Source organism: Apium graveolens, chromosome 9, assembly GCF_009905375.1.
Source record: "Apium graveolens cultivar Ventura chromosome 9, ASM990537v1, whole genome shotgun sequence".
Taxonomy (NCBI): Eukaryota; Viridiplantae; Streptophyta; class Magnoliopsida; order Apiales; family Apiaceae; genus Apium; species Apium graveolens.
The window spans coordinates 288011833-288083921 of NC_133655.1; the positions used below are offsets into that span (position 1 = coordinate 288011833).

At 35.7% G+C, this 72089-nt stretch overlaps 8 protein-coding genes across 11 annotated transcripts; 2 read left to right on the forward strand and 6 right to left on the reverse strand.

Annotated features, from left to right (window-relative positions):
- Positions 1-4849: 4849 nt before the first annotated feature.
- Positions 4850-11225, forward strand: LOC141684482 (cysteine--tRNA ligase, chloroplastic/mitochondrial). 4 transcript variants are annotated; one of them, XM_074489475.1, is made up of 10 exons: positions 4850-5274; positions 6384-6447; positions 7788-7949; positions 8190-8360; positions 8701-8982; positions 9116-9241; positions 9424-9624; positions 10251-10352; positions 10655-10894; positions 11022-11225. In XM_074489475.1, exons 1-9 carry the CDS (start codon positions 4874-4876, stop codon positions 10889-10891), a joined length of 1746 nt encoding a protein of 581 aa, XP_074345576.1. In that variant the 5' UTR covers positions 4850-4873; the 3' UTR covers positions 10892-10894; positions 11022-11225. The 4 variants fall into 4 exon arrangements, with proteins under 4 accessions (XP_074345576.1, XP_074345575.1, XP_074345577.1 ...); XM_074489474.1 differs by having other exon boundaries at positions 10655-11225; XM_074489476.1 differs by having other exon boundaries at positions 5136-5274; positions 6380-6447; positions 10655-11225.
- A 1678-nt stretch (positions 11226-12903) lies between these two features.
- On the forward strand, positions 12904-17750 carry LOC141682475 (replication protein A 32 kDa subunit A-like). The gene is made up of 10 exons (XM_074487170.1): positions 12904-13091; positions 13301-13411; positions 13949-14046; positions 14120-14161; positions 14296-14373; positions 16600-16678; positions 16808-16912; positions 17016-17095; positions 17259-17327; positions 17495-17750. The coding sequence occupies exons 1-10, from the start codon at positions 13011-13013 to the stop codon at positions 17577-17579; spliced, it is 828 nt and encodes a 275-aa protein (XP_074343271.1). The 5' UTR covers positions 12904-13010; the 3' UTR covers positions 17580-17750.
- Positions 17751-17946: 196 nt separating this feature from the next.
- Positions 17947-18649, reverse strand: LOC141682476 (copper transporter 6-like). Its single transcript, XM_074487171.1, has one exon. It carries the CDS (start codon positions 18545-18547, stop codon positions 18089-18091), a length of 459 nt encoding a protein of 152 aa, XP_074343272.1. The 5' UTR covers positions 18548-18649; the 3' UTR covers positions 17947-18088.
- A 3757-nt stretch (positions 18650-22406) lies between these two features.
- On the reverse strand, positions 22407-36745 carry LOC141683366 (flowering-promoting factor 1-like). Its single transcript, XM_074488064.1, has 2 exons — positions 36711-36745; positions 22407-22937 (listed from the first exon to the last, which is right to left on the reverse strand). Exons 1-2 carry the CDS (start codon positions 36715-36717, stop codon positions 22627-22629), a joined length of 318 nt encoding a protein of 105 aa, XP_074344165.1. The 5' UTR covers positions 36718-36745; the 3' UTR covers positions 22407-22626.
- Positions 36746-39408: 2663 nt separating this feature from the next.
- Positions 39409-39904, reverse strand: LOC141687173 (flowering-promoting factor 1-like). Its single transcript, XM_074492359.1, has one exon. It carries the CDS (start codon positions 39881-39883, stop codon positions 39557-39559), a length of 327 nt encoding a protein of 108 aa, XP_074348460.1. The 5' UTR covers positions 39884-39904; the 3' UTR covers positions 39409-39556.
- A 10159-nt stretch (positions 39905-50063) lies between these two features.
- Positions 50064-50768, reverse strand: LOC141686545 (uncharacterized). The gene has a single exon (XM_074491573.1). The coding sequence runs from the start codon at positions 50766-50768 to the stop codon at positions 50064-50066; it is 705 nt and encodes a 234-aa protein (XP_074347674.1).
- Positions 50769-65446: 14678 nt separating this feature from the next.
- Positions 65447-65956, reverse strand: LOC141686546 (uncharacterized). Its single transcript, XM_074491574.1, has one exon. The coding sequence runs from the start codon at positions 65954-65956 to the stop codon at positions 65447-65449; it is 510 nt and encodes a 169-aa protein (XP_074347675.1).
- A 4095-nt stretch (positions 65957-70051) lies between these two features.
- LOC141686547 (uncharacterized) lies at positions 70052-70756 on the reverse strand. The gene has a single exon (XM_074491575.1). It carries the CDS (start codon positions 70754-70756, stop codon positions 70052-70054), a length of 705 nt encoding a protein of 234 aa, XP_074347676.1.
- Between the last annotated feature and the right edge of the window lie 1333 nt (positions 70757-72089).

Genomic DNA, 72089 nt, shown 5'->3' on the forward strand with positions numbered 1-72089 from the left:
AATATTTAGCCGTCAAAATTAATTGTTTAAAATTATGAAAAATTAAGTGATGCATTAGATAGCTAGTTCTCCATGTTGATTACCATTTTTTATTATAACTATAAATTGTATTGGTGTAAAATATTTAAAAATTCTCATTATAACAAAATTATTTATTTAAATTATTGTACGTTGCTAAATCTTATAAAAATGTGTACATACATTTGATTAGCGGAATGTGGTAGTTGTTGGTTCTTATTTATTACACGTTTATTAGCAGTAGTAAGAAATATGTTTATATTCACCAATCATGTAGAATTCTTATCTAAAAATCATTAATACATACTATAAATAAAAATTATAGAGATTATGTATAAAAAAAATCATCTCCAATGATACATTTCCCATGTCTATAAATATAGTCAACCTCTTGATGTTGGCTATATTTGCTGTACCACTACAAAACTGTAAGAAATCTGTAAAAAAATTATAATCAATTATTACCATATTGGAGTAATATATTATATTTATAACAACATAAAATTTTAATAACATACTATTTTTAAAATATAGCTAACCAATATAGGCAATACCATCGAAGTACAATATCTTACAGATTCAACAAATTTTACATACTGTTTTACAGGTCCGATTTAGCCAACCAATTATATCCATCGGAGACGGCGTTAGGTAGTAAATTTGTTGTAGTAGTTAAGTGAATGGGTTTACTGGTTGCGAAGACTGAATAGTGATGGTAATTCGGTACCGAGCCCGAGAGGTGTAATGCTGCTATATGATTGGTAGTGTTAGATGAATGGATTGCGAAGACACTCAATATCAAATCCAAGACAGGATATATAAATAATTGTAGTATATAAAAATAAATTATTTTAGTACGTAAATCAAAATTAGGTTTCTGTATTTATTATAATAATTTATTATTTAAATAAAAATATAAAAAAAATTATACAGAAAGAAATTTAAATAATAAAAATAAAATATTAATTTACAAAAGCCGAGCGTAGCGGGCAAAAATTACTAGTTATAATAATCAAGTTAATTATTAAGTAGCCCAATTACTACGTCCAAATGTATGAACTGAGTCACTGATTATAAAACTGACTCAAATGAGTCACTCATTTGAAAATTTGTATAAAAAATATCATTGTATCGTTAGTCGAAATTATTAAAAGTATTATATATTGAGTTTCACATTTTTTATGAATGATATTACATCTAAATAAAAGATTATGAGTTATGGTATTTTAGATAATATTCTTATATTTTTAAAAATTTATCTATAAATTATTTTTATTCAAATCAAATAATATAATCAAAAAATTTAAAATAAATAATTGATAAAATTTTAAAAATTTAACAATATTATATAAAATAGTAGAACTTGAAACCTTTCATTTGGATGTAATATCATTCATAAAAAATATGTGGAACTCAATATATAATATTTTAATAATTTCGACTAACGACAGAGTAATATTTTTAATACAAATTTTTAAATCAGTGACTTATTTCAGTTAGTTTGTTATTAGTGACTCACTTGATACTAGAGCTGTAAACGAACAGAGTCGAGTCGAGTTCTGTCCGAGCCGAGCTTAATTTATTTTTAAAACGAGCCGAGTCGAGTTTAATATCCGAGCTGAAAATGATGTTCAAGCTCGGCTCGTTTATAAACAAGTCAATCCCGAGCCGAACACGAGTTTATTCACGAATAACCGAGCTGAGCCGAACTCGAGCCGAATCGAGTTGTCCACTAATATTTTGAATATATTTTTCAATCGAATAACCTTAAATTATAATTTATAATTTTATAAGTTCTATCGAGATCAACTATCAATACTACCTTAAAATTATATATGCACACTCACAATTTACACTTATTTCTTAATCTAGCTATATTATTTTATTTTTCAAGACGATTTTTAAAAATATATCCAATTTTATTTTTAATTATTGAGACATTCGTAACTTTATAAATCGTACATTACTTTTTAAAACGACATTGCCAAATTTTATTATGTTTTGTTATTTTATTTAAATTTGGTTTATATAAATTACAAGTTATGTAATGATGTTTATGAAGTATGAATAATTGGAGATGAATGTATCGTGATAACAATTTGATAGTTTACTTACGAAAAAACCAAGTGTTAAATTTATAAAAATAAACAAAATATCTAAAATAATTAAATTATTAATATGATGAAAAAATATTTAAGTGATTAGTAATAATTTATTATTTATAATATATAAAATCTTTATCCGAGCGGAGTCGAGTTACCGAGTTCGAGCCGAGTCCGAGCCGAGTCCGAGCCGAGCCCGAACTAAACGAGCCGAACAGAAAAAAAGTTCGGCTTGACTCGTTTATTTATCAGAGCTCATTTTCATGTTCAAGACCAGCATATTTAAGAAACCAAGAGTAAATGACACTTTGCATCCCTTATAAATATTCATTTCTTCGGTTTGATCTTATACTTTTAATTTTGACAGAATGCATTCCTTGATTTTTAATTTCACTTCATATTACACCCTTTTAATAATTTTCGTCTAAAATAACCGTTATTGACAGGGGTAAAGTCGTTTTTTTTCAAAATTTATATAATGACGATATGCACCCCATAATTTAATATTTTGACGATATACACACTATTTAATTTTATATTTTTTACTTTATTTTAAATTTTCATAATTTTTGAAATCCATAAAAATATATATAATAAAATTAAATTAAAAAATAAAACATATAACAGACAAACTGTCTAGGGTCCAGTGCGATTTGTTTTAAAATAAACCAAAACCCAAAATTAATGTTATAAAAACGATCCAAATCAAAACCAATGCTATCAAAATAACGAAATCTTGAACCCAAATATAAACATAAAATTCGATGGTTTTTAATAGATTTTTTTTTCGTAGGTAACCCGCAGCCGCTACCCTTCGGGTGCGCATTGGGTAAACCCTACGGACTCACGCAATAGCCTGCAAACCACGTGAACCAAGGTAAACCGCATTTAAGCGACAGACTCTGACTCATGAGGCATAATCATAAATTTTCCTCCCGTGTGATTCGAACATATAATCAAGAGGATAGTTTTCCTCTCATTAACCAACTGAGTCAACCCTTGCGGACCAAATATAAACATAAAATTCGATGGTTTTTAATAGATTATTATATTATGAAATCCAAACCAGACCGAATATAATAGAAAATTTTGGTTTGTGTAGTTTAGTTCAGCGAATTCCAAGAAGAAGAATGTCCAATAACATTGCATGCATTTTACGAGTTTTTAATTTGGTATATATCTTGTTGCTAATTTATTTTAAAAATAAATATAAGAACATGAATCAAATGAAGTATTTAGTAACACTAAAAAATTTGAAAAATTAGGAAACTTATAGTTTTAATAGAGATTCATTATAAAAATATTAAAACAAACATAAAAAATTATAACGACTATGCGAAAAATTGATATCAAAACTTAGACACATATATTTGATACCATATATATCTTTTGATATTATTATTTAAAAATATATAATTTAAAATTATCTGCATAGTATTTAAATTAAATTAATTTGGATAAAAGACTTATTTGTGATTTCAATTCAGATTTAATAGAGAATATTTATATTTTAATTATTTTTTAAGTAAAAAAATATTATTTAATATTATCATCCAAATTTATATATTTTTTGAAATGAGTCGAAATTAAAATCGGGGTGTAATATGTTACAATATTATAAATACGGGGTGCACATTGTAATAATATAAATATAAAAAAATTATTCCGATTTTACCCTTGAAAATTGTTAAAAGAGATGCGATATGAAACAAAATTAAAAATTGAGGGATGTATTCAGCCAAAATTAAAAATTTAAGATCAAGCCGAAAAAGTGAATATCTATAAGGGGTGCAAAGTGCAGTTTACTCAAAAATGAATTGAGCCGAGTTCACTTAAACGAGCCGATCCCGAATTTTGTTCACGAACAGCTCTGTTCATTTGCAACCATACTTGATACATTTGGATGCAGTAAATGACATATTTGATAATTAATGCTCAACTTCATCATTTAGATTAATTTTAATTAATTTACTTTTTTATCGGATTTTATTAATTTTTTTATCGTAGGTAACCCGCAGCCACTACCCTTCGGATGCACACTGGGTAAATTCTACGGGTTCACAGTTCACACAATTGCATGCAAATTAATGTTATTTATCATAAAGAGTTAAGCATGATAAAAAAGAGTTATTATAAGATATTTAAATTTGTGTGAATATCCGGTCTCAGACCGAGTGCTTCACCAAAATTCTTCTTTCAAAAAATGGTAATATTATTTTCAGAGCAATTTTTTTTTTGTTTTATAGTAAACAAAAAATCAAAATATCAAACTGTCCTCTGTATTTACAATAACAAATCTCGTCAAAAGATTAAGATAAAGACAATTTAATAATTTTACTCTTCATTGCGCTGAAAATAAAAAATACTCTGAAAATAACATTTTTCTCAAAAAATCATAAATAATGAATTAGTTTATAACTTGAATCAACTCTTCAATATTTTTTAAAAGTAAGATTTTAATTTATATTTTAGGTTGTAACAGTTTCAAACCGTATTTTTTAAAATACAAATTTAAAACAACTTCTTAGAAAACAAATTTATATAAAACGTAATTCTAAAAATGTTACATAAAAAAGCCCTTTTTGAAAAATCACCCATTAAAAGTGCTATTGATCCAAAAACCAATTTTTGAAAAATAAAAATAAAAAAGAAGAAAATTCAAATTTATAACAAAAATAAAAAAAAATAAAATATAAATTAACCATCAAATACCCATTGTTCTTGGGGATAACGCTCAGTGATAAACCTCAAAAATGCTAGCAATGCTCAAGTGCTACAAGCCCTCTTTGCCTCTTTCTTCATCTCCAACAATCTTTTCATCTAAAGCTTCAATCTTTACATATAAAGCTTCAATCTTTACACATACCCACAAAATCTTGACCAAGAATCTTGCAAAATTAACGGCCAAGATTCAATTTTCAAGCTCCTTGAGTGATGCTGAGGCAAAATCAAGAACTGGGTCGGTGTGTAATGGAGAGGGGCAGAATGGTAAATTGAGGGAGTTGTGGTTGTACAATACAATGAGTAAACAGAAAGAGTTGTTTAAGAGTAAAGTTGAAGGGAAAGTTGGGATGTATGTTTGTGGTGTTACTGCTTATGATTTTAGTCATATTGGTCATGCCCGGGTTTACGTCTCCGTTGATGTGCTTTTCAGGTCCAATTTTGAGCTCATTGTGTGTGTTTGTGGTGTTGGTGTTGATTACATTGTTGTGTTTGTTGGTTATGTGGAAAAAGATTGGATTTTGGAATGAATTTAGTTAATTGTCTTAGTTTGTGATTGTTATTCGCCGTCTATTTGGTTAATTGGTTTGTTATCGGAATTGAAATTTTAGTCGATTTGGATGAGGTTTTGTGGAAATGTGCTATTGAATTTGTGGAATTTATGACTTGTCAAGCTGTCATTAAGATTTTTTGTTTAGTGCCCGAGAAAGTTTTTGTTTTTTCAGGTCCAATTGTTATCTCATTGTGTGTTTGTGATGTTGGTATTGATAATAATGTTGTGTTTGTTGATAATGTGGAAAAATATAGGATTTTGGAATGATTTAGTTAATTTTCTTGGTTTCCTATTGTTATTTGCCGTCTTGTTAGTTGATTAGTTTGTTATCGGAATTGAAATTTAAGTCGATTTAGATTGTGGTTTTGTGGAAATGTGCTATCGAGTTAGTGGAATTTATGACTTATCAAGTTTTTATTAAGATTTTTTGTTTAGTGCCGGAGAGTTATTGTTTCGCAATTCAGAAGAAGTAAATTGAAGGTGTTAGTTTTGGCTTTGAAGTAGATTGTGTTTGTAAACATGTTAATTTAGTGTTATTGTAAAATTATTGAAATTTGAGTAGGTAATATATAAAGCTTTAAGAGTAATTTTTATCAAATATAAGTTGTTTTGGGCCCTATCGGGTTGATTGAGTATTGTTCATATCATTTTCGGGTTCTGATGGAGTTGCGGTGTCGATAATGGAGTTGTGTTTCTGATTGTGTCATATGATGCCACTGCTATTTGAAAGCAGTAAATAGAACCCAAAATATAGTAAATAGAACCCAAAATCTGAGATGTTATGATTTAGCGGAAACCTGTGCTGTTAATTTATTGGAATTTTTGAGTTATTAAGAGGTTTTTTTAAAGCCAAATGTAGCTTTAGACTAGAGGTAATACTTTTTTTTGCTCTTTACCCTGCTGCTTTTCTATTACTTTGACAATTGTAAAGTTACGAATGTGTAACTAATTTGATATTCTTGGATGTGTTTTCTTCAATAATTAGGCAGATATCTAAGGGTTTTGGGATATGAAGTGAATTACGTTCGCAATTTTACGGATGTTGATGATAAGGTGAGCGAATGTCCCACCTGAACCAAATTCTAGTTTGCATTAGAATATCTTCCTTATCATTATTCCCTTTAAGAATAAAAAAAATTCATTTTTTTTGGTTGATACTTCTGCTGAATAGGAAAGGAGTAGATCAGTATTCTAGTTAACTTGTTGCAAATGGTGAAATTGGCATGCATGAGCCTCTCGTTTGCTTGTCAATCTACAATACATGAAACTTGGAATACATTGTCATATTTTGTTTGTTTTGCATACATTAATTGATTAATTATTGTGTAAAGTTGTTACACTGCCTAAAGTTTTTACACTACCTATTTTTTGACTGCATAATTCCAATGTGCTTCCTAGAATAAACTAAAACTACTTTTGATTTAGCCAAAAAAAGAAAATGAAGATTGTTTGGACTTATGTATTTTAAGTATTATGTTAGATTAAATTAAATAGCTTTACAATATTGAAGCTATAAGTATTATATTGCTTTACATTAATAATTAGATTCAGAACAATTAAATTTTATAGTCATGCAACAAAACAACAACAAATAGCTCTCGAGTATTCTGAAATTGAAACAAGAAAGGGTCGTCAGACTTGAGGCTTGATTATGATTGGTCGTGACACTAGTTTTTGTCTATATTCACTTTCTTCCATACACCAAAACTGCTTGTCTGTTTGTCTTTAATATCTGATATTGGTGACTTTAAGGCTTCTCTAGTTCACTTGAAGCACTCAGCCTCACAAGGGCAGCCTTATTTAGATCTGGCCTGTAATAATAGTTAACCAGCTGCAACAAGTGACTAGCAGAATTACAGCCTCTCGATCTAGTAATTTTGTTCAGACTTTACAATAAAAGACGAAGAGGAGGTACTATAAAGTGATTAATAGGCAGCAGCTAAATGTTTTTCAGGTCCAAAAACATATACTCACAAATATTTCGACGGAAATGACGAGGTAAATGTAAGCAGTTTGCAATGATACTAGCATAGATACATATATCTTAGCATGCAAAAGTTAATAACAAAAAAGAAGGCTGACTCTGTAATTTTGTTGAAGTTTGATTAAGTTTGGACTTTGGATTGTTTGATAAAATACCTATTTTTGCCTAGGAAAATCTATAGGCTTGCATGGTCAAATTATTAATATGAAAAAAGAGCATGGTCAAATTATTAATATGAAAAAAGAGCTGTGTCTCTGATGTTGCAATACTGAAGCCGTATCGATTAACACATAGAGATGTTAGGAGTAGGACTATATTCTGTGGCCAAATTTACTTGACTATCTGGTATCAACTGCATCTTACAGATTTATTGAACTATATCTGATTTTGTAATTTTCACGTTGTGTAGATTATTTCCAGAGCAAATCAGTTGGGTGAGGAACCAATTGGTTTGAGTAGACGTTTCTGCGAAGAGTTTCATCAGGATATGGAAGATCTTCATTGTCTACCTCCTTCTGTGGAGCCTCGTGTCTCTGATCACATTTCACAGATTATAGATATGATTAAGCAGGTATGTGGTTGACCTAAAATTTTCAATTTGAAAGTTCTAGAAAACTGTTTATTGTAAAATTGACATTTGTTGACTGCCGGAAAGTTTAGCAGTTATTAGTTTATGTTAGTACACCCTCAGCCCACAGCTCGATATATAGTGTAATTGTGAATCCGAGTCTTTCCCTGATCTTAAGTGAAGTGCACATAATGACAAAAAGGACTTAACTCTTGAAAACTTGATGATCTTCTTTGTTAACAGATACTTGATAATGGATGTGCCTACCGAACTGATGCAGATGTATACTTCGCTGTTGACAAATTTCCTCTCTATGGGCGATTATCTGGGAGAAAGATAGGAGATAATAGAGCTGGTGAGCGAGTTGCAATTGACACTAGGAAGAAAAACCCAGCCGATTTTGCTCTATGGAAGGTATTTTATTTTATTATTTTTTGAAGTGATAACTCCTGTTATATTTTTGAGCACTGTATTGATGTTTTTTTTTTCCGAATATTGTGGCATGTACAAACTTTAGACAAGTTATGTTTTTTAGTACCATGTTTATGGGGATAAACAACCAATTTGTTTTCCTTCGTCCGTTACATTAGCTGTGCAAATTCAAAACCTAATGTAGGTTCAAAAAATATTTTAAAAAGTCACTGCTACATAGTAAAATTACAGTTAATGCACGTTATTTGACTATCGGATCTTTTTAGCCTACATGGTGTACTTTTCTCATCTTATTAAAGACCTGTATTAATAATTTTGACAGTCTGCCAAGGAAGGAGAGCCCTTTTGGGAGAGTCCTTGGGGTCCGGGAAGACCTGGATGGCATATTGAGTGCAGTGCCATGAGTGCTGCGTATTTAGGTTACTCTTTTGACATTCATGGTGGTGGGATGGACCTTATTTTTCCCCACCATGAAAATGAAATTGCTCAGAACTGTGCTGCATGTGATAAAAGTGACATCAGTTATTGGATACACAATGGATTTGTCACAATAGACTCGGAGAAAATGTCCAAGTCCCTTGGAAACTTTTTCACAATCCGGCAGGTAAAGGAATTATGTGTGGATCAGAGTAGTTCAATTTCACATTAACTAACTTATAGTAGGATTTTTTTTTTCTGGAAGTTTCCTATTATGCATGAAATTAAAATCTTAAATACTGTAATTGATACTTTCTCAGGTTATAGACCTATACCACCCACTTGCTTTGAGGCACTTCTTAATCAGTACACATTACAGGTCTCCTATTAATTACTCAGATGCTCAGCTTGAGAGTGCGTCTGAGCGGATCTTTTACGTCTATCAGGTATGGATGGTAGTATTCTCAGTGTTTGATTTTAGTAGAAAGCTTCTTTCTCTATGTTTCTTGTATGTTACTAGTTTTCGTTGTAATTTAGTATGCTGTACCATTTTTTTGTTTATATAATAGAAAGATTAAAAAGGATGTTATTCCTTTTGCTGTTTGAAATTTGAATTGATTTGTTGTAGACATTACATGACTGTGAAGATGCTGCAAGCCAGAATGATGTAACAGGGACAGACAATATTCCGCCACAAACAATAGAATGCATCAATAATTTTGAAAATATACTTTTCACATCAATGTCGGATGATCTTCACACTCCGGTTGTTTTGGCTGCTCTGTCTGACCCACTGAAAACTGCCAATGATCTACTACACACTCGAAAGGTAAGTTGAGTATCGGACGACTTTTGCAATTAGATTGAATTTATATGGCTGATATCATACACCATTATATAAATGAGTTTTTTATACCCAGAACATCAGCTTTATTGTCTTAGCTAGTGATTATCAAACAAGTTTTGTGTACCAATGGGATTTGAGGGGTTCGTTTGACCAAATTCTAGAGAGGCTTAGTACTCAAATAATTAAATAACTATGAACCAGCGTCAGGGAACTCAGTGAACTTGTAACATAATAATCTAAATTTAATTTGATCTTTTGTGTCTAAGAAAAGTGTATGTTCCACCTTGAAACAAGTCTTATGACTTCTATCTTTGTTTTGTAATGTATTAAGGTCTGATTTGATTTGGAGACACACCATTTGTTCTTGAATGAGGGTATGTTTCAGTATTATACTTAGGTTAGACAATTTTATTATTTGATGCTGAAAAACTAGTGATATATTTTAGGACAATCTGTTTAGTAGCTGTATAATACCTTTAGTTTGTTAAAGACCTTTAGAAGCTTAGTTTGATTGCTTTAATTTCTTTCAACCATACTTGAATACATGATATGACTAGTGATAGAGTACTGCTCATAGCTTTATAATACAGAAAGTTTGCTCTATGCAGGGGAAAAAGGAACCATTGCGAAGAGAGTCACTTGGTGCTTTAGAGAAGACAATTCGGAATGCTCTGACAATATTAGGGCTGATGCCAACTGGATACGCAGAGGTAGTTTTCTTCAAAATTTATCCTTCATAGAGTACTTTATGAACAATAATTATAACTAGACTTATATTTTTATCTTTTAAATCTTTTCTATGGAATGTGAAAACTGTACCATTTTGACTATACTTGAAAAATTGAAACGTACAGAGCAGGAAAGCTTTGCCTTGTTTATCTGCTAATCTCTGCTCTTTTACCTGACCAGTCCTCTTTTCACTCCTCATGCATGGAGTTGATATTGTACTTGGTCTTCAACTATATGAATTCCGAGTTACGGCATGTTATATGGTTGTTCTTTCGTTGTCCAGGCTTTGCAACAGCTGAAGGAGAAGGCTCTGAAGCGTGCAAAGTTTACTGAAGAAGAAGTTCTTAGTAAAATTACTGAAAGAAATACTTCGAGGAAAAACAAGGAATACGAAAAATCGGATGCAATCAGGAAAGAGTTGGCTGCTGCCGGCATTGCTCTTATGGACAGCCCAGAAGGCACAAAATGGAGACCAGCTATTCCACTTGCATTGCAAGAACAGCTGGCTGCAACATCCTGAACGGTAAAAAAGTTATCCTTGTCAAGTTATAGTAGCACAACACAATACCACAACAAGATGAAGAAATTAATATTTTGTGGGGAACTAAGTTAGGCAACTAGATTACGAAATTGTAAAACATCAATTACAGATTGCAGGAGGGAATAATGGAAAAAGTAATGAAAGAATAATGGGAGGAGATCCGTGGAGAGGGAAAAAGGCGGTGATCATGTAATTAATTATTCTTGCGATTTTGCATTTCGATTGGATGTAAATTGTAATGCTAATTCAGAAAATATTCTTGAATATATTGAAAGAGCTTGATATCAGCCCCTTATAACATCTGAGTTTAACAGGTGTTGATGGCCATTTTTTATCTGCAATTTTAAGACTATTGTATAGGTAAAGAATCTTGGACATCCATATCGGAAAAGTTCAAAACTTCCAAATGTACATTTGCTACATGGCTTCTCATGGTCAGAGTCTTAGAGAATATAGTAACATACATATACATAACGTGAGGATGTTTGTTTCGAGGGATTATTTACTTGTTTTGTATGTGTGGTAAAAACTTAAGATTGCATTTGCTATATATTAAAAAAATTTGTTGTAACGATAAAGTAAATTAATTTTAAGATCATAATCTAATACTGTTTCCTATTTGTGTTGGACACGTTTGCCAATGCACACTTTTAATTGTTAATATCTTTAAATTCGTATTAGTATTAAATATAAAAATTTCACTGTATTAAAGTATTGATAAATACGAATCCAACGAGATCTCTCATGATTATGTTTGATATTATAGATTAGACGTAAATTAGTAGTCAATCGCTTACCGTGAACAGTACCGAAAGTCAAATTAGGCGTTTAACGGAACGGAGGGAGTATTTTTAAGGAAAAACCATATGAAGCATATGAATTTCGTTTTTCAAAAGGGTAAAATATGTATAATCTTGGTAGTCAATCTGAGAGATTTTGGTTATCTTCATGTGTTCCGTGATCTTCAATATTCTTTAATAACATTTATTAATCCAACATTGTTAGCAATATGTTTACATATCCAGGTTTTCTATATCAGTCGATTATGTAACCATTAACTAAAATATGCTTCCGGCCTAATTTTAGTCTAAATGTGACTATATATATTTATGTATATTAACCTATAACCGGTGCGATGCACGAATTAATAATAATATTTGTAATTTTATTATTTTAATATTTTATAAAAATAAATTATAAAAAATAATAATAAAATATTATTGAAATTAATGAAATTAAATTTACCTATTATCTTGTATGTATTATATTATCAAGTATTCAAAGTTTAGATAGTTAAAATTTTAAAAAGTCTAGGTGTAGAGCCCCCGAGAATAACAGTGGTGTATGTCAATGATTTGCTGTTTTTTTTAATATTTTCTTGATTTAATAATTGTTTTGTTCTGTTATAATTTGAATTAGTAAAATTAAATTTGGAAGTATTTGATTCTTAAGTTGGATAATAATTCATAGAGTTTATAGTTATGTTAGATATATAATGTTTGACTTATAATAGTATAGTATAGATATATTTATATGACATTTACGTATATTTTAAAACTCTGATTTATATTTAATATTTGTAATTTTAATAATTATTTTAATATACATTACAAATTTGTATAAATATAATATAATTATATATTTTATAATATATAAATAATGTTTGATTAAATATAAACTAAATTTATTTTAGCATCTAAAAGTAGTAATAAAATTTTATTAATGAATATATCTAACCATTATAACTAATATAGTCGGAGCATAATTTCTTAAGTATTCAATAAAATTTTGGATGATCATCATTTAGTAATCATTTTAGCTGTTATTGTTGTAGATGCTCGTGATATTTTAACAAATAAAAAATAAAAAGAACCAGTAGAAAAAAAAATGATTCTAAACGTATTGGCGTAAGAAGCGGCAATTTTGTTCTTATATGGCGGGAAAAAAGATCACTCGATTTGGCGGGAAAATTGGAATGTAAATAACAAATCAACTCCTCCAATTCTCACATTCGATCAAATCTCCTCAGTTAAATCTCTCCCCATTTCTCTAAAATCATATTTAATTGATATTTTCTAGGGTTTAAAAACATCAAATCATGTTCGCCTCAACTCAATTCGATGGAAACTTCACCTTCTCTCAGTCTCAGGGTGCTGATTCCGGCGTCTCTCCCGCCAAAGTTGATCTCTCTCTCTCTCTCTCTCTCTCGCTCTCTCTCTCTCGCTCCCTCTCTCTCCCTCTTTCACCTCTCTCTCTCTCTCTCTCTCTCTCTCCCTCTCTTTCACCACGCTCCCCCCCCTCTCAACCTCTCGTCTCGTCTCTCTCTCTCCCTCTCCCTCTCTCCCTCATGTGTATGTTGTTTTTATGTTTTAATTACTTTATTTTCAGAGTCGCGATGCTCCGGGTACTATACCGGTAACAGTTAAGACAATTATTGAAGCTTCGCAGTCCGGTGATGAAAAGTCTAATTTCCTAGTTGCTGGCGTTGATGTTGCTAATGTAAGATTATTCAGTTTCTTTTAATATATATTGTTATTTATTTGTATAATATAATTTTTTTCCTTAAATTAAGGTATGTATTGATATGCAATTGATTTCATTTTAGTCGTAACAAGAACAGTTCATCTTGTTTGATTATATCTGGATTTAGTGTTTATGTTATAAATAATTAGGGTTTGTTTGAAATTGATTCATTTATTGAGGTGTATATATACACACACACACTGTACCTGTTATATTGACGGAATTATTCATTTGATGAGATTATTCGTCCATCGAATACCAATTTATTGAGGTTTCGATGTATAGGTATAATTGTATATAGTTTCAGTACAACCTTAGGTCTAAGTGCGTGCATCACTTAAAATGATGATTCAGTACATTGTTTGAATCTTGAGAAAAGAATGAATTTATAGTTTGTAATTGGGAATGGATTATGGTGCGGATAGTGTATGTATTTAAGATGTTTGTATAAGTGATTGTATGTGTTTTTTCTGATTTCTGAACATTGAATAACTTGTTTGCGTGGTGGAGTAGGTTTCTGTTGTGGGAATGGTAACGAGCAAGGCAGAAAGAGTTACTGATGTTAGTTTTGCTGTCGATGATGGAACAGGCCGGATTGACTGTATCAGATGGTATTTGAAAAACTGTTTACTTTTTGGCTATAATTCGAGTTAGAAACTGATGATGAAATTTGCTCTGTTCTAGGGTCAATGAAGGATATGACACAAAGGAAATGAGTGAGATAGAGTAAGTTCTTACAATCTGTCTGTGTTAGAGGCATGGAGGGTGATTTTGTAGAGTTCTTACAGATTTGTTTGTATTTTATACATTATTTTCTGGAATGTTTTTTTTAATTGTATTTTATTGCTATTTTTCCACAGACAAGGGATGTATGTGCGAGTTAATGGTCGACTAAAAAGCTTTCAGCAGAAAAAGCAAATTGCTGCATTTTCTGCGAGGTAACATTGCAAAAATATTTTCAGAAGATGTGGTTTAGTTTTTTTTTCCTTTCTAATTTCTCTTTCTTTGATAAGCATGTATGTTTTTTACTTCTACAAGTAACATTACCACCGTATCTAGGATCTGTCCGACTAGTTTGTGCATCATTCTGATATAAGTTGCTGATCAAACTTAAATGTGATCATTTGTCCTAGGAGTTAGTTAACTTGTATTTTTGATATATAGTTCAGATCTATACATTATCATATGTAGAATGTATACCTGAATATCTAAATAATTCAAAGTACCCCATAGGAAGATGGCATCAGTGAACTCCATAATTTTCTAGCTAGTGTAATTGGCATCAGCTGGCTGCATTTGACCATCAGTATCATAGCTAACATTAGTTTCTCAGTATGCAGTTTAATTTGTAGGATAACATGTGTTTTTACTTGTCACTTTTGGTTCACACCTTTTGGTTCTAAAGGATTTGTTTATTTCGATATTGTAATTTATATTTGTGTAGTCTTCTGGCAGATATATTATTAATGGAAGTGCTAAATATTTTATGACAGTCTGCTTGCATAATGAAATACCAATTAAATCAGCAAGTTACATTATCATAATTCTATGTATCTGATCTTTTGTTGTTCACTGTGAAAAAAATAGTGTAGCCAAATGAGTGGGAAACCGCTTTTAATTATCCTGAACTAACAGAAGCGGAAGAGTGGATGATCGATACACATTATATACTGCTGTAAATGCTGTCTGTCAGCATATGATTTTAGTCCTGATGTTTTTTCTTTTAATTTTTAGACAAATTATTCTATTCATAATGTGCTCCTAGTTTAGTGACAGTAAGTTCTGGATAAAGTATAGAATAAAGAGCGAGCCTATGATGAGAACCTAGTAAAGGAGTGGTGGGGCTTTGGTTAGAGAACAGAATCCTGAATTCTTGATATCCTCTTGTAACAGCTGGAGGTTTTAGATTATTTATGACAATGTTATATCTTATTCACGTGAAACCCCATAGGGGCTCTGCTCTTCTTTGGCATATATGGACGGTGGACCTAGCAGCTTATAGCATAATCCACTGTCGTAGAAATGCAAATATTCATGTCCCATTTACCCAGATGTCCAAATCTACACATCTTTTAGTCACATGATATGCAAGGACAGAACAAAATACACTAGTTATAAGTACCTAGATATGAAAAGTTTTAAGAATAAAAACTTTAGCATAAAATCGTAGTATCTCTCCCATTTAAACACCATCAGCATTTGATACAGTGAGCTGTAGGATGAAACCACTTGTCATAAATTCTTTAGGCTCAATTGTTGATCCAATGTTAAGCTGTCATTGTGATTTGTGACGTATGATTCCATTCTAGAAAATCTAATCTCTCCAGTAGATAGAAAAAAATTATGACTTTTGAGGTTGATTTTAGGATAAGATATATACAGGCAAAAACGTTTTGTTTAATTAATTTATGTTTTTGGGAGACAGGGGATCAGGGCTTATATGTAGGTCCAGAGAATTGGTTATGGAAGTACAAGTGAGAAAAAAATGTGTCAATTGATATGCCCTGTTGAGAATATAGATATTGCGGAACCTACATGTGCAGCAAATACAGAGGACTAATTGCTGCTCTTAAGCTTAAGTTAATTAGTTAAGAAAATTGCTTTATTGCTTACATGCCCACCAATCATGTGAGATCTTTGGGTAGGAATATTTTGGGTCTTGGTGTGTTGCCATAGCTTTACACACTTTAATAAATGGAGAATCTATCTCTTGAATACAGTGGATATTATTTGCTAACAAAATGAAATTTGTAATTTATCAAATCACACATAAATATATGTAAATGCACATGTAGGAGAGTTGTGTGCCCATATGTAGCATTCTTGGAACGTGATCGAAGCTAGTGTGCAGTGGTAGTTATATTGGTCTAAAGAGGTCCACTAAATATATCACCACAAGAAAGCAGGCTTCAAATGATCAAATAATTTGGGCCGTTAAGGCTTGCAATTTATACTTGCGTAGGCTTCTGGGAATTATAAGGTGCTACATATTTCGTGTCAGTTTGCTTGAAAATTAAGTGAAATGTGCTATTGAAATGCTGTCTGTCAGCATATGGTTTTTCTTGGTCTTGATGTTTTTCTTTTTTGATTTATTTTGGACACCATATTCTAAATAGTTGCAATAAGTTTCAGATAACATATCTAATGCTGCTGCTTACTTCCAGGCCTGTGACAAACTTTGATGAAGTCACTTGTCATTTCATTGAGTGCATACACTTTCATTTGAAGAATTCACATTTGCAGGTAGTTCATTTAAGGATTGAGATGTCTTTAGGTTGATCATATTATAGCTTAAAGATACATTTACCCTAGTTTGTTTTAACCTTCACTTGAAAATCATCAATACCCAAATGCCATTTTGCTGTGTTGCAGCCAGGTGATGCTTCAACTCAGTTGGAGAATAATCAAGGTTCTAGCACACCTTCTCAAAAGGGAATGGGTGCATCAAATGCATATCAGGCACCAGTTTCGAATCCTGTAAGTTCCCCCCCCCCACCCAACACGGCCACACACACTGTTATCGGCAATTATGCATGGAAATCCTATATTTAACTACCCTTTGTTTATCCCCTTCATGTAGCTCTCAGGACTGCTTAACGGCGATGGACTCAAGGGATTTGACCAGATGGTCCTAGACTATCTTCAGCGACCTTCAAGCTTGTACGTATTAAATAAGTTTTGGTTAAAATACCTTTCAACATTCAAGATAATAATCATCTTCTTTTAGCATTTTTATTGCCAATATTCAGTAATGCAGAACTTTGCCCATGCTTAATTCTGTCACATTTAATTAATTGACTTTTGACTTTTCATATAATTGCAGTGCAAATGAAAAGGGTTTGCATAGGGATGTGCTTCACAAGGAGCTAAAAATTCCAGTAGAAAAATTAATGTACTCTCTCACTCTTAATGTATTCTTTCTCACTCTTTCAGTGCTCTCCCTCTTACTTGCAAGGCCACACCCACATCTTGATCTTCAAATTTCACACATTATACTAATTTAAAGACACTATGATTGTGTTTAACATCTTCTTCCGTTTAATTTTATTGATTTTGCAGGGAATCTATCCACACTCTTGAAGACGAAGGCCTGATATATTCTACCGTTGATGAATTTCACTTCAAGGCAACTTCTTCCGGCTGATCTTTCAGAGTCTATGGTCATATACTGCAATGTATGGTCCAAAAACACCTTTTTTTGTTAACGAACTTCTGAAATAGATTATAGCCGCCTGCACTGTTATTGCCTGTGCTTGACATCAGTAACATATGTTGGGGATTAGTAATTTATTTAATCAGCAATTGTCTCTATGTCTGATGCTTTTGTTTTCATTTTAAGCTCTATCCCTGCCACTACCATTTTCCTTACTTCTTGATTAAAAAAAATGGATTCTTACTAAAGGAATTTCTGTTGGCGCAATTTAAGGTTGTCCTCCCTTTGCTTCTAGAGTGTCGAAAATTTGCAGAATAGGTACCTGGCTTAGATGTTATAGAATCACTAAATCACTAGATCACACATATAATTACATCACATATATACTAAAACTTAAAGTTTCAACAAACATCATTAGATCACATATGTATTGACATAGCAATACAACTAACTTATTCAAACAAACAGACACATCACCAGTTAAGCTACCTTGTGATGGATCAACAAGTGCTCAAAGGAGGCAGATCTGAAACTTTGTCATCACCAACAACACCAGATGACTTCCTAAAAACCCTGCTACCAAAAACCAGAAACCCGAAAGAATGCCCAGCCACCGCGACAACCAACACACCACCATTGAAAGACATAACAGCAAGCATCACAATATAAGCCAATCCAACCCTAATACCATGCATTAGGGTTTGTATCATACCAGCAACATGGTTTGACGACCCTTGTTTAACAATATTCGAGTGAGAGAGCCACTCAACAATCATAGCCAAAAAAAACACGACAAACAAGGCTAAAACATACATGCCACCAGAATTGTTGCCTGGCCAATCTTTGAACAGAATATCAACATTTTTTCCCCAGAAGAAAGTCATGTGCATTGCCATGCTGTGCGTTCCGGTCTGTTCCGGTGGTGCCATTCCGTGCATGCCACCGTCGTGTCCGGCCATGATGTTACTATTCTGCTAAATGAAATGTTTGATGGATCTAGTTAGGGTTATGGACTGACAAAGAGGACACAAAATTTCATTACTATTATATATGCAACCTTTCAGTATACTAGTATTATTGTAGATAACGTATTCTAACATTTTGTACTACCGCTTTTGTACAGTACAAGTGTACAACTATAACTAAACTCAACACTTTGTACTACACTCTTTCTAATTATAGTGTAATTATAGTGTATGCTCCGTGTTGTACAAGTCAGCTATTAATAGATATTAATCGGTAATTAATCGCTATTCGGTATAAATTTTAATTGACCAAGCGGAAATCGGGTTAAAATTTATTTTTTATGAAAATCGGTAAAAAAAAAAAATTAGATTAATCGGTCAAAAATCGGCCTCATTGATAAAATTTTGAAAAAATTGGAAACATTTAAAATTTAAAATTTAAAAATATGAATTTGTAAAAAATTTAAGAAAAATAATAATCCTGTATACATATTTACTATTCTAAAATTGTTAAACGACAAACTTTCTTAATATTTTTCATCTTAAATTGTCCTCAATATTAAGATTTATATTTACCTTATAATATTTCGTATTTTAAATTTATTTGTATAAATATTTATAAAAATTATATATGTATAATCAAAATATTAAAATAAATAAATGTATGCTAATTTTAAAAAAGAATAATATTAAATTAGTTCTAATTAATGATCCGATTAATTATACCGATTAATCTCCGATTTATTATACTGATTAATCTTCGATTACCAGATTAATTCCTAGATGGTGTATTAATCGACAAAGTTTGATTCACTTTTTTTACAACACTGTTGATGCTTAATAAATTATTTTTGCATTAAATCGCATCATAGTTTGCAGGCTATTACGTGAGTCCGTTGGATTTATTCAGTGCGCATCAAAAGGGTAGCGGCTGTGCGTTCACAATGATAAAAAAAATAAAAATAAATATATATTGAGACATAAAAAGAAGGAAAATCCTAAAAGTTCAAAAATTGTTACAATTTTTTTTAAATGATATTATAAATGATAACTATCATGATAATAATATCACATGAAAGAGTCCGGTTCCAAAGAGCAGGGGCGGACCTAGCACCTGGCTAGGCTAGGGTGGGCTCCAGCTCCTGTGAAATTTTAGCTGCCCATTAAAATTATATATATATAATTTCAGCCTGTTACAAATTAGCCCACTTAAATATTCAAGAAACCCTTTTTATATAACCGCGTATATATTTAACTATTGCATAATAATATGAAAACTAAATGGGTCATTATCTTAAAAATAAGACAGTCCATTATCATATTTAATGTTATAAACAAAGTAAAAAAAAGATAAGCACACGGGGTTACACTACTGCAAATAAAAAAGAGGTTATTTTTATCAGTTATCATCGAATTTTGTTCTTTAATGATGTTATTATTTATTTATTTATTTGATCAGTTGGGTTGATTGATTTATTTTGTTCCTTTTTTTGAAGTTATTTAGTTTTCTTCTTATTTATAATTGAATATAATACAATTGATTGAATGTGAGTACCAATATACCATTAAACTAAATATGTGTATCTTATAATTTTAATACACTAAATGAGTGTTAGGTCAAATATTTATTTTTATTCCAAGTAAATTTTACTTTATTTTTCAACCATAATTTAGTACTTTAATTACTTATTTTTTTTGAACTCCGTGATTTTACTTTTACATATATAGGATTAGCAAAAAAAAATATTTTACCCCAGCCCCAGTAAATTTAAAATTCTGGGTCCAACCCTCTCTGTATGCACATATATATGCGTCTACTAATAAAATTTCGCAAATGTGTAGTAATTTTGTAACCATTTCGAAAAACAATCCTGAGATACGTAATATTACTCTCAAAAGAATATTCGTCGTTAGTAGAGTTGACATGAATATAAAACAAAGTAATTTTGTTTTAATTTTGTTTAGAGTTGTTGAATCAAAGTTGTGAAAAATAAGGCTCTTGGAATGAAGCAGGGGTCGAAATTGCAGTTGACAACTGGCAAAATACATGCCCACTTTTGGCATTTATCATGACGTAGTAATTAAAATCATCCCCCCTTAATATCATAAATCTCTCTGTACAAACTTTGGTTGACAATTTTCTTTTTTTAATAAAAGCTTCTAAAATAACCCACCCCCGATAACTCAAGAGACCGGAATTTTAGTAAATTATCATCCCGAGATTTTAGTTTCAATTCCAAGTGTATGCATGGATTTAAGTAGAAGATCATTACGGTAGGATGCTGTACTAACCTGCACAACTGTAAAGATGTCGAAGATTCAAATTTTATCGGAGGAAGAAGAAATCAAAAAATAGTATGTCCAGCATTAGTTTCGTGTATTACTTGAACATTCTGAGAGGCACGAATACCTTATAATGACGGTACATATATGTATGATAAAAAATGGTGGTTACGACAGTGAGTCAGAGTCTGCTGGGTGTTCGCATCCAATGGGCAATTGAAGAAAAAATGACAAAAATAGCAGATTTTTGAAAAAATTTAACAAAAATAGTTATTCTGAAAAAAGTGGCCAATTTTGGCCGATTGAATACTCCACTGTCAGTTGGGTATCCCAATTTGTATAAGATACTTCACTGATAGTTGGGTATTTTATATATGGGATACTCCACTGCCAGTTGGGTATCTTGTATAAAGTGAATACTCCACTGACAGTTGGGTATCCCATCGGGTAAAGTTGGCCAACCTTTCATAAATGAGTTATTTTTATTAATTTTGTATAAAAATAGGCTAGATTTGTCCTTCACCCTTGATTCTACAAAGGAAGCTTCTGGTACATGGAATATATGACGACGACACAGAAAAGCTATAATACATAATCTCATGAAATTAACGTTAAAATCTTTCCGGTGATCTCTTAAGCTTTTGGTCCCCTAGAATGTTTATAATCCTAAATTAGTATAGATGTTTCTGTTGGAAACCCAACTTTTTCGGCCCATTAAGTAAATTTGGGCAGATGAAGATTAGAATCATTTATGGGTTTAAGTGTGTCTTCCCGTTGAAGCAAAGATGGACCGGCCCAATCTAAACGAAGATATGGTATGTCAGCGACAACGTTTACGTCCCTCTTTTGGTGTAACTGGCGATAATTCCGGGAACATAACGTTAACATTCAGGTTATATACACGATGAAGACACTTTCATCAACCACACCGAGATCACAAAATCTCATAAAATTAACGTACGTTAAACTCTTTCCGGTGCTCTCTTTAAGCACCGGAAAATTAATTCTTTAGATATAAGATTCTTTTGTTCTCCATAAAATTAATTTATTACAATAATTTACATGTTTATTAAAACAAATCTCCAAATACTCCAATTGGTGATATTTTAAAAACAAACTATTGTTATAACAGACTGTGGGTGTAATTCTTCGGAATAAACTGACTTGGACAATATGTCAGCACGAAATCAAACAATCTTGATTTTGGTCGGAATAATCGGTCGGTAAAATACATCGACCGATTTTGTGATGCGGTCATAATTTATCTGCATATTTCGACCGTTTAGCTGTTCGTTCGTTGTTTGTCATTTTTTTAAGGTCGAAAATGACATGTTTCTTGTATATATACACCTACTATAAATGTGATGATCATTCTTTTTTTTTTGTTTATTAAATTTGATGATCATGTTGTAAATCTAGTTTTGTACTTTTGTTTCTCACTGTTTCATACCCATTATAAATTGATCATATAAAAACCGAATTCAAAAATTTATGTACGGACTAAATCGATGATAATCTCCAAAATATAAGCTGTGATCGAATGCAAAGACTTTTTTAATTCAAGTAGCTATACTAATATTTCATTCAAACTTTGTTATTATACACATGTACATAACTTAAACACATGAATGGAAATAAGAGACCGGTTCTTGGGATAAAGATTAATGTCGCAAGTTTGGCTGAGACGACGACACTGAGACATATATGTTCATAGTTCATAGTAAACCTTCTTTCTAAGCTCACCGCGAGGTTTTAGGAGAACTGATAACTTAGTACGTAGTACTCTTTTATCAACAATCCCGGACATGGAAGACATTGGGATTCTTAATGACAATATCATACATGTAAACCGAGTTGAACCTGGAGAAATCCTTAGGGAGCGAAATGAGATCAATTGAATTCCTTTTGTGGAACTGCAAAAGCTCGATATCGCCATAGTATCTCTCCCATCCCAACTCCCTTAACATTTGCTCCAAAGAGTTGTATGATGAAACCACTCGCCCTGTTGGTAAGTGCACCAGCACCTTCTTTCTCAGAGATTGCTGATCTCCGGTTGATCCGTCGTTAAGGCGTATCACCCCGTTCTTGAATACCCAAACGCCTGATGTTATGCCCAAAATTTGGCATTGAGATTGATTCGGGTCAAATGCGGCTTACAGACAGTCAAACCCGATATTGCATTGTGGAAGAGAGGACGCGTCCAGTACCTTAGGACGCGCCTACTTTGGAAGAAATAAGTTACGAAGCGAGAAGAGTGCATGGTCAAGGGAGGACGCGCCCAGAATTTATGGACGCGCCAATGTTTATGAAAATGCTTGGCAGATGGAATCTTATGGTGATGGGCGCTCTAGGGCGCGTCTAAGTTAGCGAGGACATGTCATAGGAGGCGAAATGCTGTGTATGATGGTTTAGAGGGGATGTTGCAAGTTTGATGAGGTTAAGGACGCGCCCAAAGCTCTAGGACGTGTCCTGTGATTTTGATTGCTATAAAGAACGATTGATGAGGAAACAGGTTTTGATTTGTGGGAGTTAGGACGCGCCCAATTAGAAAGGACGCGTCCTGAGTTTGATCTGTGTACATTTGATGTTGAGTTCAAGACAAAGCTTGCATGGAAAGGAGCGATGGAGGATTATTTTTACTAATGTGTTTGTTGCAGGTACTCTATGAAGAATTCCCTCCTTGAGATGGTCAAGGAGGGGGATGTCCGTGAAAAGCTTGAAGGCCTCCAGGGGTATGCCTGATGGTTGAAGGCCTCCTCCTGTATTCAACGGGTGTCCTCGTTGGGGATGTGGGGTTTACTTTGGTGTGTGCTTTGGGAGCTCTGTTCTTGTATTCAACGGGTGTCCTCGTTGGAGAACTTTGGAGTCATCCTGCACTTTGCACCCAAGAGCTTGGGATCACCTGTCCTGCTATCTGGTGGGTTATCCTCATTCGGGGGACAGGGACGCGTCTGGCACTTGGGGTGAACCGCGGCTATACCTGCGTTCGTAAATCAAGGGAGATAGCTGTAGCGGAGTGTTATCCTTGCGCAGGGAGATGCACTATCCGTGAAGTCCTACGATTACGGACGAGCCTTGGGCCTTTGCGGTTGGGCCTCATAGTTGGACATTCCTAAAGCTAGCGGAAGATGGATATCGGATGGGCTTCTACTGGGCTTAGGAGTAAGAAGTCTCAACGCGTTAGACTTCTTGTTCTACGAGAACTACGTCAGGCTTGATCCCTATATAAAGGGTACGTAGGCACATTGAGAGGGTAAGAAGTTGAGAGCTGATAAGAGAGCCACCACTTACTCTGATCAATCTCAGCCTAAAACAACCACAATCAACCATACACCGCTTAAGTTTCCGGCAAAGAACCACCGTCACAGATCTTAATTCCGGCGAGAAACCTCAATCTTTGTTGATACCAAATTCCTCCGTCAACAAATTGGCGCTAGAAGGAGGGGCTGCTAATTAAGGTCGCAATCTTAGGAGGAAAAGATGTCTTACAATCGTGATGGAAGTTCTTATGATGGAAGTGACAGCAGGTCAGAAGGGGAAGGCGGGGGGCGTTATACTCGCCACGAACCTTACGTTCCCAGAAACATGGCGGACCCACCAAGGGCTCCAGATGTGGGGGGGACACCTCCAGTTCTCATCAGCAACACTGATATATTGGAGCAATTATATCGCATGGGGGATACTCTTAACAGTTTTAACTCAAGACTGAACACGGTGGAGCGTCGAAGGACGAGGAGAGGTCGTCGTTTCCCCCGTCACGGTCATGCCTTGGGGAAAGCCCCTGTAGTTGAGGGAGATACCCAGGGGAGCGGGGATAACCCGCGAATCACTCCGCGGCGTTTGCAATATTCTGACGATGTAGAACCTATTGTAGAGCTTGCGGACGAGGACACTGAAGGCAGAGAAAGGCCTCACCTGGGCAACCAGGTAGTGCCACACCCGCATAGGTCTGGACGTACGATGGACGAGCGTCGCCGTGTGGAGAACGCTCAAAGCCAAGACGAGGAAGGAAGGGATCTTTCAACCTTGAAGAAGAGGCTTGGCATAAGGTTGGAGGACGACGATTTGAGGATGTTGCTGGTAGAATGGCAAAAGGAAGGAAACGCCGGAGAAGCGAGGCCCCGTGATACGACGCGTGTGCCCCCCGCATTCCAAAGGGATGACGGGATGCGGCACCGCGAGCACGAGCGTGCCCCTCCGCGAGGAAGGCCCGGGAATTTCTACCGGGGATATCAGAGGAATGGACGAGGAAGAATGGGATATCAATACGGAAGAGCCCCTTACAATGGTAGGAGAGGTGGCGCGCACTCCGCTGGAGAAGCCCCCGCCGTTATTCCCGTAGCTTCTCACAGCGTTACTGGTAATGGGTCTGGAGCGCGTCCTCATGACCAGGACGGCGGGCGGACTCAAGTAAGAATGCAGAATAATGATGAAATTCCGCGACACGGTCAGGATGAACCTCGTGTACGGGAAAACATTCAGAACCAAAATGGTAATATGCCACCGCCGCAGCCTCAAGGTGAGGGGCGGCGAGATCCTCCGCCGCACCCGGGGGGTAATCAAGGGGAATTTCAGCAAGTCGCAGAGCAACCCCAGCAGCCTAATGTTCAAACCATTCCTGGGGTAGGGACGTTTAATGTGAACGACCTCAAGCGGTTACTCAACCATCTTGAGGGAGGAAGAGTAACGGCGACAGCGCAAGCTCCTTCTCCTTTTGCTGTTGTTGTGAGGGAGGCGCAATTGCCCGCGGGATACCGGAACACAACCAACGACTTGCGTTTCCACGGGAACTCTGATCCTGTAGAGTTCTTGGGGCGTTTTAACATTGAAATGGATGTATATCAAGTACCTGATTTGGCTCGATGCCGTCTCTTGGCAGCCACTTTCAGAGAAGGTGCTCAGCAGTGGTTCCAAAAGCTTGGTCCAGGTGTAATTACATCCTGGGAACAGATGAAAACTTTGTTTTTGACACAATTTCAAGCCGCGGTGAAGTACACACCACCTGTTACCACGCTGGCTAATGTGAAACAAAAGGAAGGAGAAAGTTTGACTTCATATTTCAAGAGGTTTAACGCAGAATCTACTTTGGTGAGGGGTGCAACTGACGAAACGTTGAAAATATTGCTTATAGCTGGGTTGCGTGTGGGGACGGATTTCTGGAAACACCTACAAGGGAAAGACCCAGTGTCATTGGCAGATGTGCTCGCACAAGCGGAGTCGTTCAAAGCAATCGAGCAGTCGCTTGCAGAAACAAAAAAGAATGATGATACCTATAACTCCAAGGGGCGATCCAAGAGAAGGGACAGATCTGTAAGTCCGGGTTATCGGCGAAACGCCAGAAGCCCTAACAGGGTAAACGCTGTGAGCTCGCGAAGAGAATGGAGCCCACCATCGAACTACGAGAGAAGAGTCAGCAATTATACCCCGCTGGCGGCGTCCATTGATCATATCTTCGAGGTAAATAAGGACAGGGGAATCTTCAAGAAGCCCGACCGTCTAACTTCATGGCAAAGCAGAGATAAAAAGAAGTACTGTGACTACCATGAGTCTACTGGCCATGACACCCACGAGTGTCGTCACTTGCGGGATGAGATTGAGGAATTGATCAAGGCTGGACACCTAGGAGAGTGGATCGACAAGGTGAAGCGACGCAGGGGACTTGATGACAAGGGTAAAGATGAAAGACAACCCCCGCGGGCGGAGGATGTTGAGAAAACGGCGGAGGTCAAGTTTCAGAGGGCCGGCAGCATCAGGGCAATTTTTGGAGGACACCCTTTTGTTGGTGACAGTAATCGAGCACTTGAAAGAAACGCGAGAGAAGCGCGACATCCACCGCTCACTAACATCCACAGCTTGGAAGATAGACCCCCGAAGGTCTTTAAGGGGGAGTCCGCTGATATTACATTCAGGGAAAAAGAATCTAGGTGGGTGCATCATCCTCACAACGATGCGCTGGTGATTACCATGCTTATTGGGGCAATGAACGTACATCGAGTGTTCCTGGATAATGGGAGTTCTACAAACATCTTGTACTATAGCACCTACAAAAAGCTGGGTTTCCCAGATAGTGACATGTATTTCGAAGATGCGCACGTCTATGGCTTTACGGGGGAAGCAGTGAGAGTTATGGGCTCAGTCAGACTTCCCGTCACGCTTGGGGAAGGGGCTTTGTCGGTTACTCAAATGATAGATTTTAAGGTGCTAGATCAGGATTCCGCGCACAACGTACTGGTCGGCAGACCTTGGTTGCGTGCGTTCAGGGTGATAACCTCGATACACCACTTGATGATAAAGTTCCCGACGCCAAACGGAGTTGGCAGCCTGAGAGGGTCACAGTATGAGTCACGTGACTGCTATCACAAGGCTGTCAAGGAATTTCGCAGAAGAAGGTATGAAGGGAAAGGTCTCCCAGTTGAAGATGTAAAAGATATTCATACAAAACCGGGTGGAGAGGTCCATGCCCACTATTTTGTTGAAAATCCCGGAAAGGAAGAAACCAATACCTCTGGGAACTCTTTTGTGATGCAGGGACGTATTTCGAAAATCCGTAGTGTAGAAGAAGTGGTGGCGAGTCACACAGGGGGAATCATGCGGAAAGAGGTTAACGGGGAAAAGTTGGAAGGGAGAAGTGAGATTTTGCAAGGTCTCGGCGATAACTGCAAGGTTGATGCTCCTCAAAAGAAGGATGCGCCCTTGAATGAAGTTGAGGTTGATGCTCCTCCAAACGAGGACGCGCCCTCAGGTGAAAAAGTGGAAATTGAAGACCCCCGAGACTTTGATTTCGATTTGGATCCCAGGATCCCTATGCCTATTGAAAAAACGGGACCGGCCGAAGACACAATATCTATTCCAGTTGATAAAAATGACCCAAGCAGGGTTTTGAAAGTGGGATCTCAGTTGGATGAGGAGATGAGAGGAGGTCTTACCCGCTTTCTAATTGCAAACCTCGATGTTTTCGCATGGAGTCATTCAGATATGATAGGGATCGACCCGGAAGTAATGTGTCACCGTTTGAATATCCTCCCGAATTGCAAGGGCATACGCCAGAAACGCCGCCCAGTAAGTGGAGAAAGGGCGATAGCATTAAAAGAAGAAGTAGACCGGTTGTTGGAAGTGGGGTTGATCAAAGAATCGTTCTACCCCGAATGGCTTGCAAATCCAGTACTGGTGAAGAAACCGAATGGGAAGTGGAGGACATGTGTGGATTTCACGGATCTCAATAAGGCATGTCCAAAGGATAGCTTCCCGCTGCCAAGAATTGATCAGTTGGTTGACGCGACGGCAGGGCATGCGTTGTTGAGTTTTATGGATGCATACTCCGGATACAATCAAATTCCGATGTATGGCCCCGATCAAGAACATACATCCTTTATTACAGACAGGGGGTTATACTGTTACATAGGAATGCCGTTTGGCTTGATTAACGCTGGCGCGACCTACCAGCGGCTGGTAAACATGATGTTCAAAGACCAAATCGGGAGAACCATGGAAGTGTATGTAGACGATATGCTGGTGAAATCTAAGGTGACAACTGACCATATCAAGCACCTGACGGAGATGTTTAATATCTTGAGGAGGTTTCGTATGAAATTAAATCCGCAAAAATGTGTGTTCGGCGTGGAATCGGGAAAGTTTCTCGGGTTCATTGTCAACCACAGGGGAATTGAGGCCAACCCCGCGAAGATCAAGGCATTGTTGGATATGAAGTCACCTACCAATGTGAAACAGGTGCAGAGTTTGACTGGGAGAATCGCCGCGTTAAATCGATTTGTTTCCAAGTCGTCTGATAGATGCAAGGAGTTTTTCAAGGCGATTAAATTAGCTGGGAAAGACTTTATATGGACGTCAGAATGTGAAGAGGCTTTCAAAAGAATCAAGGAGCAACTGGGACATCCTCCCATGTTGTCAAAGCCATTGGAGGGGGAAAATCTAATACTGTACCTCGCAGTGTCTGAATATTCGATCAGTGCGGTTCTGGTAAGAGAGGAAGACGGGCAACAATCACCAGTGTACTACGTGAGCAAGCGGTTACACGATGCGGAAACTCGCTACACAAGTATGGAGAAACTGGTTTACGCCCTGATTCTTGCGTCAAGAAAATTGCGGCCGTATTTTCAAGCCCATAGAGTTGAAGTTCGTACAGCATACCCGCTGCGGCAGGTCCTGCACAAACCAGAGTCATCAGGCAGAATGCTGAAATGGGCCGTGGAGCTGGGACAGTTTGATTTGGAATATGTGCCTCGAACAGCGATAAAAGGGCAAGCCTTAGCCGATTTCTTGCTGGAATTTGATTCTGAAATTGATGATAAAGCTTTGGTGATGCTATATCCACCTCATGCCGAGGAGTCTTTGGAGGAGTTTCCGCATCCTTGGTGGATCTTGCATGTGGATGGGGCGGTTAACAATGGAGGAGCAGGTGCGGGCATAGTACTTGTATCTCCGGAAGGCCACCACCTGATGAGTGCAATTCATTTCAAGTTTTATGCAACTAATAATGATGCGGAGTATGAGGCGCTGATTAATGGCCTGAAAATCGCTCTGGAAATGGGGGTGCGAAACTTAATTGCAAGAAGTGACTCAGAGTTGGTAGTGAATCAGGTGAATGGGGGATTTCAAGCGCGAGGCCCGCGAACAGAATTATACTTGAGATGTGTACAGCGCCTGATTGGAATGTTCAAAGAAGTTAGATTGGAATGCGTTCCGCGGGAGAAAAACAGTAATGCGGATGCTTTGGCAAAAATGGGGTCACAACAAGAGGCTGTGTTGTTAGGATCCATCCCTCTTGAAATCCAGGAGGTTCCTAGTATCCCAGAGATAGAAACTATGCAAGTGGATGAAGCTCCCAAAGAAACATGGATGACGCCCATTCTAGCTTACATTCGCAAGGGAACACTCCCCGAAGATAAGTTTATGGCTCGTCGACTCCGTTATCAAGCCGCAAGATATGTGATATACGATGAAGTCCTATACAAGAGAGGGTTCAACCAACCTCTACTCAGGTGTGTTGAAGAAGGAGAAGGAAATTACATCCTAAGAGAGGTGCATGAAGGAATCTGTGGCAATCACTCGGGGGGTAGCTCGTTGGCAATGAAAGTGTTGCGCCAAGGGTATTATTGGCCCACAATGAGAGAAGATGCTACAAATTTCGTCAAGGCATGTGATCGCTGCCAGCGCTTTGCAAACTACTCGTCTATGCCGGCTACACTCTTGACGCCTATGGCAAGCCCATGGCCGTTCGCCATGTGGGGAATCGATCTTATCGGAGAATTGCCGAAAGCTAAAGGAGACGTCAAATATGCAGTGGTTGCGGTCGATTACTTTACTAAATGGGCGGAAGCTATGCCACTGGCTACTATCACCGCAAAGAAAATCAGAGATTTTGTTTTCAACTCAATTGTATGCAGGTTTGGAATCCCTTACAAGCTGGTCTCCGACAATGGAAAACAATTTGATAGCAAGGAGTTGCGACAGTTATGTGAGGAGTTGAAAATCAAGAAGGAATTTGCGGCGGTCTATCATCCTCAAAGCAATGGACAAACAGAGGCTGTTAACAAAATAATAAAACATACCCTCAAAACCAAGCTGGAGGAACGTAAAGGGAATTGGCCTGAAGAACTCCCGAAGGTGATGTGGTCATACAACACTACACCGCGATCTACTACGGGAGAAACGCCGTTTATGCTGACTTACGGTTACGAAGCTATGGTCCCCGTGGAAGTTGGATCGGGATCACTTCGCAGAGACTGTTACGGGAAAGAGGACGCTGAGGTTAATCAAAGGCTTCATTTAGATCTCTTAGAGGAGACGAGGGAAAATTCTCAGCTAAGGCTAGCAGCATATCAGCAGCGCGTCGCAAGGTATTATAACAAGAAGGTAAAAGGACAGTTGCTGAAGGTGGGGGATTTGGTACTTAGGAAAGTGATGCCCAATACGAAGAACCTCCAACATGGAGTGTTTGGAGCTAATTGGGAAGGACCGTACAGAATAAAGTCTATCCTGTGGAAGGGGACTTATCACCTTGAAGACATGGACGGGAAGCTGATTCCGCGAGCTTGGAATGCGGAACATCTCCGAAAGTATTACCAGTAAGGCGTGGCTTTGGCCCCTTGCATATTTCTTTTATTATTTTGGTTTATGCCCAGTTTATAGGCTAGAATTAAATAAATTCCTCCTAGCCTAGGGGGGTAGTGCATGTACTACTTACCTTGGGACTAGTTGAAGGGTCAATTTTTAGAAATAATTTTCCCACAAAGCACAGTAGCCGTGGGACTGGTGCACTTTTGACACCAGAGCGTATTATAAATAAAATTTTGAAACTTTCCCAAAAGATATTTGCTCAATTTGTTTGATCTCATGACGCGTCCTAAGTATAGGGCGCGCCCTAAGCTAGGGTTTTGTATAAAGGAAACTCAAGAAAAATACTGTTTTAAAGGACGCGCCCAAGTTATTTTGGTTGATGCTCCTTTAGACTAAGATGTTACTATGAAAAAGAAAAAGTACTTGTCAAAGACGCGTCCAGCGGGAAGGGTGATGTATTTTGTATTTCCAAGGACGCGCCCAAGTAATATTGGTTGATGCTCATAATTTAAAAGCAAAAGCAAGTCCCTACCAAGGACGCGTCCTCCCTGAGAGGAAATATTTCTAAGAGAACATTAAGGCATGTCAAACAGTTAGGACGCGCCCCGTCGTGCCTTGTGCATTGGTTAAACACACAAGTACAGTGTAGTGCCGTGCTTATGCACTTTCCAAAACAAGCAAAGACGCGTCCAACTAGAGAGGACGCGCCCATAATGGATATTTGCTTATTGGGAGAAAATAATAACAAATTAATCAAAGGCGATGCGCCCTAAACACAAGGCGCGCCCATGTGAATGATTGAGGATAAAAAAAAAAGAGAGTGCAAGTGAATGAGGTTCAAAAATAGTCTTTACAATTTGCAAGGCTTCAAAGGGCCTGCGCCTTTAAAGATAGTTTAGGAAAAATATATAGAAAACATAGGACGCGTCCTAGGCAGGAGGCGCGTCCAGGGTTTTGTCTTGATCATTTGCGGGAGGAGGTTGAGTTTGGAGAGGACCAGGGGACGCGTCCTCCTCCTCTAAGCCCAGGAAAATCCTCTTGTTTTTGATGGAGTCTGCGGCCCTTACCCTGAAGTCGTTTACCCATATCTGGGTATCTGCATCAAACTTTGAGAATGTATACTCTAGGTCGTTGGCAATAAACCCAGAGCACCATTCTTCAAACCCAGCCTGGAAACCATGCTGGTAAACTAGCTTTTTCTCCTCTGTCCACCCATGCAGCCTATCATCATTCAGGATGTCGAGCTCCAGCTGCATGGTGGAGTTCAGAGTGATGACGCTGTCCACTTGTTTTTCCATTGCAGTGACATTGCCTTCCAAAACAGCCTTATCTGCTTGAAGACGCGTCCTCTCCCCCTCCAGGCGTCTGATTTCAGCATCTTTTTCTTGGGTGAGCAGGGCAATGTGTTTTTCCAGAGATTTGACTTTGTCTTCGGCCTGGCACTTTGCAGTATCAGTAACTGCAAGACGCGCCCTGAGCCTTGCCGCCATGTTGGCACTCTGTCTGGCATGAAGGTGAAGCTCAGCAGCAGCCTTCACCATGGCTTGTTCTGTTTGTTGCTCCGTTCTGAAAGTCCAGCCTCTGACTTCCTCCTCTGAAAAATCCCCAACAGAGGACGCGCCCAGGTATCTGAGAACAAAGGATTGATCGTCAGGAATGATCTTTTGGCGTTTAGAAGGCGCGTCCTCTTCCTTCTCAGGAATGTCAAACACGGGAGTCTCAGTTATCTTTGGAGGAGGAGAAGGAGTTGCTGCAGGAGGTGGGGTTTTTGCCTGTGGATCAACTTTTGTAGGAGCCTGTTTCCTTGCCCTTAGTTTTTTAGAAGCCCCAATTGCGAATCCTTTGGGGAGTGAAGCCATATCTGCGGTATAAACATAAAAAGGAATTAGTTATGTGCAAAAAGACGCGTCCTGAAAGAAGGACGCGCCCATAACGTGATATAAAATCTACATGCAGGACAGATATGGATGAATGCAAAGATGTATAAATGGGTGTGAGAATGACGCGTCTTGCCTAAGACGTTTTCTGTGATAATGAGACACGCCCGGGGGGTAGGGCGCGTCCAAAGTGATAATGCATATATAGTAACGTTTATAGGTCAAGCTAAATATGACGCGTCCTAAAGTCGTGACGCGTCTTATATATAATGATTTCTTACCTTGCTCTAAATCCACTTTCTTGTTGACGTCTGGCTGAATAATTTCTGTGGCTTGGAGCCCTTTGGATTTTTCAGAAGCGGTGAGGATGGGTTTCCCATTGTGGAAATCTCGAAATTTGCAGAGAGAACCCACTCGTGGGGACAAAGCTCCTATTTTCTTCAAATTCTCTTCGGTAATCATGTCTCTGAGGTTGAAATGTTTTTCGGCATACTGCAAAACCTTCTCTGCTCTCTTCTTCTTCTTTCCCGTAAGCTCTTTCTGGGTCCTTTTGTCTAAAAGAAGGAATGATAGGTTACAACAAGGAAAATAAAGAAAAGGATTATAAAAGGGAAGGCGCGTCTTGAAAGTGTGGACGCGTCCAGAGCATTGAACTCACTTGGTTCCAAATTGAAGCGAACGCGCGTCCTTTTGACGTCATAGATGTAGAAAAATGGTTCCTTCCAGTCTCTCTCGTGGCTAATTTTGCCTTCATTAAATCCTTTGTTGTTCAACCATTTGTTGACTACCAGAAAATGGTACCCGGGAATTGATTTCCTGATGCTGTAAAAGAAGCTGAACTCTTTCATTGAGGGCGCGCCCAACCTCAAATTATGGTACATAATGTACAGAGCCCAGGCTAGTTTATATGAATTTGGTGATAGTTGGACTGGAGCCACGTCGTACCATTTCAGAATTCTCTTAATGAATGGATGTAAGGGCGCGCCCACGCCTAGGGAAATCAGCTTTGGAGTAAGCACCATTCGGGGGATCCTTTGATTCCCGACGTTAAAAATATGCGGCCTCATGGTTCGAAGAGGGCGCGCCCAGATGCCCTCCATGTCATAGTACTTCATGTGCCATTGAATTTCCCAGTCGGTTGCAGTTGAGTCAAGAGCTACGCATGCCAGCTTACCCTCTCTTTTCCTTCTGGCATTCTTCTCTGCTTCAGTAAGGGTACCGAGCCTCGCCCAGTCACAATCTATTTCCACATCTGAAGGTTCCCAATGCTCTAGGGGAGGATCAGATTTTTGAGGAGATATGGGATATGTCTCAGGATCAGGAATCCTTCTTTCGAATTCGCTTACACTGTGTGGGGACAAGTCTTCGGAAGGAGCCGCGCCCTGGGAAGATGACGCGTCCTGTGTGTTTGACGCGTCCATATCAGAAATAGCCATTCTTTGAGGTTTTTGGCTTGTAGTAGGGATAATTTCGTCGTCCGTCCAATCTTCGATGGCAGCCCTTGAATGGAGAATTGGAGTTCTTTGCCTTTTGACTCCCTTCTTTTCCATTCTTGAAATTATGGGAACATGGTCCATGGAGTCAGAGCTAGAATCAGACATTATTGAGTTTTTTGATTTGAGAGAACGGAAGACGCGTCTTTCTGCTCTAAGGAAGGAATTCGTCCTGTGGATGTTGGGAAAGTCGGGGTTAAAGGAGATCAGGTGTGGGGAATAGGTTCCAATACGCTTGTTGAGTGCTTTAAACGGGTGAAATGGTGAAGAAGAAGACGCGTCCTCCAGCTGCAAAAGAATGAATAAAAATTTGAGGACGCGTCCATTTGTTAAAATAAAAAAAAGAAAAGAAAAGGAAAGATGGAAGAAGGATATTGGGAGGGCGCGTCCTGAAAATCCACCGCAGGGGGGTGTGCTACAATGACGCGTCCTAATAAACCTTTGGCCCTATATTACCCTTGTTTGGGATAACTTGAACTTGTCTTAAATCAGAAAATACAGGACGCGTCCTAACGGGAAGACGCGTCCTACATGATTATGATAGCGGAATGTTAATCGACTGTTGGCAGTTTGGGGAAAATATGACGAAATTCTAGAAATATGTTGTTGGGAGATCAGGGAAGCTAAACATGTTATATTTACCTATACATACATATATACATACAAGCAGACATGAAGAACAGTTTATATGAGCATGGAGTATACGAATAGTTTCTTGCTCAGTAAGATTAATGTATTCAGTCAAATAAAGAAATGAGAGGAAATTTGTGTACCTTTTGAGTTGAGGAATGAGTTGAGCTAAAAAAGTAGGGGAATGGTTGAACAGATCACCGGAATGTGGCCCTCGAAGCTCCTGTTTAACGATGCGGCAATGGCGGTTGTGTGTGAGAGAGAGAGATGATGGTGGTGGTATGATGGAGATTAGAGTATTTATAGAAGGATGATCCTATGGACGACAGCTGTACCCCGCATGCAGAAAGTAAGGGCAGGACGCGTCTTTAGGCTACGACGCGTCCGATTGTTGACGGAGCCAACTTTTGGTACTGGGATTTAAGGATAAAACTTCCAATTTTGTTTTTAACTGCAAATGGAAGTTGGGGGGTAGTTGTTATGCCCAAAATTTGGCATTGAGATTGATTCGGGTCAAATGCGGCTTACAGACAGTCAAACCCGATATTGCATTGTGGAAGAGAGGACGCGTCCAGTACCTTAGGACGCGCCTACTTTGGAAGAAATAAGTTACGAAGCGAGAAGAGTGCATGGTCAAGGGAGGACGCGCCCAGAATTTATGGACGCGCCAATGTTTATGAAAATGCTTGGCAGATGGAATCTTATGGTGATGGGCGCTCTAGGGCGCGTCTAAGTTAGCGAGGACATGTCATAGGAGGCGAAATGCTGTGTATGATGGTTTAGAGGGGATGTTGCAAGTTTGATGAGGTTAAGGACGCGCCCAAAGCTCTAGGACGTGTCCTGTGATTTTGATTGCTATAAAGAACGATTGATGAGGAAACAGGTTTTGATTTGTGGGAGTTAGGACGCGCCCAATTAGAAAGGACGCGTCCTGAGTTTGATCTGTGTACATTTGATGTTGAGTTCAAGACAAAGCTTGCATGGAAAGGAGCGATGGAGGATTATTTTTACTAATGTGTTTGTTGCAGGTACTCTATGAAGAATTCCCTCCTTGAGATGGTCAAGGAGGGGGATGTCCGTGAAAAGCTTGAAGGCCTCCAGGGGTATGCCTGATGGTTGAAGGCCTCCTCCTGTATTCAACGGGTGTCCTCGTTGGGGATGTGGGGTTTACTTTGGTGTGTGCTTTGGGAGCTCTGTTCTTGTATTCAACGGGTGTCCTCGTTGGAGAACTTTGGAGTCATCCTGCACTTTGCACCCAAGAGCTTGGGATCACCTGTCCTGCTATCTGGTGGGTTATCCTCATTCGGGGGACAGGGACGCGTCTGGCACTTGGGGTGAACCGCGGCTATACCTGCGTTCGTAAATCAAGGGAGATAGCTGTAGCGGAGTGTTATCCTTGCGCAGGGAGATGCACTATCCGTGAAGTCCTACGATTACGGACGAGCCTTGGGCCTTTGCGGTTGGGCCTCATAGTTGGACATTCCTAAAGCTAGCGGAAGATGGATATCGGATGGGCTTCTACTGGGCTTAGGAGTAAGAAGTCTCAACGCGTTAGACTTCTTGTTCTACGAGAACTACGTCAGGCTTGATCCCTATATAAAGGGTACGTAGGCACATTGAGAGGGTAAGAAGTTGAGAGCTGATAAGAGAGCCACCACTTACTCTGATCAATCTCAGCCTAAAACAACCACAATCAACCATACACCGCTTAAGTTTCCGGCAAAGAACCACCGTCACAGATCTTAATTCCGGCGAGAAACCTCAATCTTTGTTGATACCAAATTCCTCCGTCAACACCTGACATTTTGTAAGAAGGAACTTAAGATTGGAATGTTGGTTTTGTAGTAGTGTTGAAGAGAATGATGAGTTATTTATAGAGAGGGGTTTGGGGGAGAATATAGATTTTGTGGGACCTGTTTGTTGAAAATATGGAGAACATATAGAATCTGTTTTTTAGGGTTTTACAACTTTAGATATACGGCGGAAGATGGTACATGCATGATCATCTCCTTGTGGGGTGGGGGGACTGAGGGAGGGTATGTTAGAATCTTGAGAAGGTCCAGCCATTGATGTGGAGGAATCTTTGGAATTGACAAATTATATGATTGAAGTACACGGATCAATTTATTATGAGTGCGGTGCGGGTTCGGGGGTGCATCGTACGGGAATACGGGAATTCGGTAAATTCAAAATTATGGGGATTCGGGTGCGGCGGGATACGGCATACATAATAGTATTATAAATATATATTTGATGTTAAGAATGATACAATCTAGTAGCAAAACTAATAATTTTATACAAATTGATACAAATATATGATATAAGCATCAAAATCACAACAATTTATGTCAAATCATTTAATTTTGTTGTACAAATTGTGTAAAAGAAAAAATTCAGGTGGAATATTATGAGTGAATAAGTATTTTCAAGAATCCGAGTATCCGATACGGGGGTGCGTTGGGATACGGGGATTCGTTCGCTTACCAAAGAATCCCTGCTTCCTATCTATCTTCCCATTCTTGGCTTACCTATACTTTATGGTGTCGTTTGAATCATGAAATTTTAAACTCATATAAAATCACAATACATTTTTCTACATTTGTTCATAAAACAACCACTTTGAAAGTGTAAAATAGTTGCTCTGATCACGTTTTCAAAACCGCAGAACAATTATTCTCACTGTTTTCCACCCAAAAACGCATTTGTTATTCAAAGAGAACGACATACAATTAGCATATATGATATGTGAGGAGAAGTTATGGATAACATATATAGAATAAAGAACGAGCCTATGTTAAGAACCAGAACTTTGATAGCCGGTTGCGACATCTGTAGGTTTCTGATGATTTCTATGATTATGTTATCGTCTTGTTCACGTGAAGTCCCACGGGGGCTTGGCTCTTCTTTAGAACATATGTGGACCTGGCAGTACTGATACCTGATACTGATAGCATTGTTATCCACTGTCGCAGAAATACAAATATTCATTTCCCATTTACTGATCAAATGTCCAAATCTATACATCTGTACATAGAAATACACAACTCATAAGAATGTAGAAATTTAAACCAGTAAGAAGTCTGAAATCATGGCATTTCAATGCCATCGTTGTCTCTCCCATTTTCAGTTCCATTAGCATTTGCTACCTTGTTATGGCCAGTTGGCAGATACACCGCGACAAGGTCTTTCGGCTCGAGTATCGGTCCAGTGTGTTGAGCCCTCAGCAGGACATATGATTCCATTCTAGAGACTCAAACTCTCAAACTTGAAGAAAATTGTATGATCTTTGAGTTTATTTTAATTATTAGGGTAAGATATGTAGACAGAAGGTTTTGTTTAATTAGGTCTTAATACGTATATGTTGATGGGAAAGAGAGGATATATTAGGGCTTAAATAAACATATTTAGGTCTGGAAATCCTGTTATGATGGATAAGACCCTGTTGAGAGTAAAGATATTGTGGGACCTTCCTATTGAGAGTACATTAATTGTGGGACCTACATGTGTAGAATATTTAGGGCACAAATCGGTGCTCTGCATAGTTAGCTTACAAGTTTATAAGAGTAGCTTACATGCCTAACCAATCATGGGAGCTAGAATTATTTGTGTAAGAATATTATTGGATCTCGAAAAGTTGGCATAGTTAACTTTACGCGCTTTTTAAAATGGAGAATATTATTTATGCAAGAATATTATTTTGACGGGACAGAATTAATTATTTGTCATCTTATTTGTGCAAGAATATTATTTTGACGCAACAGAATTAATTATTTGGTCATCTTATCTGTGCAAGAATATTATAAATTATTTGTCATCGGGGAAAAAGAAATTGGTAATTCTAGAGAATGCAGGGTTCGGTTCAATTTTTGAATAATATCAATTGAAACAAAAACCGAAACCTCATCCATATATGTTCCGGTTTCTATACCACACATACGGAGTGAAGCTTGTGTGTACTAATATATGTAGTTATTTCAATCACTACATACATCATAGCTGCAACTCCTCGAAAACGTTGCTAAACACCAAAAACCCGTTGCTACAGATGTTAAAAAGGAAATTGCAACGCTTTTGAAGTTGCAATCTTAGCCGTTGGAAAAATATTCTATTACAACCCCATATATCTTATGGCAACACCTGCTTATCTATTATAGAAACATTCGACTGCAACATCAATCAGGTTGCAATGGTACTTGACCAGTGTTGCAACAAGTTTTGGATAAACAACAGAATATTGTGAGCCACATATATAGCCCCACATGTGGATATTGATGCAACCCTACCACATATTTTGTTAGCTGAATGACCCACTTAAAATTGTTCCGATTGGAAATAGCCATTTAATTAACCCTAATTAGGGTATTTTGTTTTTACAACTTAATAATCACACATATGTATGATCAATTATAGTTTAAATTAAAAGAGCAATACATAACAGGAACAAGGTAATTACACAGACATATTACAAATTCAATCCAACTCATGCATGGCTGCATTACTACAAATATTTCAATCTTAAACCATATTATTGCAATATTTACTCTGATTTCTCAACCAAAACAGACCAAAACTTATACACAATAACTAGACCTAATTAAGTTTCACACAAATTGCAGGAAATGATCACACATACAGCTTATGAGTTAACAATTTCGCACATGAAAGACATTAGGATTTTTAACGACAATATCATACATATAAACAGACGTAAACTTGGAGAAATCCTTAGGAAGTGAGATGAGATCAATCGAACATCTCTTGTGGAACTGAAACAGCTCGATATCGCCATAGTATCGCTCCCACCCTAACTCGATTAATATTTTCTCCAGAGACTTGTAGGATGAAATTACCTCTCCAGTAGGCAAGTGCACCAGCACTTTTTTCTTGACGGACGATTGCTGATCGGAGGACGAGCCACCGCCGTCGTTAAGACGCATAACGCCGTCCTTGAAAACCCAAACGCCTGACATTTGGAAGGAGAGGGAAGAGAATGTAATGGCGGTGAAGATTGAAGGGAAGGTAGAGCCGTTATTTATAAGGGAGTGACAATATTGTGAAATGTTATACAACTTTGTTATATTGTAATGTATAGAAATGGGATGCAGGAAAATAGCCGTGCTAGGTGCGCCAAATTTTCTTAAAATAATTTTTCATAAATAATAAATTTTAGCATGATGTCATAATATTATTAGGAAAAGAATAATTTTAGATAAACCTAATTGACACCCAAATTTTCTTAAAATAATTTTTCACAAATACTCATAAATTTTAGCATGATGTCATCATATTATTAGGAAAAGAATAATTCTAGATAACCCTAATTGACACTCAAAACTCCTTCCACATAATTTACGGTGTAACATGTATAATTGATAATTTTATTAATAATAAGATTTGACCCTGCGTGTGTATATATGGGAACGCAAATTAATAAAACACGCAATTTTCTCAAATGATTACATATAACATATATAATTGATAATTTTCTTAATAATAAGATCTTACCTACGGACATATATATAAGCATTATAACACGCCAAATCATGTTGTGTCATTTGGAAATGAGAAAAAAACTAGAAAAAATACGGGTTAACTAACACTACTCTTACAAAATTACTTAAATCCTCATATTATACATCAGCATTTGGAAAAATATTAAAATATTTTGGGATCGATAGCATTTTCCTTTTTAGGAGTGGGATGAAAAGACTTTGTAACTATAGGTGTTTTTGGCTTAGGTGGAGAATATGTGTATATTTGTTAAATACCACGTAAAAAGTATGGTGCGAGTATTTTCAAATGGAGATACTCTAGAGTGTGAAAGAATATGTAATCATGAGTAAAATTATGTGAGAATCTACCAATGGTACACGAGAGGAATTTGGAAACCCCATTTAGGTTCCCCCACTCGTACAAGTTGCGATAGTCACCTTTCTGACGTTTGTAATGGATTTCGATCACCACAAATTGTTGTATATTTTGAAGTTATTGTTCAAGATGCAAGATTTTAGATGAGATGGTTACAGGGTCTAAGCTGACGAAATAATTAAGATTTGATTCTCAACCGCCTCCAACATTCTCACAAATTATTGTGAACATTAAATATAATTAATAATTTCTCAAAAATGAGCGTCAGTGTTTTACTTTTTCACCCATAAATGGGTTTTCGAGTAAGGAGAAGTGTTAAGTATATGATCCTGAAGACCTACAAATGAGTTTACGAGCGAGAAGTAATGTTAACTACATGATCATATTGAGATTTTTCTCTAAAAACCTTAAAATTTTAGATAAGCAGGTTAACATAGCCTTTAATAATCCTTTATATGCCTTTATTTTTTACACTCAATATTTATGTGTCAAAATTTATTAATTTTTGAATTTTTAAATTAAATATTAATATTATAGATAAGATTTGTGAAATTATTCTCCTCGTATCAGCGGGATATATATACCGAGTATTTTTGGTTTAATTTATAAGATTTACGGACAAATTACGTGTATCATCAAGTACTAATCATTGGACTTGAATGACTATTTATTACTAAATATTCTTTTGGAATTTTACATTTTGTTCAGCCAAAGGAGTACAATTAGGTATGTACAAACATCTCCTAATATTCTGCAACACTTTTCATTAATTTGTGCAACAGAATCTTGAGCTTTTATTTAATATTTTAAGGCACGAATCTTGATCATTTTAATTGGAGAATTTAGTTAGTCTTGACGCCTAATTAATTAAATAACCGAGTAAAAAGTTGATAAGAATGTTTGGTTAATTATAACCTCCACTTAAGTTGCATGTCGTACAAGTGAAGCTCATTCGAATAATAAAATATTATTTTTATATTTTAAAAAGTGGACATATATATATTTTGGGAGTGGCTATATACGTACTTCTGCACAAGGAAAAAAGGTTTCACTTTAAAATTAAAGGTATAAACTTTCTATGAATTAAATAAGTTGACATTACATTTGTACAATTACATTTCTTAATATCTTTTATTCGCTTATATCTTCGTTTCTAAAATAAAAATCGTTTCTAATATTTGTATATGCTTCCTTACTTTGTCAGCTAACAAATATGTCATTTTTTTTATCGTAACGAACTCGTAGCCGCTACTTTTCGGATACGTACCGGGTAAACTCACGCAATAACCTGCAAAATACATGAATCAAGTTAAATCGCATTTAAGCAACTGACTAATATGTCATTTTGTTAACCAAAAATTTGGGGGCAGCTTATAATGCATCGTCATGGGCCTTACTTATGTGTCAATATATCAATTTCAAGCAAAACACTCTAATGTACTCTTTTTCAAATTATAATGTGCCCTTGTTATCACTTTTTTTATAAAAATAAAGTTTGAATCTAATATGAAACAAAAATAAGATAACGGTTCCGCAAGAGTTGACTCAGTTAGTTAAAGAAATGATAATTATTCTCTTAGTCACAGGTTCGAATCCCACGGGAAGATAATTTATGATTATGCCTCATGAGCCAGAGTCTATCGCTTAAATACGGTTTATCTTGGTTCATGTGGTTTGCAGGGTATTGCATGAGCATGTAATGTTTACTCAGTGCGCATCCTACGATAAAAAAAAATGGGTGTTAAAATAAATATATTATATGAACGTGTTGTTGTGATAATCTTAAATAAATGTTATAAATGGACATTACAAAAAAATGGCTAAATATGATCGGTTCAAATCCAGTCCAGAATCAGTCGCGACCGCTGATAACTGAATTTAGCTAAATATGACCGATTTTGGGACCAGTCGTGTGTATGAAAGTTATATTTAATAAGTCGGTTGATTTTTTTTGAGATTTTAAAAAAATAGGAAAATTATATAAAATGAGACGGATGGAGTATTATTTAACCAAACAGAAAACTTATTAAAAAATGTCATAACATTCAATACCAGTCCGAATTGTATATATTTTAATTTTTATGCAATTATTCTAAGAAAAAAAACTATAAATTTCTCCATAGAATTACATTTTGTTATTGTAAATTGCATATATATTTGTAAAATCAAAGATCTAAGTATTAGAAAAAACGTGATTAAAACGAATATTTATAAAGTTATCCGAAAAGTCAATATGTGACTTGCGAGGTCCATGACTTAACGCTAAAAGGCAGTTACGCTGTGTTTCAGAAACTTTTTTTGGAGAGAAAAGAAAATAAATGTAAAAAATACATTTTTTCAGCTTGTTCCCGAATAACTTTTATGAAAGAAAGGAAAATAAAGTTGCAGATTTGGGAAGAAATTTTCTTTATTTTTGTCTCCAAAATCTTCTTCACACTTTTGAAAAGATTAAAAGAGAAATCAAAATTAGTTATTTTCTATTGTTTCTTTTCTACCCTAAATTCGAGAACACAGCATTAGAGCCGCAAAGTTAAGGGGATATGGTGCGTGAAGTGAATTCTCAAAGCAATTGACATGTGTTCGTATCAAGTTATACAACTATACACAATAAAGTGATGTTAACAATTCAATTCCCTCTATGTTAAAAAAGTTTTTCCCCACACTGAGGGACGGTGGCCGGTTCCGGTATAATCGTAAAATTAATATTAAAATTTATGAAAATAAATTATATATTTACTTATTTAGTAATAAAAAAAATTATTTTCAAATTTCGACCTCTCAAAAATATAAATTTTTTATGATTTATATATTAAAATTTATGAAAATAAATTATATATTTACTTATTTAGTAATAAAAAAAAATATTTTCAAGTTTTGACCTCTCAAAAATATAAAATTTTTATTAATTTAGTACTAATATTAATGATATTTACAATAATTATGAATTTATATACACGAATTCAAGTATATTTTATATATTGAAATTGTTAAAAATAATATTTATTTATTTATTTAATATATAATAAATTAAAAATATATTAATTATTCCGAAAAAAATTTGACCACTCCAGATTTCAATAATAGTGACTGCGGCTCTTATTTGGGACAATTTACCTTGCAACTTTACCGCACAAGCGTGTCCTTGTTCGCATTCGAAAATTCATTTTTGTGAGTCTATATCTAGTTTAACAATTTAGTAGAATAAGTAGAATATATCTAGTAGTTTAATAATTTAGTAGTTTAACGGATATATAATACTATTTATTTATTGTTTAATAATATGATAAATTGTGATTTTAGTTTAGTTGGATAAATAGACTATGTTTAGTAGTTTAATAATTTAGTAGTTTAATAGATATATAATATTATTTATTTATTATTTTAATAAGCAAAATTAGGGGATAACCGTTGAACCAAATTATACCTCATTCCGGTTATTATAATATAGTATAGATAAGTACGTAAGTATTTATTGACAGGTGTTTGTCAACCTAACTTATAAGTCGAATTTGTAACTTATAAGATGATAAGTTAAATGTTAGTAACGAGGTATTTTTTTCTCAACTTATTTTAATTTTTTCACCTTTTTATTAAATTTAATTTTAAAATATATATTTTTAAATGTTATTATAATTTTAAAATCACGAACTAAGTTAATTATATTTAAAAAAATATATTTTTTAATTTTTTAAGTAAAAGAATTCTGATTTTTAAGTAAAATTATCCAAACACTTATATAAGTTATAAGTATTACTCCCTCTGTCACTCTCATTTGTTTACACTTTCCTTTTTCGGATGTCACATCCAATTATTTATATTTCAAAAATTTTCAAAAATAGTAAAGTTTTTATAATATAAAAACTAACTACATCCACTTATTATCTCCACTATACCCATTTTATACATATAATATTAACCGGTCACACTACTTTACTCATTTTTTTAACTTTCCTCCACTACTTTGTCATTTTCCTTAACCTCCGTGCTCAACCCAAATGTAAACAAATGGGAGGGACGGAGGGAGTATCTATTTATCACTTGTAAGTCATTTATTCATTTTGAATTGTAAGTTACTCATTTTAAGTTTTTTTAAACGGACACATTGTTTCTAATGAGTAAAATGTCATCAAAATATAATAATAGAAAAGTCATTGCATTGTCCTTACATCTCTTACACACACACCTTTTGCTTGAACTTTGATCAAATTCATATAATTGGGATGTCTGAACAAAACTAATGTTTCAATACCAAGAAGCGTGTTTAAGTCTATAAATAAATCTTTGAAGCTTGCATACAAGATGTGTTTGACCTTACTTGATGAATCCCTTTGATTGTTGCATATAGGACTCAAAATTTCTATTAAGAAAGGCTGTCTTGATATCAATTTGTCAAATCTCATTATCGAGATGAGTTGCTATAAATAAAAGAATAGGAATAGGGTGATACAGTATGGAGAAAAGAAAGAAAAGTAGGATTTTAATATAATATGGTTTGTTTTCGATTACAATAGAAGAGAGACTTATCTAGCCAACAACTAAACATAATAAAGGAAAATATATTAACAAGGAAACTATTATAATAATGAAACTATCCAATAATATAATATTATTATATATGTTAACATCATCCCTCAAACTCACGATGTTGAATCGGGAGTTTGCCAACCAAGAGACGGAACTACGTAACCAAACAAATCCAAAACTGCAACACCAGATTCAAGAGCATCCAAAAAAAAATCCAAAAACAGAGTTATGAATCCAAACAAACCAAAAACTTCTAAACGGATCTAAAGGCGCAACAATAAAATATAACACAACAACAAAAGAAAAATCGTCCAAAGACGCAACAATCCAAGAGAAAACAAAGCAATTAAATCGCCAAAGCAACAAATCTGCAACCATCGAAAATAATACCAAAACTGCATGCGAAACTGAATCTTAATCCAAAACCAAACTCCATAATCAACCCAATACAAACTCCAAATAACCGAATCCAAGTCAACAAACTGTATCCAATCCTCAATCAAATGAAAACTGTATCCCAATTCAAATTGTATCCAAATCTAATCAAATCTCGTGAAGGGTCAGTGTGCCTAGAGCACCAGATAAACTAAACTAGTGTGCCTAGAGCACCAAATAAACTAATCCAATCCTCGCGAAGGGCCAATGTGCCTAGAGCACCAAATAAGCTAAATTAATCCATCAAAGGGATGATGTGCCTAGAGCATCAAATAAACTAAACAATCCCTCATTGGGAAATCCCTCAAGACTATTACATAGAGAAGTTATTTGTGTTATTTGTCAATTGATATCTACAATATTAAAGTGCATAAATGAATTAGTTTACAGATGATCATTAAATTATGTTCAATTGATTATTCACATATATATTCATAATATATATATATCCTACTATTTTTATCAAATCAATAGCCCTAACTATTAATTCGGAACAAATATCTTCTTGTTGAAGTAGTTTTCGGTAGTTCGTTCACTGGGAAGGACTAAATTTAATACTAGTTCAGGTTGTAATTCTTTTACTGTTTAGAAGTGAGACGAATAATTGGGTTTGTGTTTTTAAACTAATTTAAACTAATAAGCAAATAGAATCAACGATTTAACGATGATAGAAAGCAATCCAGGAATAAGGGTTCTTCATTGATATTAACGAATGTGGATAAACTGTGATATTAAAGTCTCATGTTTTTGCTAAAAACATTCCTCTAATAATTATATTGTTCTCTCCCAAGACACAATATAATGCCTACAACTACATATTGAAGTCACTCCCATGATCAATCAACATATAATTATAAACTGTTCAAGCCCATGGAATTTCAGTTTCATAACTCGCATAGAAATAAAGGGTTCGCGACTCCCTCAATTGTGTTAAGCACTCAACAACAAATTAGCAGAGCAGAGAAATCACAGTACAATCACAATCATAACTAACCAATGAATACTACCTAATTTCCAGATTATGGAATTAGTTACTCATAATATATGAAGAAAACAAGCATATATATATATATAACCGAAATCATGATTACAAGAGTATAAAGTTAAGAAAGATACAACTTTACGAAATCTCTCAAACTTGGAATGAATCCCTTCAATCCTTGATCAAGTTCTCTCTAAGCTTCTCTCTCCATCCAATACACGCTCTCTCCAATGTATCCCTCAATAATCCTATAAAACCTAATATAAAAGTGTTTTTAATTATTTTCTAAAATAAAATACAAGTTGGATATTTTTGAAATTCGTAGGCTGATTTGAAGGCCTGTTTCAGATCTGATTCAATCCAAAATAAAATATTAGACCACTTCCAAACTGAAGATAATTCTTTTAGCTTCGCGTGGACTGGTAGATGACCCAAATCTGATGTCCAGAACTCAAGTTAAGGCCCAAACACCGATTGCTGCGCAAGCCCTCCAACAAATTCGAATTTCCATATGATTTTAGCCCAAATAAGCCAAATATCTTCCAACTTTGAGAATAATTATTTCCTGTCATTAAACACTAAAATAATATTAATAAATACCCAAACAAATACAAAATCATATAAATATGCGGATAAAATCCTTGATATTAATATATATTCTATCAAATATCCCCACACTTGATATTTTGCACGTCCTCGTGCAAACTAATACAATAAAGTACTAACTAATACCACTTTCGTAAGGTGATCACGGTTGTATTTGGCATATGCAACAAGCCCTTTAAACCCCAATAGTATATGCCAAGTCAGCAATAACCCTCAGCTCATGCACCAAATTTAGACATATCAAGCTCACACACAATATCACCATATAGTTGACACAAGTACAAAGTGTGTGTGTGTGTGTTCAGCTTAACAAAATGCTCTCTATTGAACCAAAAACAAAGACGCACAAGTTTCAACATGACAAGTCATGCGACTTAATAGCCCCAAGCTGAGTAAAATAATAGATCTTAGACACTTCGTTACTTAGCACTAGCCATCGTTCAAGTTTAGCAAGGGATTTCCATGTCTTAATTTATTTCTACAATAATACAACTATATGTACATATGATTTTTTTTTTACTGCTCGGTCTAAGGTTGGGTGGCTCCTCAGTGTAAGTGAGTTACGACCGCCATAAGACTTCACAAGCTCGGTCTAAGGCTGGGTGGCTCCTCAGTGTAAGTGAGTTACGACCTCCATCAGACTTTGCCAACCATATTATACACACATATATTCAATGGTTTATTAACTGTGCAATGGTCGAGATCCCTAAAGATTTATGCACTAATACCCATGTAGCGAGTGTTGGGTCAGCAATCCCAAACCATAAAAGGCTTTAGGTTACTAGGCACAAAGCCCCCTAAGACTTAATTACTCGAGTATTAATGAGCTCAACCTAGTCAATCATACCAAAATTTTTAGTGCGTACTTTATTGCTACTATTCATAATCTGTTTTTTTTCTCTTTTTTTTGAAGACATATACATCCCATAACTTCCCCAAACTTAACCATTTATGTACTAAGATCAAAAAAGAATAGTCAAAATTCAAATCATCAACAAGTGGCTACCCCTCAAGAAACAAGCATATTTCAGTCTCAGTTCAAGAGCATAATAATAGTGTGTTAAGAAATAATCTCTGCACTAGTAACACTACACATGCAATATCTTTAACCGGTGATCATAGCAAGACAGTCAAATATAAGGTACACATAATATCATCATAGGTCACCAACTTGGACTACTACTAATTTGAGAACATGCCATGATATGAAATACAATGCAATGAAACCATCATACAATGTAATTATATGATACAATACAATCTATATGAACTATTTTACAAACCTAAATTTTTTTTAGACTTTTAATTTATTTATTTTTTTATATCACACGAAAACACAATTGTGAACACATCCCTACACTTAAAAGTGGCAATGTCCTCATTGACGCACACACTCACTAAACAAATAATCCTATAATACAAAGAAAAAAAGAAGTACTCCCCTATGCATAAGCATGAAGTGAAACCTCATGTAGCCTAACATGTCATTCAACAAGTTTTGTTGTCTTCCAACAAACCAATCCTTGTAAGTGATTGTTTATCTTTTGGTCAAACCACACTTCTGCGACTTGTTGGCAGGCTCGATCTTTCTTTTCTTTCCGGCTTGTTTAAGCTTCATAATTATTTACGTAATGTTTGTTCAATCCGAGACTCTTATAGCAACGACTGATTGTAGGATTGAAGCCCAAAAACCAATATGCAGGGTTGTTCTGGTGTGTCAACATCCGATACAGGTTGCTATGCATTTTGTACTCGCTGGTTTTCTTCTCCACCTTTGAAAATCCTAATTTTAGACACCTGTTGTAGCAGGAACAGAGACCATGTTTTTTTTCACTGCATGACCATGTAGAAGAACTGCTTGATCATGCTACACTCTTTAAAAACAAGTGTGTGGTGCACAACATGAGCATGTCAAAGTGTGCATGAGCATGCTAAACAGGTGAAAATCAAGCGCAGCATGCTTCAGGTGCTGCATGACCATATTGCAGATGGTGCATGACCATGTCTCAAGCTTAAAAATAACTTCAAGCAACTGTAGAATAGGCGTGACCGTGTGAAAACTTGCATGACCATGTAGAATGGTAAAAAATTAGTCGAGGTAATATGGTGTGATGCATGATCATGTTGACAATACATAACCATGCTGCTTGCTGTAAAATTAGTCGGACCATCAAGCTTTGGATGCATGATCATGCTGCAGAAGCTGCGTGACCATGTCAAATGGTGGAAAATCAATCAGAGGCTTTTTCTATACGGAGTGATAAAGTTAAACATTTGCATGATCATGCTTTTTGATGCAAAAGTAGTTGCAGGTCCCTTTTATTCTGTGCGAGAATGCTTTAGTAGCTGCATACCCATGCTCATCGTTGTGAGAACAATCAAGGTAGAAACTTCAGGCTTTTTATCCACATAAGAACTCCGTTCAGCCTCCATAACGAAAGTTTGAAGATTGTGTTTTTAATAAACATAATTCAACTTTATTGGCAACCTGCACCGATGAGGAAACCTGTTGTAAGTACATCATGGGGATAAACTTCACTATCAATCACAGTTCAATAATATACAGAATGACATATATATGTATATACACACACACACACAATAAGCATGGGTTGCCTCCCAAGAAGCGCTTGTTTAACGTCATTAGCTCGATGCCTGTGATTCTTTTAATTTTATGGTGGATATATCGAAACCATCTCTAATAGTCCAACTGTAATATCCACTTTATTCACAACTTATAATTCACATGCCAGAGAATAATGTGCATCAATTTTATCTTCCACTCCACGAGTATAATCAGTGACTTCGTTTACAAGTTCTTCCATAACATCCACTAGATAACACCCAGTTTTAACTGAAAACCCTTTCACATCTTGATTAAGATCAAAGTCAACCTTTTCTTCTCCCACGTTCAATGTGAGCTTACTAGCTTTTACATCAATATTGGTTCCCGTGGTTGCCAAGAATGGTCTTCCCAAAATAATTGGAATATCAGCATCCTCATTCATCTCCAACACAACAAAATCACACGAAATAACAAATCTTTTCACCTTTACTAAAACATCTTCAAGTACACCTAATGGATATTTTATTGAGCTATCCGCAAGATGCAGTGAAATTCTTGTCTTCTTTAACTCTCCCAAGCCAAGTCTTTTGTAAATAGAAAGTGGCATTAAACTCACACTAGCTCCAAGATCACACAAGGCTTTTTTAATTCCGATTTCAGCAATGGTGCATGACAAAGAAAAACTCCCAGGATCCTTTAGTTTAGGAGGAATTGTGCATTGAATGACAGAACTACATTCTTCATTAAGAGTGATTATTTTTACCTCCTCAAACTTCTTCCTATAAGACAACACCTCTTTCATAAATTTTGCATAAAGGGGCATTTGAGCCAATGCATCAGCAAACGGAATGCTAATATGAATCTCACGAAACATCTTCAAAAACTTTTCATACTGCTTATCTAACTTGAAATTTTTCAACCTTTATGGAAAAGGAATTGGAGGGATGTATGGTTTTATTGGAGCTTTATTTGTGGGCTTCTCCTTTTCTGGTTCATTGTCAACCCTTTCAGAAATCTCCACATTATCTTGATGTATTTTTCTCTTCTTAGGAGGAAGAATCTCATCTTTAAGTGCTGGAGCTGCAATTTCTGGTAGTTCTCTTCCACTCCTCAAAGTGATAGCCTTGCACTGCTCTTTGACATTCACATCAGGTTGACAAGGAAGTGCTCCTTGTTCACGAATACCAACCTTATTTGCAATTTGGCCAATTTGTGATTCCAACATCTTTTGAGATGACGCCATTTTATCAAGCCTTGACTCAACCTTTTCAAATTTAGTCTCTATATTGGCGAAGGCCCCAGTAGTTCCTTGTATCATTTTTTTGAGTGCAACTTCCCAATCAGCAGGTTCCTTCTTTTCCGTAAGCGGAAGTTGATATTGTTGTTGCTGCTGAAAACCTGGAGGTGGATTATGTCTTGGAACTACATATGTTGGATTTTGAGTATGGTTGTTGCTATAAGAGAGATTGTTGTTCGGCCTTTGATCTAGATTGTAATAAGAATTATTTTACACATGCCAAGATTGTCTTCCTTGAATAAACAATGCTTCCTCGGGAAATGAACATATGAATATTGATCAACACCATAATCATTATACTCACGCATTGGAGAAGAGATAGCATTAACATTGGCCCTTTGTCCACGTACCTCTTGAGTCAGGGCATCCAATTTCAGAGTGAGCAAGTTCATCATCTCCATATCTTGAGCTGATTTAACTGAGTTTGCACAACTAGGTGCCCGTTCATAGTTATTTGCGGCAAGTTGCTCGAGAAGTGCTTTTGCCTTGGTTACTGGTGATTTCTTAAAATCTCCTCCAGCTGCCACATCCAAACCTAAACGAATTTCTTCCCATAAAAAGTACGTAGAAGCCCGATTTATTACAATTCTTAAAGATACAAATAAAGGGTTCGCATCTCCCTCAATTATGTTAAGCACTCAACAACAGTTTAGCAGAGCAGAGAAATCACAGTACAATCACACAATCATAGCTAACCAATGAATACTACCTAATTCCCAGATTATGGAATTAGTTACTCATAATATATGAAGAAAATAAACATATATATATAACTGAAACCATGATTACAAGAGTATAAAGTTAAGAAAGATACAACTTTACGAAATCTCACAAACTTGGAGTGAATCCCTTCGATCCTTGCTCAAGTTCTCTCTAAGCTTCTCTCTCCATCCAATACACGCTCTCTCCAATGTATCCCTCAATAATCCTATTGTGCTAACTTAGTTAAGTCAAACCCAATAATCAAAAAGTATCAATATACTTCAACACATATCTCACGATAGAGGGAGTACTTCGCTTTGGCGAACCCACTCCTTATGGATCTAGGTGTTAACGTATTGGACTTATTGTAAGGCATTTGATCAACTATATATAAACTTTAGGGTTTTGTTAATTTTAAAACGATCATGATCCCATCATAAAGAGATTCCCAATTTTTCCTTGAATAAAATACTTCAAATCAATATTCGTCAATGGTTTGATTTACAGGTAGTGAGGGGGTCGCAACGGTCTCGCTTAAAATCCATAACCTTACAAGTTCAATGAACCCGCTTTTGACAAAATCGCCCCATGTTGGAAATAAAGAAGATTAGTATTTTATTCCGTGTTTCATAAATACGAGAATCTCATAATCGTTAGTTTATTTTAAAATATTGAATCATTACATATTTTTATCTTGTTTAGCAAACATGGTGTGGGTGTCGTATCTAATACATACATTCTTAATCTAAATAAGCATGCATCATTAAACTACTATTCACATACATTCATCATATGAGAATATATATGTAAAGTGTAATAAAATAAATGTGGTTAGTTATGGCTTCATCCTATGTGATCTTCATCAAGCTAATGACAAAGATCTAGGACAATCTAAGATGGAAAATAAATACAAGCTAACTATTACATGTATTCTTTCTTGAGTTATCTTTTCCTTGTATTGCTTTCTTGGATGGCCTCCATGTGGGATTACCCTTCTTTGATCTTTAAATCTTCATGTCTTCATGTACATTACAAGAATGAAATATAAAAACTAATCTAATGAAGTTACAAGAAGAACTCAAGTTACATTCGAGATTTAATAATTACGAGATCAAACGACATGCAAGTCGTATTTAAAAAAACATAATCATTAACCTAAAGTCATAATCTATAACCATCCATCATGCTCAATTAGAACATAGGAACATGTTAGTGTTAGTGTTTGTGCACCAGAGACAACACTATAATATTTTAGTTTAAAATATTTGGATTGTTAATGTTTATGTTCTATCGATTATTCCCTTTTAAAATTTATTAATTCTTAATTTACTGCGATATAAATGTTAGATTAATAAATATCCTTGAAATATGATATGCAATTCTATATTTCTAAGTACGTGACTTAGAAATGAGATTATGAGAATAGTATCAATATTTCTAAATGTCCATAGTCGAGTATTATTATTAATGGATACTAATAATGCATTAAAACTGGTGTGTTTGTTGACTGATGATCACATCTCATTTATCATAAGTATAGTGATACTAAAGTCAAAAACACATGCAGATGTAAATGTACATGGTGTTGGATGGACCCAATGTGAGATTCTACATATATGTTGTGTCATAGATAATTCTCAATGTGATAATGATGTAATGGTCCTTAGACTTAAAGTCATTATATTTTTATACGAGAATTAATGTAATTTGATTACATTAAAAGTTAGCTTTGGCCGGGTAATGATAAAAGTGTATTTCGGGTATATTATGAATCGTATGAGAAATATGAATGATCTAGATGAGATTTAACCCTCCTATTTTAGGAGTGATATTATTGGCATCTTGTGTGAGCTAGACTATAAAATGCGTGGTCACGCTCAAATGTTGATTTGATATGATAGTCTACTCATTGATCAAGGAAACTTGGATTAAACTATGATGAGTATGACACATTACATGCCTCTAGTTTAATCTATAATATTTGGTTAAAGGGATTATATTACATTGTACATTATCACGAAAGGTTTAATCGCATCACCGATTTATTTATTATTACTTGGGTAGCAATGATGTATTACTAGATGTCACTCATTGTTTATAATTTTAATATGAGATATTAAAATTATTGTCAACGTAATAATAACCTACAAGATCACACACAAAGAACGCTTGAAGGAGAAATAATTTAAATTAAATAAGTAATTTGTTTTATTTATGATATTAATTAAGTATGACTTAAATAATTAAATAAATAAAATAGAGAAATTATTTAAACTAATTTCGAAATAAGTTATTAATTAATTAAGTGTGACTTAATAAATAATAAATTGGGATTTCGGATTAGTATTAATTATAATAGATTATAATTAGAAAACTCTTTCTTTCCTTTATATAAACTCTTTAAGTGATCATTTATACGTATGGATACATGGTTTACAAAACCCTAGCCGTTCAAAGAGAAAGAGGAAGAGAGGTGGAGATGGAGTTCTGAGGTGCTAGTACACATCAATCCTTCAAGAAAAACGTTTGTGTGGATACCGTAGATCGCGAGAGCGGGATACAGGGTGATTCAACAAGGTTTGGAACTCCATTAATCCTCCGTTAATGAACTCTTAAAGCTTCTTTAATGTAAATATTCTTACTATGAATTAAATATCTATTTTCGCATGGATCATGCGTAGGGTTTCAATTTTATTCTGTTTTAATTTAATTTTACATCATTTTCATTGTGTTTATGTGCATGAAACCATTCAGTTAGAATACATAATATGCTCTTAACATATCATACCCATCATGATCTAATCATAAAAACCAAATATGGCAAAATTCAGAAAATTCAAAATAAAATATGATAACATTAAATCGCATATTACATGGTCTAAATGGTGTCAAGCGCCTTATAGACGAGTCGCTGATGGCTTAACCATCAGTTTTGTTCAAACGTGTGTTTTCCTTTCCGAAAAGGTACTCATCGCGAAAATCAAACACCAGACCCAAATTTCTACAAATCTGTTGTATCCGATTCAGAATCGTATCAAATATAATTCTCATAATAAGAACAAAAATAAATCATGTATATATTAGTATATATAAAGATTATATAATCATCATATGATTATATAACTATCATAAATATAATATATTTAAAAAATATATATAAACATAACATCATGCAAAATATACAAAATCGCATGCATAACAATCATTGAAGATTGTATACATGCTATCATTGTAAAACCAGTAAACATATAAACGAATTAAACACTTTTCGCAAGTAGCTCTGATGTTATTGAAGGGTTTCGATATACAAAATGCAACAGAAACTGTAAATAAAATGTAAAAAATCAGAATTTTCGAAATCCACCGCAAGGTCCATGCGAAAAGCAAATATTTAATTCGTAGATCAGATTGTTTATCTTAAGAAGTTTTACAAATTAATTGACTAATAGAGATCCAAAACTTGTTCAATTACCACGCATCCCGCTCTCGCAATCTACGCTCTATCGGTATTCACACGAATGTTTGAACTCAAAGATTGGATGTGTACTATCACAAAGTCATTTCTTCTTCCTCTCTCCATCTTCTCTCTTGGTGGCTAGGGTTTTTTAATCAAAGTCTTGCATCCAAAATCAGCCACACATGATATATTATATATAGGGTAGAAAAATGAATGATAACTCTTAATTAATTAAGAGTTATTATTAATTTGAAATTCCTATTTGTATTATAATAAAGTCTCACTTAATTATTTAACAAATAAATTTCATAATTAATATTAGTACATTCAAATATCATTATTTATCTAATTAATTAAGTCAAACTTAATAAATATTATAAATAATTTGAATTACTTCAATTTAATTTAAATTCAACTTAAATTAAATAATCATTCAAACATTCTTTGTGTGTGACCGAATAGGTTATTATTACATTGACAACAAATTTTAAATCTAATTTAAAATCGTGAACAATGAGCGGCATCTAGTAATACATCATTGCTACCCAAGTAATAATAATTAAATCGGTGATCGATTAAATCTTTCGTGGATAATATACAATGTAATGTAGTCCCTTTAATTACATATTATAAATTAAATTAGAGGTATGTAATGTGCCATCCTCATCATAGTTTAATCCAAGTTTTCTTGATCAATGAATAGATACAAGTTACCAAGTTTAACACTTTTCAGAACCACATCAAAACGCTTGGAGACATGTAGAACTCCACCTTCACCTTTAAAATTGAAACCCTTATTGTCTAACATACTTAGAGATATGAGATTTTTCGTTCTAAGTGGAACATTCCTAACATCATTCAATGTGCAAAAATTATCATCATGTGTCCGAAGTTTAACGAAGCCTATTCCAACTCTCTCACAAATAAAACTGTTACCATAGAAATTTTTCCACCGCCTACTTGCTCGTAGGTTGTGAATCACTCCTTGTGCGTACATATTTGGTTAGACGCTCCAGCGTTAAGAATCCACATATTAGAGTGATGCGTGTGATTGACAGCAACTAGAGTAATATCTTTTTCAGAATTATCACCAGCTACAGCAGTAATACCTACAATAGTACCCGCCAATTTTTCTTATTGCTTATTGTTCTTGGGACAGTCAAATTTCCAGTGCCCCTTCTCTTTACAGTAATTGCATACATCATTAGATTTCGAACCCTTAGGAGATGGTTTCATGGATTTATACTTTCCCGACTTTCCCTATTCGGTACTCCCACTGGCTACCAACCCAACAGCCTGATTATCTACACCTATACCAGCCGCCTTATGGCGCAACTCTCTAGAATGAATAGAAGATTTAACCTCCTCTAGAGAACTAGTATTTTTACCAACAATAACCAATTGCACAAAATTCTCATATGATAATGGTAAAGAAACTAACATAATTAAAGCAACATCCTCATCTTCAACTTAACATCAATATTACGCAATTTTAATAAAATTATGTTTAACTGATCTAAGTGATCTCGAAGAGGCATACCTCCCTGCATTGGCATACTAAATAGACGCTGCTTCATAAGCAATTTATTTGTTAAAGACTTTGTTATGTAGAGACTTTTAAGCTTCAACCATAAACCAGACGTGATATCCTCATTCGCGATTTCAGTAATAAAATTATCCGCAAGGCATAACCGAATTGTTGAGTGTGCCTTTTCTTCGAGAATGGTCATCCAAGCGCTTCCAAAAGCAACCGATTATATGTTCAACAGCGCCCAGAGCCCATGTTGCTTTAACAAGACAGGCATCTTGATTTTTCATAGACTGAAACTGTTTCTCCTAGTAAATTTGTCGACCTTCACCTTAACACCACTAGACATCCCAGACATCACTCTCCCTAAACCGAAATTCAAATCCTAGAATTAAAACCAGGCTCTTGATACCCATTTATTATAACGGAAGCAAGAAAAATTATAATAAACGTAAAAAAATAACGCAAATTGGCAGAAGAAAAAAGTTTTATTGATCTTGAGGATACAATTTACAATATACATTTAGGTTATGTCAATACATAGTACAACATATGTTTAGGTTATGCCCTAGAGAGTTTAGACTCTCTAGGTGGTTACAGAAAAGCCTAGAACAAATAGGCCCAAAACAGATAACCCTCCAAAAACATATTCATCGCATACTCTAAAAAATTGTGTTGGGCCGAGCAAGTCTTAACTCTACATTAGTATAATATTGTCCGCTCTGGGCCGAGTTCGCACGAGTTTGATTTTGGGCATCTCCCAAAAGTCTTCATATTAATGGAGTTATCTAGCTGTTTATATACGAGCAATTTGCCCCTCCCACAAATAATGCGGGACAACTCCTAACAATCTCCCTTTCACATATCAGGCTCGATACTTGCCGAATCTGCCACTTGATTGTGTGATCTAGCTCCATTTGACTCATAATGGAAATATAACTGCCTATTTGCCTCCTTTTGGGCCTATACTAGAAAGCCCGCCTACCCCCTCTTAAGTCCATCCTGGGATAGTCCATATTCCGCTTCATAGGTCAATTCTCGGAGTCCATATAAAATTGTTATGAACTGTTATAACCATAGCTCTGATACCACTTGTTGGGCCGCGAGCAAGCCTTACTGCATATTAGTATGATATTGTCCGCTCTAGGCTAAGCCCGCACATGTTGGTTTTGTGCATCTTCCAAAAGGCCTCATATTAATGAAGGGTTAAATATCAAGTAGGTCACTTACTGCATCCAAATGTATCAAGCGAGTCACTGGTTACAACACTGACTCAAATGAGTCACTCATTTAAATATTTATATCAAAAATATCACTCTATTGTTAGTCGAAATTCTTAAAAATATTATATATCGAGTTTTCCATATTTTTTGTTAATGATATTACATCGAAATGAAAGGTTACGAGTTCTACTATTTTAGATAATATTGTTAGATTTTTAAAATTTTATCAACTATTTATTTTTAATTTTTTGATTGTATTATTTGATTTAAATAAAAATAAATAGTAAATAAATTTTAAAAAATTTAAAAATATTATCTAAAATACTAGAACTCAGAATCTTTCATTTGGATGTAATATCATTCATAAAAAATGTGTGAAACTCAATATATAATATTTTTAAGAATTTCGACTAATGATAGAGTGATATTTTTGATATAAATATTTAAATGAGTGACTCATTTGAGTCAGTTTTGTAACCAGTGATTCACTTGAAACATTTGGACGCAGTAAATGACCTACTTGATATTTAACCCTATTAATGAAGTTATCTGGATGCTTATATACTAGCAATCTGCCCCTCCCACAAACGATGTGCGACAACTCCTAACAGTTGGGAAGACATCATCAAGTTGCAAATATATGTCGAGAAGAAGAAAAATACTAAGATAATCAAGCTGAGTTTCGCTAATTCTGGACTATCCCTCTATTTCTATTTCGTTATCTTCAGCTTCTACTCTATAATGTGCCTCTCTATCTCTTCCCCCTCTTCCTTGATCCATTTTCTCTCTTAAAAAACTTTTTTGTGTCTTTAATTATTTTTCTTAGGGCTTTGTAGGTTCTGTTATTGGTGTGTATATGTTTTTATTAAAAATTTCTTTGCATTCATTTCGTTGAGATCTATTATTGCAGTAATTGCAAATGCGTATAGAAATTGAATCTTTCTTACTTAAGATTTGGTTTTGTTTAGTGGAGTTGTATGACAAGATTTCTGATATGATGTATTAGGGATATTTGCATTTTCTCCCACACGGTATGTTCTCTATATGCAAGTTTTGTATTTGTTAAAGTTTGCTTTTATATATTTGAGCAAATGGGTGGGACCATTTATTAGTGCATATGTTGTTTTAAGTTATTAAATTTCTACCATTTTTGGATGATATTATTAATGTAATTGAATATATTGGGTGTTGTTTGTCCAGGAACTATAGGGGGATTTGATTAAGATCTCATTGACTAGCACAAAACATTACTAAAAAATATCATTGACAAAATATTTCAACATAGGGATACCTAAAAAATTCGTTTCTCAAAATTTCAATGATATAGTTTGTAAGTGTTTTAAAATTTCGTTACTTGTATTTTTTTGTTTTAAATATTAATGTTATCAATACATTATTTTGTTTTGACATCGTTGTAAATGAGAAAATTTATGAAATTATTGCGAAAAAATTTGAATTGGCGAAGCTATATACATATATGGTACTTATTTTTTCATAATTCTTTTCTTAATTCATGAACGACGCTGTAGATAACATGAGGTGAGCCACCGCAAGGGCCCCAATTATAAATATAGGGCCCCATAATTTTTAACAAATAAAAATAAAATTTTAGTAATTTTTCTTATTACCGTTGCATTTTGACAAATAATATTTTTGAAATTTAAGTTGTGTTAGTCAATGAGATCTTATTGATAACAATATTTTGTTAAATGAGAAATATAAACTTCAGATTTAAATATTTAGACGGAATCTATAAAATATGGTATGCACCAAATATATAGAAAATTTGTAGAGAATAAAATGAACCAAAATTTTTGGTTTGTCTCCATTCTTGTAAATTTTAAGAACTAATTTAGTAGTTGATTAAATATGAGAGTTGTTTATATGCTTTTATACTTGATAATTGTTAATTTTGTTAATTTTTGAACTTGTATTTTATGCGTTACGAATTGAACATTGTGGGGTACTTCATAAATTGTATATATTCTATAATTTACGTTCATGTTTATATTGACGTTTTGACTATTTTCAGTTCAAAATTAGTTGTTTCCTAAAAGATAAAAGTCATAGTAATATGTGTAAATTATATTGGCGGTTGAATTATTATCTGCAGATTCTTATTAGGAGTTGATATGTGCACTTCATGAATTTATATGTAATTACATTGGGAAAAACTCAACTTTTCAATGTCGTCCACACCTTATGCAAGAGAAACCCCAAAAAAATGCACATGAAAATTTCAAATCTATGATAGTGTCCGTGGAAATGATATCGAAATTTTCCCGGTTAAAAGAGTGAGAAAGTTTATGGAGGTGTACTATGATGATCGAGGAAAGATACGTGACTCGCATATAATATATCTGGAAACCAGTTGGGGCCACATGTCTAAAAATACCTTGACATGGTCAAATCCAGGAGTTAACGTTGATTTACAAGTTAGGAACCACTACTTATAAATCTGCAGAAGTGGCTCATGAAATGTTGGTCGCGAAAAATCAACATTAAAGGTACTTTTTGACCTTTTCCTTTTAAATTTTGAATGGTTTATTGTCACTATACTATTTCTGAATCCTCGAGTTTATAATTTTTACATTTGTCTCGTTTTACATTTTTACGTTTCTTTTTCCAATGTAAAGTCTATGATATTCACTAGAAGTAGAAAAAGTTACAATTCAAAAATGTATATATTAAGGTATGTCTTGCACTCCTTTGATGTCATTTCAATGAGCTGAATGATTTTTTTAGAGCTAGCCATGAAGTACTCCAACCTGTGCAGGGTCGGAGATATTTGGACTCATGCATTTCTACGAGACCTAGCAACAGCTATTCCATTTTAGAGGAAAACAGAGTTTATTTGGTTGGACTAGATGATGATCAAGTTTTGAATTCTTCACGTGAATCCAGTGACAGTGTTGCTCAAAGTAATGTTGTTGGTAATTAACAGAATTAATAATTGATTTGCAGGTCTTATTTTTTGTTTTTCGAAACTAAAGCCTCATTGGTGTTCACTTTGAATAATATTAGAACACATCATTTAGTTTCCAAATTCATCATGTATAGATAATACATAAGTTTTATAACTTTAACTTATCATCTTCATAGTTGCTGAAATAAATATATCATTCATCTGCAAGAAATGGAAAATGCGGGGGAGGGAACCCTTTTAAATAATTGACAACAATGATTGATCCATGTATAGATAATAGATTTGTTTGAAGAGTTTTAGGGATAAGCACTTGGTTTAGCATACAATATTCCATTTCATTTAATTTTTTTTGTTTATTTAGGCTAGTGGAGATACTAGGTTCGAGTGAGGTGGTATCTTATTCAGGGACAAAGAGGTGTAAAAGGTGTAGATCTATTTTTATTCAGAATTTTGAATAATATGTTTATGGATATATAAAACCAACTTGATCCCTTCCTTCCCGATTTTTACAGAATTTTACTCATTCAACTCTATGAAGTACATATTAATTGAACATAAAGTTGTTTGGTATAGTATTAAGTTTATTTAGTACTTTATGAATGTTTTGGGGTCTCATGTTGTTGAGATGGTATTTTCCAGGCTATTGGCCCTTAACTTACGTTGTACAATTTATCGAAAGATGCAAGGAAATCATCAAGTCTCTCCAATAAACTTTTGCATGCAAGTTAGATGCATTCTGCAGGTAACCATCCTGTATCTTCTGTATTGTAGTTCAACTTCTTCCCCCCATATGGATGCTGGCTTGCGGTATATAATTCATATGCAATGTTATCGCAGTTCCTTTGTGAAAAATTCTACCACTTCATATTTTTGTCGAGATACAATTATGTTGATCCTAGCATGTTTATTTTGACCATATATCAGTCATACTTTTTGTGTTTGAGAATTTATTATTACCATTCTTGTACTCTCTACGGGTTTAAATGTCATGTTGAAACTTCTTACATTATGTGTTTCTATTTAGTTCATCAAGGAAATTATCTATCAGACGACGCGGTATTATTTCACATTAATGTAATTTTCATATTTCTAGGCTTTACTGAAGGGGCATGGAGTTCAAATGAATGCAAGTGCTCTTGGGTTTACAATGGAAAGTAATGGAATCCGAATTTTAAAACCGTTTGATCCTTTTGTGAGGTACTCAGATGCTTTTTTCCGACTTGTAGTATATCCAAAAGAGTATTGTATACAGCTTCCAACGGTGGCTAAGAAGATGCATTTTGGAGACCATATGCACCTCCATGCTTTGCTGTTCTTGGCGACTATATGATGCCACTGCTAGTGAATATATCAGAAAACGTAATATTATTCCCCAATTGGATATTTACACATGAACTGATAACGTTATCCTTTTAATGACGGTGACAAGCCCCATTCTAAAGGCGTATTAGCAGTCAACACCAGCTTTGTAAGGGTCAAGAGACCTGAGTTGTTTAATCTTGTTTGGACCTTACCGGGTGATCAGGTGGCAAATCTGAGGTTTAGTTAAGCATGACCAGACAACAAAATATGTCCCTTGTGATAAGGATGAAAGCTAATTATTAACGGGGGAATTTGGTTGATAACAAATTCATAGGGTTGCTGGAATTATGGTGATGATTGAGAGCGTAGGTTACGGAGATTAGGGTTAGGGTTTTGTGTAAGGGGATGGCTGAGATCGTTTGAATATCGAATTTGGAATTAAGATCAAATATTGAATTCTCTCTTTTTCGTAATGGTTGTTTCATTCCATACAATGTGCCGACGTACCCCTATTTATAGGGAATCAATCCAAACATAGTTTTTGGGAGCAAGAAATCTAGATGTGCTAGGTTTTCTTCTTCAAAGGCCCATAGGACTGAGGCTACCACCTTAAGTAATCATCGTGAGCCTAGAGCCCAACTACTTTCTCGGAGCATGGTGGTTAAGTCATTAACCCGGGATTATCGGAGTCAAAACTCATCTTGAACCACAGAGAAAAGATAGCTAGTCATAGAGACGGCCTTTCAGATACACCAAGAAGAGACGCTCTTCGGCCCATCAACAGGTTAGCATGTTAATGAACCCGGTCCTCTTCCATTGCTGCAATAAAGGATATAATAAAAAATTTGGGGAGATCCAATTATCTTTCGTTCCTTCAAGTAGCTCCTGAGAGGATGTACCATTTCCTTGGCCTCAAAGGGCGAGGCTCCGGGAAGGCTAGCCTCCGAGAGAGGGCTAGGCTTCAAGAGAGCTAGGCTCCGAGAGAGGAGGGCTCCGGGAGAGGGCTAGCCTCCGTGAGAGCTAGGCTCTGAGGGAGGAGGGCTCCGAGAGAGGAGGGCTCTGTGAGAGGTCTAGCCACCGAGAGAGTTAGACTTCGAGGGAGGAGGGTTCCGGAAGAGGGCTTGCCTCCGAGAGAGGAGACTCCGGAAGAGGGCTTGCCTCCGAAAGAGCTAAGCTTCGAGAAAGGAGGGCCTTGAGAGAGGAGAGACTCCGGGAGAAGGCTAGCCTCCGAGAGAGGGCTAGGCTTCGAGAGAGCGAGACTCCAGGGAGAAGCTATCCTCCGAGAGAGGGCTAGGTTTCAAGAGATTTAGGATCCGAGAGAGCGAGGCTCCAGAAGAAGGCTAGCCTCCGAGAGAGAGTTAGGCTCCGAAAGAGGCAAGACTCTGGGAGAAGGGTAGCCTCCGAGAGAGGGCTAGGCTTCGAGAGAGCGAGACTCCGGGAGAAGGCTAGCCTCCGAGATAGAGCTAGGCTCTGAGAAAGTTCTAGCCTTCATGAGGGCTAGGCTCCGAGAGAGGAGGGCTCCGCGAGAGGGCTAGACTCCGAGAGAGCTAAACTCCGAGGGAGGAGGGCTCCGGGAGAGGGCTAGCCTCCGAGAGAGGAAAGACTTCAGATGATGGCTCCGGGAGAGGGCTAGCCTTAGTGAGAGCTAAGCTCCGAGGGAGGTGGCCTCCGGTAGAGACTAGGCTCCCCTCTTTAGGCGCAAATGACGAGGCTTCTGGTCGTGATCCACATCTTATGCTTCCGATGAAGGAGTGGCTCATGCTCATTTTCATTCTTCCTTCCTACTTTCCTTATAATTAGTGTTTTATCATTCAATCAATCGGAGGCGGCGTCTTAAATTAGGCGAGGATAATTTTGGGCGTAACACTATTCTATTTGGTTCCTTGTATCTCCTTAAGGGTTCGTTGTATTGGGATGTGATGTGTCCCCAGAAGAGCACAACCTCCGGTCACCTTAGCGTTCTGTTGGTTTCTTTATTTTCTCTATTTTATTTTAGGATTGCATCACAATCAGCTCTAATCAGATGCTTTTTTCTGGCTTGTAGTATATTCACAAGAGTATTCTATACAACTTCTAGCGATGACTAAGTATATGCATTTTGGAAACCACATGCACCTCCATACTTTGCTGTTCTTGGCGACTATATGATGACACTGCTAGTGACTTCATAAAATGTAATGTTGTTCCCCAATTGGATATTTACACATGAACTGATAACGTTCACCTTTTAATGACAGTGACAAGCCCCCTTCTAAAAGTGTATTAGCAGTCAACACCAGCTTTATAAGAGTCAAGAGACCTGAGTTGTTTAATCTTGTTTAGACTTTACCTGGTGATCTGGTTGCGGATTTTAAGGTTTAGTTAAGCATTATTGTCCTCTGTGATAGGGATGAAAGCAATTCTATTTGGTTCCTTGTATCTCCTAAAGCTATTCTATTTGGTTCCTTGAATCCTTCTTTTCCTTGTATTTGCTGACAATTTCGTTTACGACATGAAAATTACAGGTTTGGATTGACCCTTTTCGGTACACGAACACAAAAGTACATGAACACAAATTTTATGTTCATGCACGTGTAATGTGATTCTTAACAAAAAAAAAAGAAGAAAAATATTATAATAAATTTATAATTATCTCTGTATGTAATTATAAAATAAAATTCTAATAACAAAGAAAAAACTCTTACAAGAAAAAAAGATTATTATATAAACTTACTTATTGTTTTGTTACTTATCAGTATTTGAATCTCTAAGACTCCACCTATTGGTTATATTAGTTGGCTAAAACTATTTTAACTAAGGAGATTGTGACATGGTCCAGTAACGATAAGTACTCCCTCCGTCCAATTCATTTTTAAGACTATTATAAAGTATATTTCTATAATTTACTTTTTAAAATTTTATTTTTCTGTATAAAAATTTGAACATTATATTTTTATCTAAAATAAAAAAGTATTTAAAATTATCTTGGGAACGATACTTTACGGGAGACTTAAAATGCGTGTCGATCCCTCGTCCCCAGTATAAAGAACCTAGAGGAATGAAGTTTTTGTAGACAAATTGTTACTTGTGTTATATAGATTCAGAAGCGATTACACGATGAATAAAATTAGGAGCATATTAATGCCACTCTCTAGAGCCTGATAAAGAACTAGCCGCTTTTGCTAACAAATGTGCAGCTAAATTCGCAGACCTACGAACAAATACTACTAGAACATCATCAAAGTGCTGAAATAAAGTAATACATTCTAACACCAACGTATCGAAATACGATCGACCACACCGTCCTTTGCACGCCACAGCAAGAATCTGAGAATCAATTTCGAAAATGCATCTCCTAAAGTTACTAGCCTGCGCCCAGGATAATGCTTCTTTGAGTCCCATTGCTTCGGCTTCTCGAGGTATCATAAGCCCTTCCCACCGGCTGCTTCTTGCTTTTATGAATTGTCCTGCTGCGTCTCGAGCCACACTGCCCAGTCCAATGCTTCTAGTATCTTCAAATAACGCTGCATCTACATTAATATGCACCCATCCATCAGGTGGTTTCTCCCACTGTGCTTGAACATTTGATGTTAACCTGGTTCCTCGTCCATTAACTTGTGCTTTCCTCCAAGCTGTTAATAAATTCATTGCATTCGCCTTTGTACCAAACACTGAAACATTCACCTTCTCCCAAATCCACTTATTTCATCTATTATAGATACTCCAGCAGATTAATCCAGCTAGACCACACTGCTCACGACTACAATTTTCAAACAACCTTCGAACTTTGTCAAAAATAGTATCAGGCGGTAATATAATAATATACTATTTCAAGTTAATATCAGACCAAGTATATATATATATATCCTACTATTTTTATCAAATCAATAGCCTTAACTATTAATTCGGAACAAATATCTTCTTGTTGAAGTAGTTTTCGGTAGTTCGTTCACTGGGAAGGACTAAATTTAATACTAGTTCAGGTTGTAATTCTTTTACTGTTTAGAAGTGAGACGAATAATTGGGTTTGTGTTTTTAAACTAATTTAAACTAATAAGCAAATAGAATCAACGATTTAACGATGATAGAAAGCAATCCAGGAATAAGGGTTCTTCATTGATATTAACGAATGTGGATAAACTGTGATATTAAAGTCTCATGTTTTTGCTAAAAACATTCCTCTAATAATTATATTGTTCTCTCCCAAGACACAATATAATGCCTACAACTACATATTGAAGTCACTCCCATGATCAATCAACATATAATTATAAACTGTTCAAGCCCATGGAATTTCAGTTTCATAACTCGCATAGAAATAAAGGGTTCGCGACTCCCTCAATTGTGTTAAGCACTCAACAACAAATTAGCAGAGCAGAGAAATCACAGTACAATCACAATCATAACTAACCAATGAATACTACCTAATTTCCAGATTATGGAATTAGTTACTCATAATATATGAAGAAAACAAGCATATATATATATATATATAACCGAAATCATGATTACAAGAGTATAAAGTTAAGAAAGATACAACTTTACGAAATCTCTCAAACTTGGAATGAATCCCTTCAATCCTTGATCAAGTTCTCTCTAAGCTTCTCTCTCCATCCAATACACGCTCTCTCCAATGTATCCCTCAATAATCCTATAAAACCTAATATAAAAGTGTTTTTAATTATTTTCTAAAATAAAATACAAGTTGGATATTTTTGAAATTCGTAGGCTGATTTGAAGGCCTGTTTCAGATCTGATTCAATCCAAAATAAAATATTAGACCACTTCCAAACTGAAGATAATTCTTTTAGCTTCGCGTGGACTGGTAGATGACCCAAATCTGATGTCCAGAACTCAAGTTAAGGCCCAAACACCGATTGCTGCGCAAGCCCTCCAACAAATTCGAATTTCCATATGATTTTAGCCCAAATAAGCCAAATATCTTCCAACTTTGAGAATAATTATTTCCTGTCATTAAACACTAAAATAATATTAATAAATACCCAAACAAATACAAAATCATATAAATATGCGGATAAAATCCTTGATATTAATATATATTCTATCAAATATCCCCACACTTGATATTTTGCACGTCCTCGTGCAAACTAATACAATAAAGTACTAACTAATACCACTTTCGTAAGGTGATCACGGTTGTATTTGGCATATGCAACAAGCCCTTTAAACCCCAATAGTATATGCCAAGTCAGCAATAACCCTCAGCTCATACACCAAATTTAGACATATCAAGCTCACACACAATATCACCATATAGTTGACACAAGTACAAAGTGTGTGTGTGTGTGTGTTCAGCTTAACAAAATGCTCTCTATTGAACCAAAAACAAAGACGCACAAGTTTCAACATGACAAGTCATGCGACTTAATAGCCCCAAGCTGAGTAAAATAATAGATCTTAGACACTTCGTTACTTAGCACTAGCCATCGTTCAAGTTTAGCAAGGGATTTCCATGTCTTAATTTATTTCTACAATAATACAACTATATGTACATATGATTTTTTTTTACTGCTCGGTCTAAGGTTGGGTGGCTCCTCAGTGTAAGTGAGTTACGACCGCCATAAGACTTCACAAGCTCGGTCTAAGGCTGGGTGGCTCCTCAGTGTAAGTGAGTTACGACCTCCATCAGACTTTGCCAACCATATTATACACACATATATTCAATGGTTTATTAACTGTGCAATGGTCGAGATCCCTAAAGATTTATGCACTAATACCCATGTAGCGAGTGTTGGGTCAGCAATCCCAAACCATAAAAGGCTTTAGGTTACTAGGCACAAAGCCCCCTAAGACTTAATTACTCGAGTATTAATGAGCTCAACCTAGTCAATCATACCAAAATTTTTAGTGCGTACTTTATTGCTACTATTCATAATCTGTTTTTTTTCTCTTTTTTTTGAAGACATATACATCCCATAACTTCCCCAAACTTAACCATTTATGTACTAAGATCAAAAAAGAATAGTCAAAATTCAAATCATCAACAAGTGGCTACCCCTCAAGAAACAAGCATATTTCAGTCTCAGTTCAAGAGCATAATAATAGTGTGTTAAGAAATAATCTCTGCACTAGTAACACTACGCATGCAATATCTTTAACCGGTGATCATAGCAAGACAGTCAAATATAAGGTACACATAATATCATCATAGGTCACCAACTTGGACTACTACTAATTTGAGAACATGCCATGATATGAAATACAATGCAATGAAACCATCATACAATGTAATTATATGATACAATACAATCTATATGAACTATTTTACAAACCTAAATTTTTTTTAGACTTTTAATTTATTTATTTTTTTATATCACACGAAAACACAATTGTGAACACATCCCTACACTTAAACGTGGCAATGTCCTCATTGACGCACACACTCACTAAACAAATAATCCTATAATACAAAGAAAAAAAGAAGTACTCCCCTATGCATAAGCATGAAGTGAAACCTCATGTAGCCTAACATGTCATTCAACAAGTTTTGTTGTCTTCCAACAAACCAATCCTTGTAAGTGATTGTTTATCTTTTGGTCAAACCACACTTCTGCGACTTGTTGGCAGGCTCGATCTTTCTTTTCTTTCCGGCTTGTTTAAGCTTCATAATTATTTACGTAATGTTTGTTCAATCCGAGACTCTTATAGCAACGACTGATTGTAGGATTGAAGCCCAAAAACCAATATGCAGGGTTGTTCTGGTGTGTCAACATCCGATACAGGTTGCTATGCATTTTGTACTCGCTGGTTTTCTTCTCCACCTTTGAAAATCCTAATTTTAGACACATGTTGTAGCAGGAACAGAGACCATGTTTTTTTTCACTGCATGACCATGTAGAAGAACTGCTTGATCATGCTACACTCTTTAAAAACAAGTGTGTGGTGCACAACATGAGCATGTCAAAGTGTGCATGAGCATGCTAAACAGGTGAAAATCAAGCGCAGCATGCTTCAGGTGCTGCATGACCATGTTGCAGATGGTGCATGACCATGTCTCAAGCTTAAAAATAACTTCAAGCAACTGTAGAATAGGCGTGACCGTGTGAAAACTTGCATGACCATGTAGAATGGTAAAAAATTAGTCGAGGTAATATGGTGTGATGCATGATCATGTTGACAATACATAACCATGCTGCTTGCTGCAAAATTAGTCGGACCATCAAGCTTTGGATGCATGATCATGCTGCAGAAGCTGCGTGACCATGTCAAATGGTGGAAAATCAATCAGAGGCTTTTTCTATACGGAGTGATAAAGTTAAACATTTGCATGATCATGCTTTTTGATGCAAAAGTAGTCGCAGGTCCCTTTTATTCTGTGCGAGAATGCTTTAGTAGCTGCATACCCATGCTCATCGTTGTGAGAACAATCAAGGTAGAAACTTCAGGCTTTTTATCCACATAAGAACTCCGTTCAGCCTCCATAACGAAAGTTTGAAGATTGTGTTTTTAATAAACATAATTCAACTTTATTGGCAACCTGCACCGATGAGGAAACCTGTTGTAAGTACATCATGGGGATAAACTTCACTATCAATCACAGTTCAATAATATACAGAATGACATATATATGTATATACACACACACACAATAAGCATGGGTTGCCTCCCAAGAAGCGCTTGTTTAACGTCATTAGCTCGATGCCTGTGATTCTTTTAATTTTATGGTGGATATATCGAAACCATCTCTAATAGTCCAACTGTAATATCCACTTTATTCACAACTTATAATTCACATGCCAGAGAATAATGTGCATCAATTTTATCTTCCACTCCACGAGTATAATCAGTGACTTCTTTTACAAGTTCTTCCATAACATCCACTAGATAACACCCAGTTTTAACTGAAAACCCTTTCACATCTTGATTAAGATCAAAGTCAACCTTTTCTTCTCCCACGTTCAATGTGAGCTTACTAGCTTTTACATCAATATTGGTTCCCGTGGTTGCCAAGAATGGTCTTCCCAAAATAATTGGAATATCAGCATCCTCATTCATCTCCAACACAACAAAATCACACGAAATAACAAATCTATTCACCTTTACTAAAACATCTTCAAGTACACCTAATGGATATTTTATTGAGCTATCCGCAAGCTGCAGTGAAATTCTTGTCTTCTTTAACTCTCCCAAGCCAAGTCTTTTGTAAATAGAAAGTGGCATTAAACTCACACTAGCTCCAAGATCACACAAGGCTTTTTTAATTCCGATTTCAGCAATGGTGCATGACAAAGAAAAACTCCCAGGATCCTTTAGTTTAGGAGGAATTGTGCATTGAATGACAGAACTACATTCTTCATTAAGAGTGATTATTTTTACCTCCTCAAACTTCTTCCTATAAGACAACACCTCTTTCATAAATTTTGCATAAAGGGGCATTTGAGCCAATGCATCAGCAAACGGAATGCTAATATGAATCTCACGAAACATCTTCAAAAACTTTTCATACTGCTTATCTAACTTGAAATTTTTCAACCTTTATGGAAAAGGAATTGGAGGGATGTATGGTTTTATTGGAGCTTTATTTGTGGGCTTCTCCTTTTCTGGTTCATTGTCAACCCTTTCAGAAATCTCCACATTATCTTGATGTATTTTTCTCTTCTTAGGAGGAAGAATCTCATCTTTAAGTGCTGGAGCTGCAATTTCTGGTAGTTCTCTTCCACTCCTCAAAGTGATAGCCTTGCACTGCTCTTTGACATTCACATCAGGTTGACAAGGAAGTGCTCCTTGTTCACGAATACCAACCTTATTTGCAATTTGGCCAATTTGTGATTCCAACATCTTTTGAGATGACGCCATTTTATCAAGCCTTGACTCAACCTTTTCAAATTTAGTCTCTATATTGGCGAAGGCCCCAGTAGTTCCTTGTATCATTTTTTTGAGTGCAACTTCCCAATCAGCAGGTTCCTTCTTTTCCGTAAGCGGAAGTTGATATTGTTGTTGCTGCTGAAAACCTGGAGGTGGATTATGTCTTGGAACTACATATGTTGGATTTTGAGTATGGTTGTTGCTATAAGAGAGATTATTGTTCGGCCTTTGATCTGGATTGTAATAAGAATTATTTTACACAGGCCAAGATTGTCTTCCTTGAATAAACAATGCTTCCTCGGGAAATGAACATATGAATATTGATCAACACCATAATCATTATACTCACACATTGGAGAAGAGATAGCATTAACATTGGCCCTTTGCCCACGTACCTCTTGAGTCAGGGCATCCAATTTCAGAGTGAGCAAGTTCATCATCTCCATATCTTGAGCTGATTTAACTGAGTTTGCACAACTAGGTGCCCGTTCATAGTTATTTGCGGCAAGTTGCTCGAGAAGTGCTTTTGCCTTGGTTACTGGTGATTTCTTAAAATCTCCTCCAGCTGCCACATCCAAACCTAAACGAATTTCTTCCCATAAAAAGTACGTAGAAGCCCGATTTATTACAATTCTTAAAGATACAAATAAAGGGTTCGCATCTCCCTCAATTATGTTAAGCACTCAACAACAGTTTAGCAGAGCAGAGAAATCACAGTACAATCACACAATCATAGCTAACCAATGAATACTACCTAATTCCCAGATTATGGAATTAGTTACTCATAATATATGAAGAAAATAAACATATATATATAACTGAAACCATGATTACAAGAGTATAAAGTTAAGAAAGATACAACTTTACGAAATCTCACAAACTTGGAGTGAATCCCTTCGATCCTTGCTCAAGTTCTCTCTAAGCTTCTCTCTCCATCCAATACACGCTCTCTCCA

What these genes read in the sequence shown, in the direction of transcription:
- LOC141684482 (XM_074489474.1), top strand. Translation starts at nt 4,874, where the DNA reads ATGCTAGCAATGCTCAAGTGCTACAAGCCCTCTTTGCCTCTTTCTTCA. An exon ending in GGATCTTTTACGTCTATCAG is followed by an intron (nt 9,242 to 9,423) that starts GTATGGATGGTA and finishes GATTTGTTGTAG; the next exon opens with ACATTACATGACTGTGAAGA. An exon ending in ATCTACTACACACTCGAAAG is followed by an intron (nt 9,625 to 10,250) that starts GTAAGTTGAGTA and finishes TGCTCTATGCAG; the next exon opens with GGGAAAAAGGAACCATTGCG.
- LOC141682475 (XM_074487170.1), top strand. Translation starts at nt 13,011, where the DNA reads ATGTTCGCCTCAACTCAATTCGATGGAAACTTCACCTTCTCTCAGTCT. An exon ending in CTGGCGTTGATGTTGCTAAT is followed by an intron (nt 13,412 to 13,948) that starts GTAAGATTATTC and finishes GTGGTGGAGTAG; the next exon opens with GTTTCTGTTGTGGGAATGGT. An exon ending in ATTCCAGTAGAAAAATTAAT is followed by an intron (nt 17,328 to 17,494) that starts GTACTCTCTCAC and finishes TTGATTTTGCAG; the next exon opens with GGAATCTATCCACACTCTTG.
- LOC141682476 (XM_074487171.1), bottom strand. Translation starts at nt 18,547, where the DNA reads ATGGCCGGACACGACGGTGGCATGCACGGAATGGCACCACCGGAACAG.
- LOC141687173 (XM_074492359.1), bottom strand. Translation starts at nt 39,883, where the DNA reads ATGTCAGGCGTTTGGGTTTTCAAGGACGGCGTTATGCGTCTTAACGAC.
- LOC141686545 (XM_074491573.1), bottom strand. Translation starts at nt 50,768, where the DNA reads ATGTTTCGTGAGATTCATATTAGCATTCCGTTTGCTGATGCATTGGCT.
- LOC141686546 (XM_074491574.1), bottom strand. Translation starts at nt 65,956, where the DNA reads ATGAATTTATTAACAGCTTGGAGGAAAGCACAAGTTAATGGACGAGGA.
- LOC141686547 (XM_074491575.1), bottom strand. Translation starts at nt 70,756, where the DNA reads ATGTTTCGTGAGATTCATATTAGCATTCCGTTTGCTGATGCATTGGCT.